Genomic DNA, 72,089 nt, shown 5'->3' with positions numbered 1-72,089 from the left:
CAGCACGCGACATAGCTTTGCAGACGATAAGTACAACCGTTTCAGAGACAAGAGCGGCCAATGTGACGATCTGGCTTTAAGTCGATTCGATAACAAATGACGAAACCGGACGGATTTCTCAGGTTTTTACTACATATGAACACTTTTCACATTCTCCCGAGCAACGCGGCTGCTAGTCCTCCTTTCATGCAGAATGTTAAGGTCCTAGCTCATGTCCAAGGCACCAAAGCCAGCTAAAAAGTCAATAATCGATACCTAACTTCTTACTGGCTATTACATCAACTTAGAAGCTTCATCTGTTTTCTACTACGGTGCTTTTAGTTTCTCCGCATACCGCAGCACGCGACACAGCTTTGCAGACCATTAGTACAACCGTTTCAGAGAGAAGAGCGGCCAATGTGACGATCTGGCTTTAAGTCGATTCGATAACAAATGACGAAAACGGACGGATTTCTCAGGTTTTTACTACATATGAACACTTTTCAAATTCTCCCGTGCAACTCGGCTGCTAGTCCTACTTTCATGCAGAATCTTAAGGTAATAGCTCATGTCCAAGGCTCCAAAGCCAGCTAAGAAGTCAATAATCGATACCTAAAACTTGAATTGTACTACTTCTTACTGGCTATTACATCAACTTAGAAGCTTCATGTGTGTTCTACTATGGTGCTTTTAGTGTCTCCGCATACCGCAGCGCGCGACATAGCTTTGTAGACGATAAGTACAACCGTTTCAGAGAGAAGAGCGGCCAATGTGACGATCTGGCTTTAAGTCGATTCGATAACAAATGACGAAAACGGACGGATTTCTCAGGTTTTTATTACATATGAACACTTTTAACATTCTCCCGTGCAACTCGGTTGCTAGTCCTCCTTTCATGCAGAATGTTAAGGTCCTAGCTCATGTCCAAGTCACCAAAGCCAGCTAAATAGTCAATAATCGATACCTAAAACTTGAATTGGACTACTTCTTACTGGCTATTACATCAACTTAGAAGCTTCATCTGTGTTCTACTATGGTGCTTTTAGTGTCTCCGCATACCGCAGCACGCGACATAGCTTTGCAGACGATAAGTACAACCGTTTCAGAGACAAGAGCGGCCAATGTGACGATCTGGCTTTAAGTCGATTCGATAACAAATGACGAAACCGGACGGATTTCTCAGGTTTTTACTACATATGAACACTTTTCACATTCTCCCGAGCAACGCGGCTGCTAGTCCTCCTTTCATGCAGAATGTTAAGGTCCTAGCTCATGTCCAAGGCACCAAAGCCAGCTAAAAAGTCAATAATCGATACCTAACTTCTTACTGGCTATTACATCAACTTAGAAGCTTCATCTGTTTTCTACTACGGTGCTTTTAGTTTCTCCGCATACCGCAGCACGCGACACAGCTTTGCAGACCATTAGTACAACCGTTTCAGAGAGGAGAGCGGCCAATGTGACGATCTGGCTTTAAGTCGATTCGATAACAAATGACGAAAACGGACGGATTTCTCAGGTTTTTACTACATATGAACACTTTTCAAATTCTCCCGTGCAACTCGGCTGCTAGTCCTACTTTCATGCAGAATCTTAAGGTAATAGCTCATGTCCAAGGCTCCAAAGCCAGCTAAGAAGTCAATAATCGATACCTAAAACTTGAATTGTACTACTTCTTACTGGCTATTACATCAACTTAGAAGCTTCATCTGTGTTCTACTATGGTGCTTTTAGTGTCTCCGCATACCGCAGCGCGCGACATAGCTTTGTAGACGATAAGTACAACCGTTTCAGAGAGAAGAGCGGCCAATGTGACGATCTGGCTTTAAGTCGATTCGATAACAAATGACGAAAACGGACGGATTTCTCAGGTTTTTATTACATATGAACACTTTTCACATTCTTCCGTGCAACTCGGTTGCTAGTCCTCCTTTCATGCAGAATGTTAAGGTCCTAGCTCATGTCCAAGTCACCAAAGCCAGCTAAATAGTCAATAATCGATACCTAAAACTTGAATTGGACGACTTCTTACTGGCTATTACATCAACTTAGATGCTTCATCTGTGTTCTACTATGGTGCTTTTAGTGTCTCAGCATACAGCAGCACGCGACATAGCTGTGCAGACGATAAGTACAACCGTTTCAGAGAGAAGAGCGGCCAATGTGACGATCTGGCTTTAAGTGGATGCGATAACAAATGACGAAAACGGACGGATTTCTCAGGTTTTTACTACATATGAACACTTTTCACATTCTCCCGTGCAACTCGGCTGCTAGTCCTCCTTTCATGCAGAATCTTAAGGTCCTTGCTCATGTCCAAGGCACCAAAGCCAGCTAAAAGTCAATAATCGATACCTAAAACTTGAATTCAACTTCTTCTTACTGGCTATTACATCAACTTAGAAGCTTCATCTCTGTTCTACTATGGTGCTATTAGTGTGTCCACATACCGCAGCACGCGACATAGCTTTGCAGAAGATAAGTACAACCGTTTCAGAGAGAAGAGCGGCCAATGTGACGATCTGGCTTTAAGTCGATTCGATAACAAATGACGAAAATGGACGGATTTCTCAGGTTTTTACTACATATGAACACTTTTCACAGTCTCCCGTGCAACTCGGCTGCTGGTCCTACTTTCATGCAGAATCTTAAGGTAATAGCTCATGTCCAAGGCACCAAAGCCAGCTAAGAAGTCAATAATCGATACCTAGAACTTGAATTGTGCTACTTCTTACTGGCTATTACATCAACTTAGAAGCTTCATCTGTGTTCTACTATGGTGCTTTTAGTGCCTCCGCGTAGCGCAGCACGCGACATAGCTTTGCAGACCATAAGTACAACCGTTTCAGAGAGAAGAGCGGCCAATGTGACGATCTGGCTTTAACTCGATTCGATAACAAATGACGAAAACGGACGGATTTCTCAGGTTTTTACTACATATGAACACTTTTCACATTCTCCCGTGCAAGTCGGCTCCTAGTCCTCCTTTCATGCAGAATCTTAAGGTCCTAGCTCATGTCCAAGGCACCAAAGCCAGCTAAAAAGTCAATAACCGATACCTAAAACTTGAATTGTACTACTTCTTACTGGCTATTACATCAACTTAGAACCTTGATCTGTGTTCTACTATGGTGCTTTTAGTGTCTCAGCATACCGCAGCACGCGACATAGCTTTGCAGACGATAAGTACAACGGTTTCAGAGAGAAGAGCGGCCAATGTGACGATCTGGCTTTATGTCGATTCGATAACAAATGACGAAAACGGACGGATTTCTCAGGTTTTTACTACATATGAACACTTTTCACATTCTCCCGTGCAAATCGGCTGCTAGTCCTCCTTTCATGCAGAATCTAGAGGTCCTAGCTCATGTCCAAGGCACCAAAGCCAGCTAAAAAGTCAATAATCGATACCTAAAACTTGAATTGTTCTACTTCTTACTGGCTATTGCATCAACTTAGAAGCTTCATCTGTGTTCTACTATGGTGATTTTAGTGTCACGGCATACCGCAGCACGCGACATAGCTTTGCATACGATAAGTACAACCGTTTCAGAGAGAGGAGCGGCCAATGTGACGATCTGGCTTTAATTCGATTCGATAACAAATGACGGAAACGGACGGATTTCTCAGGTTTTTACTACATATGAACACTTTTCACATTCTCCCGTGCAACTGGGCAGCTAGTCCTCCTTTTATGCAGAATCTTAAAGTCCTAGCTCATGTCCAAGGCACCAAAGCCAGCTAAAAAGTCAATAATCGATACCTAAATCTTGAATTGGATTACTTCTTACTGGCTATTACATCAAAGTAGAAGCTTCATCTGTGTTCTACAATGGTGCTTTTACTGTTTCCGCCTACGGCAACACGCGACATAGCTTTGCAGACGATAAGTACAACCGTTTCAGAGAGAAGAGCGGCCAATGTGACGATCTGGCTTTAAGTCGATTCGATAACAAATCTACATCTACATCTACATCTACATGACTACTCTGCAATTCACATTTAAGTGCTTGGCAGAGGGTTCATCGAACCACAATCATACTATCTCTCTACTATTCCACTCCCGAACAGCAAGCGGGAAAAACGAACACCTAAACCTTTCTGTTCGAGCTCTGATTTCTCTTATTTTATTTTGATGATCATTCCTACCTATGTAGGTTGGGCTCAACAAAATATTTTCGCATTCGGAAGAGAAAGTTGGTGACTGAAATTTCGTAAAAAGGTCTCGCCGCGACGAAAAACGTCTATGCTGTAATGACTTCCATCCCAACTCGTGTATCATATCTGCCACACTCTCTCCCCTATAACGCGATAATACAAAACGAGCTGCCCTTCTTTGCACCCTCTCGATGTCCTCCGTCAATCCCACCTGGTAAGGATCCCACACCGCGCAGCAATATTCTAACAGAGGACGAACGAGTGTAGTGTAAGCTGTCTCTTTAGTGGACTTGTTGCATCTTCTAAGTGTCCTGCCAATGAAACGCAACCTTTGGCTCGCCTTCCCGACAATATTATCTATGTGGTCCTTCCAACTGATGTTGTTTGTAATTTTAACACCCAGGTACTTAGTTGAATTGACAGCCTTGAGAATTGTACTATTTATCGAGTAATCGAATTCCAACGGATTTCTTTTGGAACTCATGTGGATCATCTCACACTTTTCGTTATTTAGCGTCAACTGCCACCTGACACACCATACAGCAATCTTTTCTAAATCGCTTTGCAGCTGATATTGGTCTTCGGATGACCTTACTAGACGGTAAATTACAGCATCATCTGCGAACAACCTAAGAGAACTGCTCAGATTGTCACCCAGGTCATTTATATAGATCAGGAACAGTAGAGGTCCCAGGACGCTTCCCTGGGGAACACCTGATATCACTTCAGTTTTACTCGATGATTTGCCGTCTATTACTACGAACTGCGACCTTCCTGACAGGAAATCACGAATCCAGTCGCACAACTGAGACGATACCCCATAGCTCCGCAGCTTGATTAGAAGTCGCTTGTGAGGAACGGTGTCAAAAGCTTTCCGGAAATCTAGAAATACGGAATCAACTTGAGATCCCCTGTCGATAGCGGCCATTACTTCGTGCGAATAAAGAGCTAGCTGCGTTGCACAAGAGCGATGTTTTCTGAAGCCATGCTGATTACGTGTCAATAGATCGTTCCCTTCGAGGTGATTCATAATGTTTGAATACAGTATATGCTCCAAAACCCTACTGCAAACCGACGTCAATGATATAGGTCTGTAGTTAAATGGATTACTCCTACTACCCTTCTTGAACACTGGTGCGACCTGCGCAATTTTCCAATCTGTAGGTACAGATCTATCGGTGAGCGAGCGGTTGTATATGAGTGCTAAGTAGGGAGCTATAGTATCAGCGTAATCTGAAAGGAACCTAATCGGTATACAATCTGGACCTGAAGACTTGCCCGTATCAAGCGATTTGAGTTGCTTCGCAACCCCTAAGGTATCTACTTCTAAGAAACTCATGCTAGCAGATGTTCGTGTTTCAAATTCTGGAATATTCCATTCGTCTTCCCTGGTGAAGGAATTTCGGAAAACTGCGTTCAATAACTCCGCTTTAGCGGCGCAGTCGTCGATAACAGTACCATCGGCACTGCGCAGCGAAGGTATTGACTGCGTCTTGCCGCTTGTGTACTTTACATACGACCAGAATTTCTTCGGATTTTCTACCAAATTTCGAGACAATGTTTCGTTGTGGAACCTATTAAAGGCATCTCGCATCGAAGTACGTGCCAAATTTCGCGCGTCTGTAAATGACGAAAACGGACGGATTTCTCAGGTTTTTACTACATATGAACACTTTTCACATTCTCCCGTGCAACTCGGCTGCTAGTCCACCTTTCATGCAGAATCTTAAGGTCCTAGCTCATGTCCAAGGCACCAAAGCCAGCTAAAAAGTCAATAACCGATACTTAAACTTGAATTGTACTACTTCTTACTGGCTATTACATCATCTTAGGAGCTTCATCTGTGTTCTACTATGGTGCTTTTAGTGTCTCCGAATACCGCAGTACGAGACATAGCTTTGCAGACGATAAGTACAACCGTTTCAGAGAGAAGAGCGGCCAATGTGACGATGTGGCTTTAAGTCGATTCGATAACAAATGACGAAAACGGACGGATGTCTCAGGTTCTTACTACGTGTGAACACTTTTGACATTCTCCTGAGCAACTGGGCTGCTAGTCCTCCTTTTATGCAGAATCTTAAAGTCCTAGCTCATTTTCAAGGCACCAAAGCCAGCTAAAAAGTCAATAATCGATACCTAAAACTTGAATTGGACTACTTCTTACTGGCTATTACATCAACTTAGAAGCTTCATCTGTGTTCTACTACGATGCTTTTAGTTTCTCCGCATACCGCAGCACGCGACATAGTTTTGCAGACGATAAGCACAACCGTTTCAGAGAGAAGTGCGGCCAATGTGACGATCTGGCTTTAAGTCGATTCGATAACAAATGACGAGAAAGGACGGATTTCTCAGGTTTTTACTACATATGAACACTTTTCACATTCTCCCGTGCAACTCGGCTGCTAGTCCTCCTTTCAGTCAGAATCTCAAGGTCCTAGCTCATGTCAAAGGCACCAAAGACAGCTAAAAGTTCCATATTCATTACCTAAAACTTGAATTGTGCTACTTCTTACTGGCTATTACATCAACTTAGAAGCTTGATCTGTGTTCTACTATGGTGCTTTTAGTGTCTTAGCATACCGCAGCACGCGACATAGCTTTGCAGACGATAAGTACAACCGTTTCAGAGAGAAGAGCGGCCAATATGACGATCTGGCTTTAAGTCGATTCGATAACAAAGGACGAAAACCGACGGAGTTCTCATGATTTTACTACATATGAACACTTTTCACATTCTCCCGTGCAACTCGGCTGCTAGTCCTCCTTTCATGCAGAATCGTAAGGTCCTAGCTCATGTCCAAGGCACCAAAGCCAGCTAAAAAGTCAATAATCGATTCCTAAAACTTGAATTGTACTACTTCTTACTGGCTATTACATCAACTTAGATGCTTCATCTGTGTTCTACTATGGTGATTTTAGTGTCTCCACATGCCGCTGCACGCGACATAGCTTTGCAGACGGTATGTACAACCGTTTCAGAGAGAAGAGCGGCTTATGTGACCATCTGGCTTTAAGTCGATTCGATAACAAATGACGAAAACGGACGGATTTCTCAGGTTTTTACTACATATGAACACTTTTCACATTCTCCCGTGCAACTCGGCTGCTAGTCCTCCTTTCATGCAGAATGTCAAGGTCTTATCTCATGTCCAAGGCACCAAAGCCAGTTAAAAAGTCAATAATCGATACGTAAATCTTGAATTGGACTACATCTTACCGGCTATTACGTCAACATAGAAGCTTCGTCTGTGTTCTACTATGGTGCTTTTAGTGTCTCCGAATACCGCAGCATGCGACATAGCTTTGCAGACGATGAGTGCTACCTTTTCAGAGAGAAGTGCGGCCAATGTGACGATCTGGTTTTAAGTCGATTCGATAACAAAAGACGAAAATGAACGGATTTCTCAGGTTTTTACTCTATATGAACACTTTTCACATTCTCACGTGCAACTCGGCTGCTAGTCCTCCTTTTATGCAGAATCTTAAAGCCCTAGCTCATGTCCAAGGCACGAAAGCCAGCTAAAAAGTCAATAATCGATACCTAAATCTTGAATTGGACTACTTATTACTGGCTATTACATCAACTTAGAAGCTTCATCTGTGTTCTACTATGGTGCTTTTCCTGTTTACGCCTACGGCAACACGCGACATAGCTTTGCAGACGATAAGCACAAACGTTTCAGAGAGAAGAGCGGCCAATTTGACGATCTGGCTTTAAGTCGATTCGATAACGAATGACGAAAAAGGACGGATTTCTCAGGTTATTACTACATATGAACACTTTTCACATTCTCCCGTGCAACTCGGCTGCTAGTCCTCCTTTCATGCAGAATCTTAAGGTCCTAGCTCATGTCCAAGGCACCAAAGCCAGCTAAAAGGTCCATATTCAATACCTATAACTTGAATTGTACTACTTCTTACTGGCTATTACATCAACTTAGAAGCTTGATCTGTGTTCTACTATGGTGCTTTTAGTGTCTCCTCACACCGCAGCACGCGACATAGCTTTGCAGACGATAAGTACAACCGTTTCAGAGAGAAGAGCGGCCAATGTGACGATCTGGCTTTATGTCGATTCGATAACAAATGACGAAAACGGACGGATTTCTCAGGTTTTTACTACATATGAACACTTTTCACTTTCTCCCGTCAACTCGGCTGCTAGTCCTCCTTTCATGCAGAATCTTAAGGTCCTAGCTCATGTCCAAGGCACCAAAGCCAGCTTAAAAGTCAATAATCGATTCCTAAAACTTGAATTGTACTACTTCTAACTGGCTATTACATCAACTTAGATGCTTCATCTGTGTTCTACTATGGTGATTTTAGTGTCTCCACATACCGCTGCACGCGACATAGCTTTGCAGACGATATGTACAACCGTTTCAGAGAGAAGAGCGGCCAATGTGACGATCTGGCTTTAAGTCGATTCGATAACTAATGACGAAAACGGACGGATTTCTCAGGTTTTTACTACATATGAACACTTTTCACATTCTCACGTGCAACTCGGCTGCTCGTCCTCCTTTCATGCAGAATCTTAAGGTCCTAGCTCATGTCCAAGGTACCGAAGCCAGCTATAAAGTCAATAATCGATACCTAAAACTTGAATTGTTCTACTTCTTACTGGCTTTTGCATCAACTTAGAAGCTTCATCTGTGTTCTACTATGGTGATTTTAGTGTCTCCGCATACCGCAGCACGTGACATTGCTTTGCAGGCGATAAGTACAACCGTTTCAGAGAGAAGAGCAGCCAATGTGACGATCTGGCTTTAAGTCAATTCGATAACAAATGACGAAAACGGAAGTATTTCTCAGGTTTTTATTACATTTGATCACTTTTCACATTCTCCCGTGCAACTCGGCTGCCAGTCCTCCTTTCTTGCAGAATATTAAGGTCCAAGCTCATGTCCAAGGCACCAAAGCCAGCTAAAAATTCAATATTCAGTACCTAAAACTTGAATTGTACTACTTCTTACTGGCTATTACATCAACTTAGAAGCTTCATCTGTGTTTTACTATGGTGCTTTTCCTGTTTCCGCCTACGGCAACACGCGACATGTCTTTGCAGACGATAAGCACAACTGTTTCAGAGAGAAGAGCGTCCAATGTGACGATCTGGCTTTAAGTCGATTCGATAACAAATGACGAAAAAGGACGGATTTCTCAGGTTATTACTACATATGAACACTTTTCACATTCTCCCGTGCAACTCGGCTGCTAGTCCTTATTTCATGCAGAATCTTAAGGTCCTAGCTCATGTCCAAGGCACCAAAGTCAGCTAAAAGGTCCATATTCAATACCTAAAACTTGAATTGTACTACTTCTTACTGGCTATTACATCAACTTAGAAGCTTGATCTGTGTTCTACTATGGTGCTTTTAGTGTCTCAGCATGCCGCAGCACGTGACATAGCTTTGCAGACGATAAGTACAACCGTTTCAGAGAGAAGAGCGGCCAATGTGACGATCTGGCTTTAAGTCGATTCGATAACAAATGACGAAAACGGACGGATTTCTCAGGTTTTTACTACATATGAACACTTTTCACATTCTCCCGTGCAACTCGGCTGCTAGTCCTTATTTCATGCAGAATCTTAAGGTCCTAGCTCATGTCCAAGGCACCAAAGTCAGCTAAAAGGTCCATATTCAATACCTAAAACTTGAATTGTACTACTTCTTACTGGCTTTTGCATCAACTTAGAAGCTTCATCTGTGTTATACTGTGGTGATTTTAGTGTCACCGCATACCGCAGCACGTGACATTGCTTTGCAGGCGATAAGTACAACCGTTTCAGAGAGAAGAGCAGCCAATGTGACGATCTGGCTTTAAGTCAATTCGATAACAAATGACGAAAACGGAAGTATTTCTCAGGTTTTTATTACATTTGATCACTTTTCACATTCTCCCGTGCAACTCGGCTGCAAGTCCTCCTTTCTTGCAGAATATTAAGGTCCAAGCTCATGTCCAAGGCACCAAAGCCAGCTAAAAATTCAATATTCAGTACCTAAAACTTGAATTGTACTACTTCTTACTGGCTATTACATCAACTTAGAAGCTTCATCTGTGTTTTACTATGGTGCTTTTCCTGTTTCCGCCTACGGCAACACGCGACATGTCTTTGCAGACGATAAGCACAACTGTTTCAGAGAGAAGAGCGGCCAATGTGACGATCTGGCTTTAAGTCGATTCGATAACAAATGACGAAAAAGGACGGATTTCTCAGGTTATTACTACATATGAACACTTTTCACATTCTCCCGTGCAACTCGGCTGCTAGTCCTTATTTCATGCAGAATCTTAAGGTCCTAGCTCATGTCCAAGGCACCAAAGTCAGCTAAAAGGTCCATATTCAATACCTAAAACTTGAATTGTACTACTTCTTACTGGCTATTACATCAACTTAGAAGCTTGATCTGTGTTCTACTATGGTGCTTTTAGTGTCTCAGCATGCCGCAGCACGTGACATAGCTTTGCAGACGATAAGTACAACCGTTTCAGAGAGAAGAGCGGCCAATGTGACGATCTGGCTTTAAGTCGATTCGATAACAAATGACGAAAACGGACGGATTTCTCAGGTTTTTACTACATATGAACACTTTTCACATTCTCCCGTGCAACTCGGCTGCTAGTCCTCCTTTCATGCAGAATGTCAAGGTCCTAACTCATGTCCAAGGCACCAAAGCCAGCTAAAAAGTCAATAATCGATTCCTAAAACTTGGACTACTTCTTACTGGGTATTACATCAACTTAGAAGCTTCATCTGTGTTCTATTATGGTGCTTTTCCTGTTTCCGCCTACGGCAACACGCGACATAGCTTTGCAGACGATAAGTACAACGGTTTCAGAGAGAAGAGCGTCCAATGTGACGATCTGGCTTTAAGTCGATTCGATAACAAATGACGAAAACGGACGGATTTCTCAGGTTATTACTACATATAACCACTTTTCACATTCTCCCGTGCAACTCGGCTGCTAGTCCTCCTTTCATGCAGAATCTTAAGGTCCTAGCTCATCCCCAAGGCACCAAAGCCAGCTAAAAAGTCAATAATCAATACCTAAAACTTGAATTGTACTACTTCTTACTGGCTCTTACATCATCTTAGGAGCTTCATCTGTGTTCTACTATGGTGCTTTTAGTGTCTCCGAATACCGCAGTACGCGACATAGCTTTGCAGACGATTAGTACAACCGTTTCAGAGAGAAGAGCGGCCAATGTGACGATCTGGATTTAAGTCGATTCGATAACAAATGACGAAAACGGACGGATTTCTCAGGTTTTTACTACATATGAACACTTTCCAAATTCCCCCATTCAACTCGGCTGCTAGTCCTCCTTTCATGCAGAATCTTAAGGTCCTAGCTCATGTCCAAGGTACCGAAGCCAGCTAAAAAGGCAATAATCGATACCTAAAACTTGAATTGTTCTACTTCTTACTGGCTATTGCATCAACTTAGAAGCTTCATCTGTGTTCTACTATGGTGCTTTTAGTGTCTCCGAATACCGCAGTACGCGACATAGCTTTGCAGACGATAAGTACAACCGTTTCAGAGAGAAGAGCGGCCAATGTGACGATCTGGCTTTAAGTCGATTCGATAACAAATAACGAAAACGGACGGATTTCTCAGGTTTTTACTACATATGAACACTTTTCACATTCTCCCGTGCAACTCGGCTGCTAGTCCTCCTTTCATGCAGAATCTTAAGGTCCTAGCTCATGTCCAAGGCACCAAAGCCAGCTAAAAAGTCAATAATCGATACGTAAAACTTGAATTGTACTACTTCTTACTGGCTATTACATCAACTTAGAAGCTTCATCTGTGTTCTACTACGGTGCTTTTAGTTTCTCCGCATACCGCAGCACGCGACATAGTTTTGCAGACGATAAGTACAGCCGTTTCAGAGAGAAGAGCGGCCAATGTGACGATCTGGCTTTAAGTCGATTCGATAACAAATGAGGAAAACGGACGGATTTCTCAGGTTTTTACTACATATGAACACTTTTCACATTCTCCCGTGCAACTCGGCTGCTAGTCCTCCTTTCATGCAGAATCTTAAGGACCTAGCTCATGTCCAATGCACCAAAGCCAGCTAAAAAGTCAATAACCGATACCTAAAACTTTAATTGTACTACTTCTTACTGGCTATTACATCATCTTAGGAGCTTCATCTGTGTTCTACTATGGTGCTTTTAGTGTCTCCGAATACCGCAGTACGCGACATAGCTTTGCAGACGATAAGTACAACCGTTTCAGAGAGAAGAGCGGCCAATGTGACGATTTGGCATTAAGTCGATTCGATAACAAATGACGAAAACGAACGGATTTCTCAGGTTTATAGTACATATGACCACTTTTCACATTCTCCCGTGCAACTCGGCTGCTATTCCTCCTTTCATGCAGAATCTTAAGGTCCTAGCTCATGTCCAAATCACCAAAGCCAGCTAAAAAGTCAATAATCAATACCTAAAACTTGAATTGTACTACTTCTTACTGGCTATTACATCAACTTAGAAGCTTCATCTGTGTTCTACTACGGTGCTTTTAGTTTCTCCACATACCGCAGCAAGCGACATAGTTTTGCAGACGATAAGTACCACCATTTCAGAGAGAAGAGCTGCCAATGTGACGATCTGGCTTTAAGTCGATTCGATAACAAATGACGAAAAAGAACGGATTTCTCAGGTTATTACTACATATGAACACTTATCACATTCTCCCGTGCAACTCGGCTGCTAGTCCTCCTATTATGCAGAATCTTAAAGTCCTAGCTCATGTCCAAGACACCAAAGCCAGCTAAAAAGTCAATAATCGATACCTAAAACTTGAATTGGACTACTTCTTACAGGGTATTACATCAACTTAGAAGCTTCATCTGTGTTCTATTATGGTGCTTTTCCTGTTTCCGCCTAAAGCAACTCGCGACATAGCTTTGCAGACGATAAGTACAACCGTTTCAGAGAGAAGAGCGGCCAATGTGACGATCTGGCTTTAAGTCGATTCGATAACAAATGAGGAAAACGGACGGATTTCTCAGGTTTTTACTACATATGAACACTTTTCACATTCTCCCGTGCAACTCGGCTGCTAGTCCTCCTTTCATGCAGAATCTTAAGGTCCTAGCTCATGTCCAAGGCACCTAAGCCAGCTAAAAAGTCAATAACCGATACCTAAAACTTGAATTGTACTTCTTCTTACTGGCTATTACATCATCTTAGAAGCTTCATCTGTGTTCTACTATGGTGCTTTTAGTGTCTCCGAATACCGCAGTACGCGACATAGTTTTGCAGACGATAAGTACAACCGTTTCAGAGAGAAGAGCGGCCAATGTGACGATCTGGCTTTAAGTCGATTCGATAACAAATGACGAAAACGGACGGATTTCTCAGGTTTTTACTACATATGAACACTTTTCACATTCTCCCGTGCAACTCGGCTGCTAGTCCTCCTTTCATGCAGAATGTCAAGGTCCTAACTCATGTCCAAGGCACCAAAGCCAGCTAAAAAGTCAATAATCGATTCCTAAAACTTGGACTACTTCTTACTGGGTATTACATCAACTTAGAAGCTTCATCTGTGTTCTATTATGGTGCTTTTCCTGTTTCCGCCTACGGCAACACGCGACATAGCTTTGCAGACGATAAGTACAACCGTTTCAGAGAGAAGAGCGGCCAATGTGACGATCTGGATTTAAGTCGATTCGATAACGAATGACGAAAACGGACGGATTTCTCAGGTTTTTACTACATATGAACACTTTTCAAATTCTCCCGTTCAACTCGGCTGCTAGTCCTCCTTTCATGCAGAATCTTAAGGTCCTAGCTCATGTCCAATGTACCGAAGCCAGCTAAAAAGTCAATAATCGATACCTAAAACTTGAATTGTTCTACTTCTTACTGGCTATTGCATCAACTTAGAAGCTTCATCTGTGTTCTACTATGGTGCTTTTAGTGTCTCCGCAAACCGCAGCACGCGACATAGCTTTGCAGATGATAAGTACAACCGTTTCAGAGAGAAGAGCGGCCAATGTGACGATCTGGCTTTAAGTCGATTCGATAACAAATGAGGAAAACGGACGGATTTCTCAGGTTTTTACTACATATGAACACTTTTCACATTCTCCCGTGCAACTCGGCTGCTAGTCCTCCTTTCATGCAGAATCTTAAGGTCCTAGCTCATGTCCAAGGCACCTAAGCCAGCTAAAAAGTCAATAACCGATACCTAAAACTTGAATTGTACTTCTTCTTACTGGCTATTACATCATCTTAGAAGCTTCATCTGTGTTCTACTATGGTGCTTTTAGTGTCTCCGAATACCGCAGTACGCGACATAGTTTTGCAGACGATAAGTACAACCGTTTCAGAGAGAAGAGCGGCCAATGTGACGATCTGGCTTTAAGTCGATTCGATAACAAATGACGAAAACGGACGGATTTCTCAGGTTTTTACTACATATGAACACTTTTCACATTCTCCCGTGCAACTCGGCTGCTAGTCCTCCTTTCATGCAGAATGTCAAGGTCCTAACTCATGTCCAAGGCACCAAAGCCAGCTAAAAAGTCAATAATCGATTCCTAAAACTTGGACTACTTCTTACTGGGTATTACATCAACTTAGAAGCTTCATCTGTGTTCTATTATGGTGCTTTTCCTGTTTCCGCCTACGGCAACACGCGACATAGCTTTGCAGACGATAAGTACAACGGTTTTAGAGAGAAGAGCGGCCAATGTGACGATCTGGCTTTAAGTCGATTCGATAACAAATGACGAAAACGGACGGATTTCTCAGGTTATTACTACATATGACCACTTTTCACATTCTCCCGTGCAACTCGGCTGCTAGTCCTCCTTTCATGCAGAATCTTAAGGTCCTAGCTCATGTCCAAGGCACCAAAGCCAGCTAAAAAGTCAATAATCAATACCTAAAACTTGAATTGTACTACTTCTTACTGGCTCTTACATCATCTTAGGAGCTTCATCTGTGTTCTACTATGGTGCTTTTAGTGTCTCCGAATACCGCAGTACGCGACATAGCTTTGCAGACGATAAGTACAACCGTTTCAGAGAGAAGATCGGCCAATGTGACGATCTGGCTTTTAAGTCGATTCGATAACAAATGACGAAAACGGACGGATTTCTCAGTTGTTACTACATATGAACACTTTTCACATTCTCCCGTGCAACTCGGCTGCTAGTCCTCCTTTCATGCAGAATCTTAAGGTCCTAGCTCATGTCCAAGGCACCAAAGCCAGCTAAAAAGTCAATAACCGATACCTAAAACTTGAATTGTACTACTTCTTACTGGCTATTACATCATTTTAGAAGCTTCATCTGTGTTCTACTACGGTGCTTTTAGTTTCTCCGCATACCGCAGCACGCGACATAGTTTTGCAGACGATAAGTACAACCGTTTCAGAGAGAAGAGCGGCCAATGTGACGATCTGGCTTTAAGTCGATTCGATAACAAATGACGAAAAAGGACGGATTTCTCAGGTTATTACTACATATGAACACTTTTCACATTCTCCCGTGCAACTCGGCTGCTAGTCCTCCTATTATGCAGAATCTTAAAGTCCTCGCTCATGTCCAAGCACCAAAGCCAGCTAAAAAGTCAATAATCGATACCTAAAACTTGAATTGGACTTCTTCTTACTGGGTATTACATCAACTTAGAAGCTTCATCTGTGTTCTATTATGGTGCTTTTCCTGTTTCCGCCTACGGCAACACGCGACATAGCTTTGCAGACGATAAGTACAACCGTTTCAGAGAGAAGAGCGACCAATGTGACGATCTGGCTTTAAGTCGATTCGATAACAAATGACGAAAACGGACGGATTTCTCAGGTTTTTACTACATATAAACACTTTGCACATTCTCCCGTGCAACTGGGCTGCTAGTCCTCCTTTTATGCAGAATCTTAAAGTCCTAGCTCATGTCCAAGGCACGAAAGCCAGCTTAAAAGTCAAAAATCGATACCTAAATCTTGAATTGGACTACTTCTTACTGGCTATTACATCAACTTAGAAGCTTCATCTGTGTTCTACTATGGTGCTTTTCCTGTTTCCGCCTACGGCAACACGCGACATAGCTTTGCAGACGATAAGCACTACCGTTTCAGAGAGAAGAGCGGCCAATGTGACGATCTGGCTTTAAGTCGATTCGCTAACAAATGACGAAAAAGGACGGATTTCTAAGTTTATTACTACATATGAACACTTTTCACATTCTTCCGTGCAACTCGGCTGCTAGTCCTCCTTTCATGCAGAATCTTAAGGTCCTAGCTCATGTCCAAGGCACCAAAGCCAGCTAAAAGGTCCATATTCAATACCTAAAACTTGAATTGTACTACTTCTTACTGGATATTACACCAACTTAGAAGCTTCATCTGTGTTCTACTGTGGTGATTTTAGTGTCTCCGCATACCGCAGCACGTGACATAGCTTTGCAGACGATAAGTACAACCGTTTCAGAGAGAAGAGCGGCCAATGTGACGATCTGGATTTAAGTCGATTCGATAACAAATGACGAAAACGGACGGATTTCTCAGGTTTTTACTACATATGAACACTTTCCAAATTCCCCCATTCAACTCGGCTGCTAGTCCTCCTTTCATGCAGAATCTTAAGGTCCTAGCTCATGTCCAAGGTACCGAAGCCAGCTAAAAAGGCAATAATCGATACCTAAAACTTGAATTGTTCTACTTCTTACTGGCTATTGCATCAACTTAGAAGCTTCATCTGTGTTCTACTATGGTGCTTTTAGTGTCTCCGCAAACCGCAGCACGCGACATTGCTTTGCAGACGATAAGTACAACCGTTTCAGAGAGAAGAGCGGCCAATGTGACGATCTGGCTTTAAGTCGATTCGATAACAAATAACGAAAACGGACGAATTTCTCAGGTTTTTACTACATATGAACACTTTTCACATTCTCCCGTGCAACTCGGCTGCTAGTCCTCCTTTCATGCAGAATCTTAAGGTCCTAGCTCATGTCCAAGGCACCAAAGCCAGCTAAAAAGTCAATAATCGATACGTAAAACTTGAATTGTACTACTTCTTACTGGCTATTACATCAACTTAGAAGCTTCATCTGTGTTCTACTACGGTGCTTTTAGTTTCTCCGCATACCGCAGCACGCGACATAGTTTTGCAGGCGATAAGTACAGCCGTTTCAGAGAGAAGAGCGGCGAATGTGACGATCTGGCTTTAAGTCGATTCGATAACAAATGAGGAAAACGGACGGATTTCTCAGGTTTTTACTACATATGAACACTTTTCACATTCTCCCGTGCAACTCGGCTGCTAGTCCTCCTTTCATGCAGAATCTTAAGGACCTAGCTCATGTCCAATGCACCAAAGCCAGCTAAAAAGTCAATAACCGATACCTAAAACTTTAATTGTACTACTTCTTACTGGCTATTACATCATCTTAGGAGCTTCATCTGTGTTCTACTATGGTGCTTTTAGTGTCTCCGAATACCGCAGTACGCGACATAGCTTTGCAGACGATAAGTACAACCGTTTCAGAGAGAAGAGCGGCCAATGTGACGATCTGGCTTTAAGTCGATTCGATAACAAATGACGAAAACGAACGGATTTCTCAGGTTTATACTACATATGACCACTTTTCACATTCTCCCGTGCAACTCGGCTGCTATTCCTCCTTTCATGCAGAATCTTAAGGTCCTAGCTCATGTCCAAATCACCAAAGCCAGCTAAAAAGTCAATAATCAATACCTAAAACTTGAATTGTACTACTTCTTACTGGCTATTACATCAACTTAGAAGCTTCATCTGTGTTCTACTACGGTGCTTTTAGTTTCTCCACATACCGCAGCAAGCGACATAGTTTTGCAGACGATAAGTACCACCATTTCAGAGAGAAGAGCTGCCAATGTGACGATCTGGCTTTAAGTCGATTCGATACCAAATGACGAAAAAGAACGGATTTCTCAGGTTATTACTACATATGAACACTTATCACATTCTCCCGTGCAACTCGGCTGCTAGTCCTCCTATTATGCAGAATCTTAAAGTCCTAGCTCATGTCCAAGGCACCAAAGCCAGCTAAAAAGTCAATAATCGATACCTAAAACTTGAATTGGACTACTTCTTACAGGGTAATACATCAACTTAGAAGCTTCATCTGTGTTCTATTATGGTGCTTTTCCTGTTTCCGCCTAAAGCAACTCGCGACATAGCTTTGCAGACGATAAGTACAACCGTTTCAGAGAGAAGAGCGGCCAATGTGACGATCTGGCTTTAAGTCGATTCGATAACAAATGACGAAAACGGACGGATTTCTCAGGTTTTTACTACATATGAACACTTTTCACATTCTCCCGTGCAACTCGGCTGCTAGTCCTCCTTTCATGCAGAATCTTAAGGTCCTAGCTCATGTCCAAGGCACCTAAGCCAGCTAAAAAGTCAATAACCGATACCTAAAACTTGAATTGTACTTCTTCTTACTGGCTATTACATCATCTTAGAAGCTTCATCTGTGTTCTACTATGGTGCTTTTAGTGTCTCCGAATACCGCAGTACGCGACATAGTTTTGCAGACGATAAGTACAACCGTTTCAGAGAGAAGAGCGGCCAATGTGACGATCTTGCTTTAAGTCGATTCGATAACAAATGACGAAAACGGACGGATTTCTCAGGTTTTTACTACATATGAACACTTTTCAAATTCCCCCATTCAACTCGGCTGCTAGTCCTCCTTTCATGCAGAATCTTAAGGTCCTAGCTCATGTCCAAGGTACCGAAGCCAGCTAAAAAGGCAATAATCGATACCTAATACTTGAATTGTTCTACTTCTTACTGGCTATTGCATCAACTTAGAAGCTTCATCTGTGTTCTACTATGGTGCTTTTAGTGTCGCCGCAAACCGCAGCACGCGACATTGCTTTGCAGACGATAAGTACAACCGTTTCAGAGAGAAGAGCGGCCAATGTGACGATCTGGCTTTAAGTCGATTCGATAACAAATGACGAAAACGGACGGATTTCTCAGGTTTTTACTACATATGAACACTTTTCACATTCTCCCGTGCAACTCGGCTGCTAGTCCTCCTTTCATGCAGAATCTTAAGGTCCTAGCTCATGTCCAAGGCACCAAAGCCAGCTAAAAAGTCAATAATCGATACGTAAAACTTGAATTGTACTACTTCTTACTGGCTATTACATCAACTTAGAAGCTTCATCTGTGTTCTACTACGGTGCTTTTAGTTTCTCCGCATACCGCAGCACGCGACATAGTTTTGCAGATGATAAGTACAGCCGTTTCAGAGAGAAGAGCGGCGAATGTGACGATCTGGCTTTAAGTCGATTCGATAACAAATGAGGAAAACGGACGGATTTCTCAGGTTTTTACTACATATGAACACTTTTCACATTCTCCCGTGCAACTCGGCTGCTAGTCCTCCTTTCATGCAGAATCTTAAGGACCTAGCTCATGTCCAATGCACCAAAGCCAGCTAAAAAGTCAATAACCGATACCTAAAACTTTAATTGTACTACTTCTTACTGGCTATTACATCATCTTAGGAGCTTCATCTGTGTTCTACTATGGTGCTTTTAGTGTCTCCGAATACCGCAGTACGCGACATAGCTTTGCAGACGATAAGTACAACCGTTTCAGAGAGAAGAGCGGCCAATGTGACGATCTGGCTTTAAGTCGATTCGATAACAAATGAGGAAAACGGACGGATTTCTCAGGTTTTTACTACATATGAACACTTTTCACATTCTCCCGTGCAACTCGGCTGCTAGTCCTCCTTTCATGCAGAATCTTAAGGTCCTAGCTCATGTCCAAGGCACCTAAGCCAACTAAAAAGTCAATAACCGATACCTAAAACTTGAATTGTACTTCTTCTTACTGGCTATTACATCATCTTAGAAGCTTCATCTGTGTTCTACTATGGTGCTTTTAGTGTCTCCGAATACCGCAGTACGCGACATAGTTTTGCAGACGATAAGTACAACCGTTTCAGAGAGAAGAGCGGCCAATGTGACGATCTGGCTTTAAGTCGATTCGATAACAAATGACGAAAACGGACGGATTTCTCAGGTTTTTACTACATATGAACACTTTTCACATTCTCCCGTGCAACTCGGCTGCTAGTCCACCTTTCATGCAGAATATTAAGGTCCTAGCTCATGTCCAATGCACCGAAGCCAGCTAAAAAGTCAATAATCGATACCTAAAACATGAATTGTACTACTTCTTACTGGATATTACATCAACTTAGAATCTTCATCTGTGTTCTACTGTGGTGATTTTAGTGTCTCCGCATACCGCAGCACGTGACATAGCTTTGAAGACGATAAGTACAACCGTTTCAGAGAGAAGAGCGGCCAATGTGACGATCTGGCTTTAAGTCGATTCGATAACAAATGACGAAAAGGGACGGATTTCTCAGGTTTTTACTACATATGAACACTTTTCACATTCTCCCCTGCAACTCGGCTGCTAGTCCTCCTTTCATGCAGCATATTAAGGTACTAGCTCATGTCCAAGGCACCAAAGCCAGCTAAAAAGTCAATAATCGATACCTAAAACTTGAATTGTACTACTTCTTACTCGATATTACATCAACTTAGAAGCTTCATCTGTGTTCTACTGTGGTGATTTTAGTGTCTCCGCATACCGCAGCACGAGACATAGCTTTGCAGACGATAAGTACAACCGTTTCAGAGAGAAGAGCGGCCAATGTGACGATCTGGCTTTAAGTCATTCGATAACAGATGACGAAAAGGGACGGATTTCTTAGGTTTTTACTACGTATGAACACTTTTCACATTGTCCCGTGCAACTCGGCTGCTAGTCCTCCTTTTGATGCAGAATCTTAAGATCCTAGCTCATGTTCAAGGCACCAAAGCCAGCTAAAAAGTCAATAATCGATACCTAAAACTTGAATTGTACTACTTCTTACTGGCTATTACATCAACTTAGAAGCTTCATCTGTGTTCCACTATGGTGCTTTTAGTGTCTCCGCATACCGCAGCACGCGACATAGCTTTGAAGACGATAAGTACAACCGTTTCAGAGAGAAGAGCGGCCAATGTGACGATCTGGCTTTAAGTCGATTCGATAACAAATGACGAAAACGGACGGATTTCTCAGGTTGTTACTACATATGAACACTTTTCACATTCTCCCGTGCAACTCGGCTTCTAGTCCTCTTTCATGCAGAATTTTAAGGTCCTAGCTCATGTCCAAGGCACCAAAGCCAGCTAAAAAGTCAATAATCGATACCTAAAACTTGAACTGTACTACTTCTTACTGGCTATTACATCAACTTAGAAGCTTCATCTGTGTTCTACCGTGGTGGTTTTAGTGTCTCCGCCTACCGCAGCATACGACATAGCTTAGCAGACGATAAGTACAACCGTTTCAGAGAGAAGAGCGGCCAATGTGACGATCTGGCTTTAAGTCGATTCGATAACAAATGACGAAAACGGACGGATTTCTCAGGTTTTTACTACATATGAACACTTTTCACATTCTCCCATGCAACTTGGCTGCTAGTCCTCCTTTCATGCAGAATCTTAAGGTCCTAGCTCATGTCCAAGGCACCAAAGCCAGCGAAAAAGTCAATAATCGATACCTAAAACTTGAATTGTACTACTTCTTACTGGCTATTACATCAACTTAGAAGCTTCATCTATGTTCTACTATGGTGCTTTTAGTGTCTCCGCATACCGCATCACGCGACATAGCTTTGCAGACGATAAGTACAACCGTTTCAGAGAGAAGAGCGGCCAATGTGACGATCCGGCTTTAAGTCGATTCGATAACAAATGACGAAAACGGACGGATTTCTCAGGTTTTTACTACATATGAACACTTTTCACATTCTTCCGTGCAACTCGGGTGCTATTCCTCCTTTCATGCAGAATCTTAAGGTAATAGCTCATGTCCAAGGCACCAAAGCCAGCTAAAAAGTCAATAATCGATACCTAAAACTTGAATTGTACTACTTCTTACTGGCTATTACATCATCATAGAAGCTTCATCTGTGTTCTACTATGGTGCTTTTAGTGTCTCCGCATACCGCAGCACGCGATATAGCTTTGCAGACGATAAGTACAAACGTTTCAGAGAGAAGAGCGGCCAATGTGATGATCTGGCTTTAAGTCGATTCGATAACAAATGACGAAAACGGACGGATTTCTCAGGTTTTTACTACATACGATCACTTTTCACATTCTCCCGTGCAACTCGGCTGCTAGTCCTCCCTTCATGCAGAATCTTAAGGTCCTAGCTCATATCCAAGGCATCAAAGCCAGCTTAAAAGTCAATAATCGATACATTTAACTTGAATTGTACTACTTCTTACTGGCTATTGCATCAACTTAGAAGTTTCATCTGTGTTCTACTATGGTGCTTGTAGTGTCTCCGCATACCGCAGCACGCGACATTGCTTTGCAGACGATAAGTACAACCGTTTCAGAGAGAAGAGCGGCCAATGTGACGATCTGGCTTTAAGTCGATTCGATAACAAATGACGAAAACGGACGGATTTCTCAGGTTTTTACTACATATGAACACTTTTCACATTCTCCCGTGCACCTCGGCTGCTACTCCTCCTTTCATCCAGAATCTTAAGGTCCAAGCTCATCTCCAAGGCACCAAAGGAAGCAACAAAGTCAATAATCGATACCTAAAACTTGAACTGTCCTACTTCTTACTGGCTATTACATCATCTTAGAAGCTTCATATGTGTTCTACTATGGTGCTTTTAGTGTCTCCGCATACCGCAGCACGCGACATAGCTTTGCAGACGATAAGTACAACCGTTTCAGAGAGAAGAGCGGCCAATGTGACGATCTGGCTTTAAGTCGATTCGATAACAAATGACGAAAACGGACGGATTTCTCAGGTTGGTTTTTACTACATATGAACACTTTTCACATTCTCCCGTGCAACGCGGCTGCTAGTCCTCCTTTCATGCAGAATCTTAAGGTCCTAGTTCATGTCCAAGGCACCAAAGCCAGCTAAAAAGTCAATAAACGATAACTAAAACTTGAATTGTACTACTTCTTACTGGCTATTACATCAACTTAGAAGCTTCATCTGTGTTCTACTATGGTGCTTTTAGTTTCTCCGCATACCGCAGCACGCGACACAGCTTTGCAGACGATAATTACAACCGTTTCAGAGAGAAGAGCGGCCAATGTGACAATCAGGCTTTAAGTCGATTCGATAACAAATGACGAAAACGGACGGATTTCTCAGGTTTTTACTACATATGAACACTTTTCACATTCTCCCGTGCAACTCGGCTGCTACTCCTCCTTTCATCCAGAATCTTAAGGTCCTACCTCATCTCCAAGGCACCAAAGCCAGCTAAAAAGTCAATAATCGATACTTAAAACTTGAATTGTACTACTTCTTACTGGCTATTACATCAACTTAGAAGCTTCATCTGTGTTCTACTATGGTGCTTTTAGTGTCTCCGCATACCGCAGCACGGGACATAGCTTTGAAGACGATAAGTACAACCGTTTCAGAGAGAAGAGCGGCCAATGTGACGATCTGGCTTTAAGTCGATTCGATAACAGATGACGAAAACGGACGGATTTCTCAGGTTTTTACTACATATGAACACTTTTCACATTCTCCCCTGCAACTCGGCTGCTAGTCCTCCTTTCATGCAGAATCTTAAGGTCCTAGCTCATGTCCAAGGCACCAAAGCCAGCTAAAAAGTCAATAATCGATACCTAAAACTTGAATTGTACTACTTCTTACTGGCTATTACATCATCTTAGAAGCTTCATCTGTTTTCTACTATGGTGCTTTTAGTGTCTCCGCATACCGCAGCACGCGACAAAGCTTTCCAGACGAGAAGTACAACCGATTCAGAGAGAAGAGCAGCCGATGTGACGATCTGGCTTTAAGTCGATTTGATAACAAATGACGAAAACGGACGGATTTCTCAGGTTTTTACTACATATGAACACATTTCACATTCTCCCGTACAACGCGGCTGCTAGTCCTCCTTTCATGCAGAATCTTAAGGTCCTAGCTCATGTCCAAGGCACCAAAGCCAGCTAAAAAATCAATAATCGATACTTAAAACTTGAATTGTACTACTTCTTACTGGCTATTACATCAACCTAGAAGCTTCATCTGTGTTCTACTATGGTGCTTTTAGTGTCTCCGCATACCGCAGCACGCGACATAGCTTTGAAGACGTTAAGTACAACCGTTTCAGAGAGAAGAGCGGCCAATGTGACGATCTGGCTTTAAGTCGATTTGATAACAAATGACGAAAACGGACGGATTTCTCAGGTTTTTACTACATATGAACACATTTCACATTCTCCCGTACAACGCGGCTGCTAGTCCTCCTTTCATGCAGAATCTTAAGGTCCTAGCTCATGTCCAAGGCACCAAAGCCAGCTAAAAAGTCAATAATCGATACTTAAAACTTGAATTGTACTACTTCTTACTGGCTATTACATCAACCTAGAAGCTTCATCTGTGTTCTACTATGGTGCTTTTAGTGTCTCCGCATACCGCAGCACGCGACATAGCTTTGAAGACGATAAGTACAACCGTTTCAGAGAGAAGAGCGGCCAAGTGACGATCTGGCTTTAAGGCGATTCGATAACAAATGACGAAAACGGACGGATTTCTCAGGTTGTTACTACATATGAACACTTTTCATATTGTCCCGTGCAACTCGGCAGCTAGTCCTCTTTTCATGGAGAATCTTAAAGTCCTAGCTCATGTCCAAGGCACCAAATCCATCTAAGAAGTCGATACGATACCTTAAACTTGAATTGTACTACTTCTTACAGGCTATTACATCATGATAGAAGCTTCATATGTGTTCTACTATGGTGCTTTTAGTGTCTCCGCATACCGCAGCACGCGATATAGCTTTGCAGACGGTAAGTACAACCGTTTCAGAGAGAAGAGCGGCCAATGTGACGATCTGGCTTTAAGTCGATTCGATAACAAATGACGAAAACGGACGGATTTCTCAGGTTTTTACTACATATGAACACTTCTCACATTCTCCCGTGTAACTCGGCTGCTAGTCCTCCTTTCATGTAGAATCTTAAGGTCCTAGCTCATATCCAAGGCATCAAAGCCAGCTTAAAAGTCAATAATCGATACATTTAACTTCAATTGTACTACTTCTTACTGGCTATTACATCAACTTAGAAGTTTCATCTGTGTTCTACTATGGTGCTTTTAGTGTCTCCGCATACCGCAGCACGCGACATTGCTTTGCAGACGATAAGTACAACCGTTTCAGAGAGAAGAGCGGCCAATGTGACGATCTGGCTTTAAGTCGATTCGATAAAGAATGACGAAAACGGACGGATTTCTCAGGTTTTTACTACATATGAACACTTTTTACATTCTCCCGTGCAACTCGGCTGCTACTCCTCCTTTCATCCAGAATCTTAAGGTCCAAGCTCATCTCCAAGGCACCAAAGCCAGCTACAAAGTCAATAATCGATACCTAAAACTTGAACTGTCCTACTTCTTACTGGCTATTACATCATCTTAGAAGCTTCATATGTGTTCTACTATGGTGCTTTTAGTGTCTCCGCATACCGCAGCACGCGACATAGCTTTGCAGACGATAAGTACAACCGTTTCAGAGAGAAGAGCGGCCAATGTGACGATCTGGCTTTAAGTCGATTCGATAACAAATGACGAAAAAGAACGGATTTCTCAGGTTATTACTACATATGAACACTTATCACATTCTCCCATGCAACTCGGCTGCTAGTCCTCCTATTATGCAGAATCTTAAAGTCCTAGCTCATGTCCAAGGCACCAAAGCCAGCTAAAAAGTCAATAATCGGTACCTAAAACTTGAATTGGACTACTTCTTACAGGGTAATACATCAACTTAGAAGCTTCATCTGTGTTCTATTATGGTGCTTTTCCTGTTTCCGCCTAAAGCAACTCGCGACATAGCTTTGCAGACGATAAGTACAACCGTTTCAGAGAGAAGAGCGGCCAATGTGACGATCTGGCTTTAAGTCGATTCGATAACAAATGAGGAAAACGGACGGATTTCTCAGGTTTTTACTACATATGAACACTTTTCACATTCTCCCGTGCAACTCGGCTGCTAGTCCTCCTTTCATGCAGAATCTTAAGGTCCTAGCTCATGTCCAAGGCACCTAAGCCAGCTAAAAAGTCAATAACCGATACCTAAAACTTGAATTGTACTTCTTCTTACTGGCTATTACATCATCTTAGAAGCTTCATCTGTGTTCTACTATGGTGCTTTTAGTGTCTCCGAATACCGCAGTACGCGACATAGTTTTGCAGACGATAAGTACAACCGTTTCAGAGAGAAGAGCGGCCAATGTGACGATCTGGCTTTAAGTCGATTCGATAACAAATGACGAAAACGGACGGATTTCTCAGGTTTTTACTACATATGAACACTTTTCACATTCTCCCGTGCAACTCGGCTGCTAGTCCTCCTTTCATGCAGAATCTTAAGGACCTAGCTCATGTCCAATGCACCAAAGCCAGCTAAAAAGTCAATAATCGATACGTAAAACTTGAATTGTACTACTTCTTACTGGCTATTACATCAACTTAGAAGCTTCATCTGTGTTCTACTACGGTGCTTTTAGTTTCTCCGCATACCGCAGCACGCGACATAGTTTTGCAGATGATAAGTACAGCCGTTTCAGAGAGAAGAGCGGCGAATGTGACGATCTGGCTTTAAGTCGATTCGATAACAAATGAGGAAAACGGACGGATTTCTCAGGTTTTTACTACATATGAACACTTTTCACATTCTCCCGTGCAACTCGGCTGCTAGTCCTCCTTTCATGCAGAATCTTAAGGACCTAGCTCATGTCCAATGCACCAAAGCCAGCTAAAAAGTCAATAACCGATACCTAAAACTTTAATTGTACTACTTCTTACTGGCTATTACATCATCTTAGGAGCTTCATCTGTGTTCTACTATGGTGCTTTTAGTGTCTCCGAATACCGCAGTACGCGACATAGCTTTGCAGACGATAAGTACAACCGTTTCAGAGAGAAGAGCGGCCAATGTGACGATCTGGCTTTAAGTCGATTCGATAACAAATGAGGAAAACGGACGGATTTCTCAGGTTTTTACTACATATGAACACTTTTCACATTCTCCCGTGCAACTCGGCTGCTAGTCCTCCTTTCATGCAGAATCTTAAGGTCCTAGCTCATGTCCAAGGCACCTAAGCCAGCTAAAAAGTCAATAACCGATACCTAAAACTTGAATTGTACTTCTTCTTACTGGCTATTACATCATCTTAGAAGCTTCATCTGTGTTCTACTATGGTGCTTTTAGTGTCTCCGAATACCGCAGTACGCGACATAGTTTTGCAGACGATAAGTACAACCGTTTCAGAGAGAAGAGCGGCCAATGTGACGATCTGGCTTTAAGTCGATTCGATAACAAATGACGAAAACGGACGGATTTCTCAGGTTTTTACTACATATGAACACTTTTCACATTCTCCCGTGCAACTCGGCTGCTAGTCCACCTTTCATGCAGAATATTAAGGTCCTAGCTCATGTCCAATGCACCGAAGCCAGCTAAAAAGTCAATAATCGATACCTAAAACATGAATTGTACTACTTCTTACTGGATATTACATCAACTTAGAATCTTCATCTGTGTTCTACTGTGGTGATTTTAGTGTCTCCGCATACCGCAGCACGTGACATAGCTTTGAAGACGATAAGTACAACCGTTTCAGAGAGAAGAGCGGCCAATGTGACGATCTGGCTTTAAGTCGATTCGATAAGAAATGACGAAAAGGGACGGATTTCTCAGGTTTTTACTACATATGAACACTTTTCACATTCTCCCCTGCAACTCGGCTGCTAGTCCTCCTTTCATGCAGAATCTTAAGGTCCTAGCTCATGTCCAAGGCACCAAAGCCAGCTAAAAAGTCAATAATCGATACCTAAAACTTGAATTGTACTACTTCTTTCTCTCTATTACATCATCTTAGAAGCTTCATCTGTGTTCTACTATGGTGCTTTTAGTGTCTCCGCATACCGCAGCACGCGACAAAGCTTTCCAGACGATAAGTACAACCGTTTCAGAGAGAAGAGCAGCCAATGTGACGATCTGGCTTTAAGTCGATTTGATAACAAATGACGAAAACGGACGGATTTCTCAGGTTTTTACTACATATGAACACATTTCACATTCTCCCGTACAACGCGGCTGCTAGACCTCCTTTCATGCAGAATCTTATGGTCCTAGCTCATGTCCAAGGCACCAAAGCCAGCTAAAAAGTCAATAATCCATACCTAAAACTTGAATTGTACTACTTCTTACTGGCTATCACATCAACTTAGAAGCTTCATCTGTGTTCTACTATGGTGCTTTTAGTGTCTCCGCATACCGGAGCACGCGACATAGCTTTGAAGACGATAAGTACAACCGTTTCAGAGAGAAGAGCGGCCAATGTGACGATCTGGCTTTAAGTCATTCGATAACAGATGACGAAAAGGGACGGATTTCTTAGGTTTTTACTACGTATGAACACTTTTCACATTGTCCCGTGCAACTCGGCTGCTAGTCCTCCTTTTGATGCAGAATCTTAAGATCCTAGCTCATGTTCAAGGCACCAAAGCCAGCTAAAAAATCAATAATCGATACCTAAAACTTGAATTGTACTACTTCTTACTGGCTATTACATCAACTTAGAAGCTTCATCTGTGTTCCACTATGGTGCTTTTAGTGTCTCCGCATACCGCAGCACGCGACATAGCTTTGAAGACGATAAGTACAACCGTTTCAGAGAGAAGAGCGGCCAATGTGACGATCTGGCTTTAAGTCGATTCGATAACAAATGACGAAAACGGACGGATTTCTCAGGTTGTTACTACTTATGAACACTTTTCACATTCTCCCGTGCAACTCGGCTTCTAGTCCTCTTTCATGCAGAATTTTAAGGTCCTAGCTCATGTCCAAGGCAGCAAAGCCAGCTAAAAAGTCAATAATCGATACCTAAAACTTGAACTGTACTACTTCTTACTGGCTATTACATCAACTTAGAAGCTTCATCTGTGTTCTACTGTGGTGGTTTTAGTGTCTCCGCCTACCGCAGCATACGACATAGCTTAGCAGACGATAAGTACAACCGTTTCAGAGAGAAGAGCGGCCAATGTGACGATCTGGCTTTAAGTCGATTCGATAACAAATGACGAAAACGGACGGATTTCTCAGGTTTTTACTACATATGAACACTTTTCACATTCTCCCATGCAACTTGGCTGCTAGTCCTCCTTTCATGCAGAATCTTAAGGTCCTAGCTCATGTCCAAGGCACCAAAGCCAGCTAAAAAGTCAATAATCGATACCTAAAACTTGAATTGTACTACTTCTTACTGGCTATTACATCAACTTAGAAGCTTCATCTATGTTCTACTATGGTGCTTTTAGTGTCTCCGCATACCGCATCACGCGACATAGCTTTGCAGACGATAAGTACAACCGTTTCAGAGAGAAGAGCGGCCAATGTGACGATCCGGCTTTAAGTCGATTCGATAACAAATGACGAAAACGGACGGATTTCTCAGGTTTTTACTACATATGAACACTTTTCACATTCTTCCGTGCAACTCGGGTGCTATTCCTCCTTTCATGCAGAATCTTAAGGTAATAGCTCATGTCCAAGGCACCAAAGCCAGCTAAAAAGTCAATAATCGATACCTAAAACTTGAATTGTACTACTTCTTACTGGCTATTACATCATCATAGAAGCTTCATCTGTGTTCTACTATGGTGCTTTTAGTGTCTCCGCATACCGCAGCACGCGATATAGCTTTGCAGACGATAAGTACAAACGTTTCAGAGAGAAGAGCGGCCAATGTGATGATCTGGCTTTAAGTCGATTCGATAACAAATGACGAAAACGGACGGATTTCTCAGGTTTTTACTACATACGATCACTTTTCACATTCTCCCGTGCAACTCGGCTGCTAGTCCTCCCTTCATGCAGAATCTTAAGGTCCTAGCTCATATCCAAGGCATCAAAGCCAGCTTAAAAGTCAATAATCGATACATTTAACTTGAATTGTACTACTTCTTACTGGCTATTACATCAACTTAGAAGTTTCATCTGTGTTCTACTATGGTGCTTGTAGTGTCTCCGCATACCGCAGCACGCGACATTGCTTTGCAGACGATAAGTACAACCGTTTCAGAGAGAAGAGCGGCCAATGTGACGATCTGGCTTTAAGTCGATTCGATAACAAATGACGAAAACGGACGGATTTCTCAGGTTTTTACTACATATGAACACTTTTCACATTCTCCCGTGCAACTCGGCTGCTACTCCTCCTTTCATCCAGAATCTTAAGGTCCAAGCTCATCTCCAAGGCACCAAAGGAAGCTACAAAGTCAATAATCGATACCTAAAACTTGAACTGTCCTACTTCTTACTGGCTATTACATCATCTTAGAAGCTTCATATGTGTTCTACTATGGTGCTTTTAGTGTCTCCGCATACCGCAGCACGCGACATAGCTTTGCAGACGATAAGTACAACCGTTTCAGAGAGAAGAGCGGCCAATGTGACGATCTGGCTTTAAGTCGATTCGATAACAAATGACGAAAACGGACGGATTTCTCAGGTTGGTTTTTACTACATATGAACACTTTTCACATTCTCCCATGCAACGCGGCTGCTAGTCCTCCTTTCATGCAGAATCTTAAGGTCCTAGTTCATGTCCAAGGCACCAAAGCCAGCTAAAAAGTCAATAAACGATAACTAAAACTTGAATTGTACTACTTCTTACTGGCTATTACATCAACTTAGAAGCTTCATCTGTGTTCTACTATGGTGCTTTTAGTTTCTCCGCATACCGCAGCACGCGACACAGCTTTGCAGACGATAATTACAACCGTTTCAGAGAGAAGAGCGGCCAATGTGACAATCAGGCTTTAAGTCGATTCGATAACAAATGACGAAAACGGACGGATTTCTCAGGTTTTTACTACATATGAACACTTTTCACATTCTCCCGTGCAACTCGGCTGCTACTCCTCCTTTCATCCAGAATCTTAAGGTCCTACCTCATCTCCAAGGCACCAAAGCCAGCTAAAAAGTCAATAATCGATACCTAAAACTTGAACTGTCCTACTTCTTACTGGCTATTACATCATCTTAGAAGCTTCATATGTGTTCTACTATGGTGCTTTTAGTGTTTCCGCATACCGCAGCACGCGACATAGCTTTGCAGACGATAATTACAACCGTTTCAGAGAGAAGAGCGGCCAATGTGACGATCTGGCTTTAAGTCGATTCGATAACAAATGACGAAAACGAACGGATTTCTCAGGTTTTTACTACATATGAACACTTTTCACATTCTCCCGTGCAACTCGGCTGCTAGTCATCCTTTCATGCAGAATCTTAAGGTCCTAGCTCATGTCCAAGGCACCAAAGCCAGCTAAAAAGTCAATAATCGATACTTAAAACTTGAATTGTACTACTTCTTACTGGCTATTACATCAACTTAGAAGCTTCATCTGTGTTCTACTATGGTGCTTTTAGTGTCTCCGCATACCGCAGCACGGGACATAGCTTTGAAGACGATAAGTACAACCGTTTCAGAGAGAAGAGCGGCCAATGTGACGATCTGGCTTTAAGTCGATTCGATAACAGATGACGAAAACGGACGGATTTCTCAGGTTTTTACTACATATGAACACTTTTCACATTCTCCCCTGCAACTCGGCTGCTAGTCCTCCTTTCATGCAGAATCTTAAGGTCCTAGCTCATGTCCAAGGCACCAAAGCCAGCTAAAAAGTCAATAATCGATACCTAAAACTTGAATTGAACTACTTCTTACTGGCTATTACATCATCTTAGAAGCTTCATCTGTTTTCTACTATGGTGCTTTTAGTGTCTCCGCATACCGCAGCACGCGACAAAGCTTTCCAGACGATAAGTACAACCGATTCAGAGAGAAGAGCAGCCGATGTGACGATCTGGCTTTAAGTCGATTTGATAACAAATGACGAAAACGGACGGATTTCTCAGGTTTTTACTACATATGAACACATTTCACATTCTCCCGTACAACGCGGCTGCTAGTCCTCCTTTCATGCAGAATCTTAAGGTCCTAGCTCATGTCCAAGGCACCAAAGCCAGCTAAAAAATCAATAATCGATACTTAAAACTTGAATTGTACTACTTCTTACTGGCTATTACATCAACCTAGAAGCTTCATCTGTGTTCTACTATGGTGCTTTTAGTGTCTCCGCATACCGCAGCACGCGACATAGCTTTGAAGACGTTAAGTACAACCGTTTCAGAGAGAAGAGCGGCCAATGTGACGATCTGGCTTTAAGTCGATTTGATAACAAATGACGAAAACGGACGGATTTCTCAGGTTTTTACTACATATGAACACATTTCACATTCTCCCGTACAACGCGGCTGCTAGTCCTCCTTTCATGCAGAATCTTAAGGTCCTAGCTCATGTCCAAGGCACCAAAGCCAGCTAAAAAGTCAATAATCGATACTTAAAACTTGAATTGTACTACTTCTTACTGGCTATTACATCAACCTAGAAGCTTCATCTGTGTTCTACTATGGTGCTTTTAGTGTCTCCGCATACCGCAGCACGCGACATAGCTTTGAAGACGATAAGTACAACCGTTTCAGAGAGAAGAGCGGCCAAGTGACGATCTGGCTTTAAGGCGATTCGATAACAAATGACGAAAACGGACGGATTTCTCAGGTTGTTACTACATATGAACACTTTTCATATTGTCCCGTGCAACTCGGCAGCTAGTCCTCTTTTCATGGAGAATCTTAAAGTCCTAGCTCATGTCCAAGGCACCAAATCCATCTAAGAAGTCGATACGATACCTTAAACTTGAATTGTACTACTTCTTACAGGCTATTACATCATCATAGAAGCTTCATATGTGTGTTCTACTATGGTGCTTTTAGTGTCTCCGCATACCGCAGCACGCGATATAGCTTTGCAGACGGTAAGTACAACCGTTTCAGAGAGAAGAGCGGCCAATGTGACGATCTGGCTTTAAGTCGATTCGATAACAAATGACGAAAACGGACGGATTTCTCAGGTTTTTACTACATATGAACACTTCTCACATTCTCCCGTGTAACTCGGCTGCTAGTCCTCCTTTCATGTAGAATCTTAAGGTCCTAGCTCATATCCAAGGCATCAAAGCCAGCTTAAAAGTCAATAATCGATACATTTAACTTCAATTGTACTACTTCTTACTGGCTATTACATCAATTTAGAAGTTTCATCTGTGTTCTACTATGGTGCTTTTAGTGTCTCCGCATACCGCAGCACGCGACATTGCTTTGCAGACGATAAGTACAACCGTTTCAGAGAGAAGAGCGGCCAATGTGACGATCTGGCTTTAAGTCGATTCGATAAAGAATGACGAAAACGGACGGATTTCTCAGGTTTTTACTACATATGAACACTTTTTACATTCTCCCGTGCAACTCGGCTGCTACTCCTCCTTTCATCCAGAATCTTAAGGTCCAAGCTCATCTCCAAGGCACCAAAGCCAGCTACAAAGTCAATAATCGATACCTAAAACTTGAACTGTCCTACTTCTTACTGGCTATTACATCATCTTAGAAGCTTCATATGTGTTCTACTATGGTGCTTTTAGTGTCTCCGCATACCGCAGCACGCGACATAGCTTTGCAGACGATAAGTACAACCGTTTCAGAGAGAAGAGCGGCCAATGTGACGATCTGGCTTTAAGTCGATTCGATAACAAATGACGAAAACGGACGGATTTCTCAGGTTGGTTTTTACTACATATGAACACTTTTCACATTCTCCCGTGCAACGCGGCTGCTAGTCCTCCTTTCATGCAGAATCTTAAGGTCCTAGTTCATGTCCAAGGCACCAAAGCCAGCTAAAAAGTCAATAAACGATACCTAAAACTTGAATTGTACTACTTCTTACTGGCTATTACATCAACTTAGAAACTTCATCTGTGTTCTACTATGGTGCTTTTAGTTTCTCCGCATACCGCAGCACGCGACACAGCTTTGCAGACGATAATTACAACCGTTTCAGAGAGAAGAGCGGCCAATGTGACAATCAGGCTTTAAGTCGATTCGATAACAAATGACGAAAACGAACGGATTTCTCAGGTTTTTACTACATATGAACACATTTCACATTCTCCCGTACAACGCGGCTGCTAGACCTCCTTTCATGCAGAATCTTATGGTCCTAGCTCATGTCCAAGGCACCAAAGCCAGCTAAAAAGTCAATAATCCATTCCTAAAACTTGAATTGTACTACTTCTTACTGGCTATCACATCAACTTAGAAGCTTCATCTGTGTTCTACTATGGTGCTTTTAGTGTCTCCGCATACCGCAGCACGCGACATAGCTTTGAAGACGATAAGTACAACCGTTTCATAGAGAAGAGCGGCCAATGTGACGATCTGGCTTTAAGTCGATTCGATAACAAATGACGAAAAGGGACGGATTTCTTAGGTTTTTACTACGTATGAACACTTTTCACATTGTCCCGTGCAACTCGGCTGCTAGTCCTCCTTTTGATGCAGAATCTTAAGATCCTAGCTCATCTTCAAGGCACCAAAGCCAGCTAAAAAATCAATAATCGATACCTAAAACTTGAATTGTACTACTTCTTACTGGCTATTACATCAACTTAGAAGCTTCATCTGTGTTCCACTATGGTGCTTTTAGTGTCTCCGCATACCGCAGCACGCGACATAGCTTTGAAGACGATAAGTACAACCGTTTCAGAGAGAAGAGCGGCCAATGTGACGATCTGGCTTTAAGTCGATTCGATAACAAATGACGAAAACGGACGGATTTCTCAGGTTGTTACTACATATGAACACTTTTCACATTCTCCCGTGCAACTCGGCTGCTAATCCTCCTTTCATGCAGATTCTTAAGGTCCTAGCTCATGTCCAAGGCATCAAAGCCAGCTTAAAAGTCAATAATCAATACCTAAAACTTGAATTGTACTACTTCTTACTGGCTATCACATCAACTTAGAAGCTTCACTGTGTCCTACTATGGTGCTTTTAGTGTCTCCGCATACCGCAGCACGCGACATAGCTTTGAAGACGATAAGTACAACCGTTTCAGAGAGAAGAGCAGCCAATGTGACGATCTGGCTTTAAGTCGATTCGATACCAAATGACGAAAACGGACGGATTTCTCAGGTTGGTTTTTACTACATATGAACACTTTTCACATTCTCCCGTGCAACTCGGCTGCTAGTCCTTTTTTCATGCAGAATCTTAAGGTCCTAGGTCATGTCCAAGTCACCAAAGCCGGCTAAGAAATGAAAATCGACAACTAAAACTTGAATTGTACTACTTCTTACTGGCTATTACATCAAATTAGAAGCTTCATCTGTGTTCTACTGTGGTGGTTTTAGTGTCTCCGCCTAACGCAGAATACGACATAGCTTTGCAGACAATTAGTACAACCGTTTCAGAGAGAAGAGCGGCCAATGTGACGATCTGGCTTTAAGTCGATTCGATAACAAATGACGAAAACGGACGGATTTCTCAGGTTTTTACTACATATGAACACTTTTCACATTCTCCCATGCAACTCGGCTGCTAGTCCTCCTTTCATGCAGAATCTTAAGGTCCTAGCTCATGTCCAAGGCACCAAAGCCAGCTAAAAAGTCAATAATCGATACCTAAAACTTGAATTGTACTACTTCTTACTGGCTATTACATCAACTTAGAAGCTTCATCTATGTTCTACTATGGTGCTTTTAGTGTCTCCGCATACCGCATCACGCGACATAGCTTCGCAGACGATAAGTACAACCGTTTCAGAGAGAAGAGCGGCCAATGTGACGATCCGGCTTTAAGTCGATTCGATAACAAATGACGCAAACGGACGGATTTCTCAGGTTTTTACTACATATGAACACTTTTCACATTCTTCCGTTCAACTCGGCTGCTATTCCTCCTTTCATGCAGAATCTTAAGGTAATAGCTCATGTCCAAGGCACCAAAGCCAGCTAAAAAGTCAATAAACGATACCTAAAACTTGAATTGTACTACTTCTTACTGGCTATTACATCATCATAGAAGCTTCATCTGTGTTCTACTATGGTGCCTTTAGTGTCTCCGCATACCGCAGCACGCGACATAGCTTTGCAGACGATAAATACAAACGTTTCAGAGAGAAGAGCGGCCAATGTGATGATCTGGCTTTAAGTCGATTCGATAACAAATGACGAAAACGGACGGATTTCTCAGGTTTTTACTACATATGAACACTTCTCACATTCTCCCGTGCAACTCGGCTGCTAGTCCTCCTTTCATGTAGAATCTTAAGGTCCTAGCTCATATCCAAGGCATCAAAGCCAGCTTAAAAGTCAATAATCGATACATTTAACTTGAATTGTACTACTTCTTACTGGCTATTACATCAACTTAGAAGTTTCATCTGTGTTCTACTATGGTGCTTTTAGTGTCTCCGCATACCGCAGCACGCGACATTGCTTTGCAGACGATAAGTACAACCGTTTCAGAGAGAAGAGCGGCCAATGTGACGATCTGGCTTTAAGTCGATTCGATAACAAATGACGAAAACGGACGGATTTCTCAGGTTTTTACTACATATGAACACTTTTTACATTCTCCCGTGCAACTCGGTTGCTACCCCTCCTTTCATCCAGAATCTTAAGGTCCAAGCTCATCTCCAAGGCACCAAAGCCAGCTACAAAGTCAATAATCGATACCTAAAACTTGAACTGTCCTACTTCTTACTGGCTATTACATCATCTTAGAAGCTTCATATGTGTTCTACTATGGTGCTTTTAGTGTCTCCGCATACCGCAGCACGCGACATAGCTTTGCAGACGATAAGTACAACCGTTTCAGAGAGAAGAGCGGCCAATGTGACGATCTGGCATTAAGTCGATTCGATAACAAATGACGAAAACGGACGGATTTCTCAGGTTGGTTTTTACTACATATGAACACTTTTCACATTCTCCCGTGCAACGCGGCTGCTAGTCCTCCTTTCATGCAGAATCTTAAGGTCCTAGTTCATGTCCAAGGCACCAAAGCCAGCTAAAAAGTCAATAAACGATACCTAAAACTTGAATTGTACTACTTCTTACTGGCTATTACATCAACTTAGAGGCTTCATCTGTGTTCTACTATGGTGTTTTTAGTTTCTCCGCATACCGCAGCACGCGACACAGCTTTGCAGACGATAATTACAACCGTTTCAGAGAGAAGAGCGGCCAATGTGACAATCAGGCTTTAAGTCGATTCGATAACAAATGACGAAAACGGACGGATTTCTCAGGTTTTTACTACATATGAACACTTTTCACATTCTCCCCTGCAACTCGGCTGCAACTCCTCCTTTCATCCAGAATATTAAGGTCCTACCTCATCTCCAAGGCACCAAAGCCAGCTAAAAAGTCAATAATCGATACCTAAAACTTGAACTGTCCTACTTCTTACTGGCTATTACATCATCTTAGAAGCTTCATATGTGTTCTACTATGGTGCATTTAGTGTTTCCGCATACCGCAGCACGCGACATAGCTTTGCAGACGATAAGTACAACCGTTTCAGAGAGAAGAGCGGCCAATGTGACGATCTGGCTTTAAGTCGATTCGATAACAAATGACGAAAACGGACGGATTTCTCAGGTTTTTACTACATATGAACACTTTTCACATTCTCCCGTGCAACTCGGCTGCTAGTCCTCCTTTCATGCAAAATCTTAAGGTCCTAGCTCATGTCCAAGGCACCAAAGCCAGCTAAAAAGTCAATAATCGATACTTAAAACTTGAATTGTACTACTTCTTACTGGCTATTACATCAACTTAGAAGCTTCATCTGTGTTAAACTATGGTGCTTTTAGTGTCTCCGCATACCGCAGCACGCGACATAGCTTTGCAGACGATAAGTACAACCGTTTCAGAGAGAAGAGCGGCCAATGTGACGATCTGGCTTTAAGTCGATTCGATAACAAATGACGAAAACGGACGGATTTCTCAGGTTGTTACTACATATGAACACTTTTCATATTGTCCCGTGCAACTCGGCAGCTAGTCCTCTTTTCATGGAGAATCTTAAAGTCCTAGCTCATGTCCAAGGCACCAAATCCATCTAAGAAGTCGATACGATACCTTAAACTTAAATTGTACTACTTCTTACTGGCTATTACATCATCATAGAAGCTTCATATGTGTTCTACTATGGTGCTTTTAGTGTCTCCGCATACCGCAGCACGCGACATAGCTTTGCAGACGGTAAGTACAACCGTTTCAGAGAGAAGAGCGGCCAATGTGATGATCTGGCTTTAAGTCGATTCGATAACAAATGACGAAAACGGACGGATTTCTCAGGTTTTTACTACATATGAACACTTCTCACATTCTCCCGTGCAACTCGGCTGCTAGTCCTCCTTTCATGTAGAATCTTAAGGTCCTAGCTCATATCCAAGGCATCAAAGCCAGCTTAAAAGTCAATAATCGATACATTTAACTTGAATTGTACTACTTGTTACTGGCTATTACATCAACTTAGAAGTTTCATCTGTGTTCTACTATGGTGCCTTTAGTGTCTCCGCATACCGCAGCACGCGACATTGCTTTGCAGACGATAAGTACAACCGTTTCAGAGAGAAGAGCGGCCAATGTGACGATCTGGCTTTAAGTCGATTCGATAACAAATGACGAAAACGGACGGATTTCTCAGGTTTTTACTACATATGAACACTTTTCACATTCTCCCGTGCAACTCGGCTGCTACTCCTCCTTTCATCCAGAATCTTAAGGTCCAAGCTCATCTCCAAGGCACCAAAGCCAGCTAAAAAGTCAATAATCGATACCTAAAACTTGAATTGTACTACTTCTTACTGGCTATTACATCAACTTAGAAGCTTCATCTGTGTTCTACTATGGTGCTTTTAGTTTCTCCGCATACCGCAGCGCGCGACACAGCTTTGCAGACGATAATTACAACCGTTTCAGAGAGAAGAGCGGCCAATGTGATGATCTGGCTTTAAGTCGATTCGATAACAAATGACGAAAACGGACGGATTTCTCAGGTTTTTACTACATATGAACACTTTTCACATTCTCCCGTGCAACTCGGCTGCTACTCCTCCTTTCATCCAGAATCTTAAGGTCCTAACTCATCTCCAAGGCACCAAAGCCAGCTAAAAAGTCAATAATCGATACCTAAAACTTGAACTGTCCTACTTCTTACTGGCTATTACATCATATTAGAAGCTTCATATGTGTTCTACTATGGTGCTTTTAGTGTTTTCGCATAACGCAGCACGCGACATAGCTTTGAAGACGATAAGAACAACCGTTTCAGAGAGAAGAGCGGCCAATGTGACGATCTGGCTTTAAGTCGATTCGATAACAAATGACGAAAACGAACGGATTTCTCAGGTTTTTACTACATATGAACACTTTACACATTGTCCCGTGCAACTCGGCTGCTAGTCCTCCTGCATGTAAAATCTTAAGTTCCTAGCTCATGTCCAAGGCACCAAACAAGGGTAAAAAGTCAATAACCGATTCCTAAAACTTGAATTGAACTATTTCTTACTGGCTATTACATCATCTTAGAAGCTACATCTGTGTTCTACTATGGTGCTTTTAGTGTCTCCGAATACCGCAGTACGCGACATAGTTTTGCAGACGATAAATACAACCGTTTCAGAGAGCAGAGCGGCCAATGTGACGATTTGGCTTTAAGTCGATTCTATAAAAATGACGAAAACGGACGGATTTCTCAGGTTTTTACTCTATTTGAACACTTTTCACATTCTCCCGTGCAACTCGGCTGCTTGTCCTCCTTTCATGCAGAATCTTAAGGTCCTAGCTCATGTCCAAGGCACCAAAGCCAGCTAAAAAGTCAATAATCGATACCTAAAGCTTGAATTGTACTACTTCTTACTGGCTATTACATCAACTTAGAAGCTTCATCTGTGTTCTACTATGGTGCTTTTAGTGTCTCCGCATATCGCAGCACGCGACATAGCATTGCAGACGATAAATACAACCGTTTCCGAGAGAAGAGCGGCCAATGTGACAATCTGGCTTTAAGTCGATTCGATAACAAATGACGAAAACGGACGGATTTCTCAGGTTTTTACTAGATATGAACACTTTTCAAATTCTCCCGGGCAACTCGGCTGCTAGTCCTCCTTTCATGCAGAATCTTAAGGTCCTAGCTCATGTCCAAGGCATCAAAGCCAGCTAAAAAGTCAATAATCGATACCTAAAACTTGAATTGTACTACTTCTTACTGGCTATTACATCAACTTAGAAGCTTCATCTGTGTTCCACTAGGGTGATTTTAGTGTCCCCGCATGCCGCAGCACGCGACATGGCTTTGCAGACGATAAGTACAACCGTTTCAGAGAGAAGAGCGGCCAATGTGACGATCTGGCTTTAAGTCGATTCAATAACAAATGACGAAAACGGACGGATTTCTCAGGTTTTTACTACATATAAACACTTTTCACATTCTCCTGTGTAACTCGGCTGCTTGTCCTCCTTTCATGCAGAATCTTAAGGTCCTAGCTCATGTCCAAGGCACCAAAGCCAGCTAAAACGTCAATAATCGATACCTAAAGCTTGAATTGTACTACTTCTTACTGGCTATTACATCAACTTAGAAGCTTCATCTGTGTTCTACTATGGTGTTTTTAGTGTCCCCGAATACCGCAGTACGCGACATAGCTTTGCAGACGATAAGTACAACCGTTTCAGAGATAAGAGCGGCCAATGTGACGATCTGGCTTTAAGTCGATTCGATAACAAATGACGAAAACGGACGGATTTCTCAGGTTGGTTTTTACTACATATGAACACTTTTCACCTTCTCCCGTGCAACGCGGCTGCTAGTCCTCCTTTCATGCAGAATCTTAAGGTCCTAGTTCATGTCCAAGGCACCAAAGCCAGCTAAAAAGTCAATAAACGATACCTAAAACTTGAATTGTACTACATCTTACTGGCTATTACATCAACTTAGAAGCTTCATCTGTGTTCTACTATGGTGCTTTTAGTTTCTCCGCATACCGCAGCACGCGACACAGCTTTGCAGACGATAATTACAACCGTTTCAGAGAGAAGAGCGGCCAATGTGACAATCAGGCTTTAAGTCGATTCGATAACAAATGACGAAAACGGACGGATTTCTCAGGTTTTTACTACATATGAACACTTTTCACATTCTCCCGTGCAACTCGGCTACTACTCCTCCTTTCATCCAGAATCTTAAGGTCCTACCTCATCTCCAAGGCACCAAAGCCAGCTAAGAAGTCAATAATCGATACCTAAAACTTGAACTGTCCTACTTCTTACTGGCTATTACATCATCTTAGAAGCCTCATATGTATTCTACTATGGTGCTTTTAGTGTCTCCGCATATCGCAGCACGCGACATAGCATTGCAGACGATAAATACAACCGTTTCAGAGAGAAGAGCGGCCAATGTGACGATCTGGCTTTAAGTCGATTCGATAACAAATGACGAAAACGGACGGATTTCTCAGGTTTTTACTACATATGAACACTTTTCAAATTCTCCCGGGCAACTCGGCTGCTAGTCCTCCTTTCATGCAGAATCTTAAGGTCCTAGCTCATGTCCAAGGCTCCAAGGCCAGCTAAAAAGTCAATAATCAGTAGCTAAAACTTGAATTGTATTACATCTTACTGGCTATTACATCAACTTAGAAGCTTCATCTGTGTTCTACTATGGTGCTTTTAGTGTCTCCGCATACCGCAGCATGCGACATAGCTTTGCAGACGATAAGTACAACCGTTTCGGAGGGAAGAGCAGCCAATGTGACGATCTGGCTTTAAGTCGATTCGATAACAAATTACGAAAACGGACGGATTTCTCAGGTTTTTACTACATATGAACACTTTTCACATTCTCCCGTGCAACTCGGCTGCTACTCCTCCTTTCATCCAGAATCTTAAGGTCCTAACTCATCTCCAAGGCACCAAAGCCAGCTAAAAAGTCAATAATCGATACCTAAAACTTGAACTGTCCTACTTCTTACTGGCTATTACATCATCTTAGAAGCTTCATATGTGTTCTACTATGGTGCTTTTAGTGTTTTCGCATAACGCAGCACGCGACATAGCTTTGAAGACGATAAGAACAACCGTTTCAGAGAGAAGAGCGGCCAATGTGACGATCTGGCTTTAAGTCGATTCGATAACAAATGACGAAAACGAACGGATTTCTCAGGTTTTTACTACATATGAACACTTTACACATTGTCCCGTGCAACTCGGCTGCTAGTCCTCCTGCATGTAAAATCTTAAGTTCCTAGCTCATGTCCAAGGCACCAAACAAGGGTAAAAAGTCAATAACCGATTCCTAAAACTTGAATTGAACTATTTCTTACTGGCTATTACATCATCTTAGAAGCTACATCTGTGTTCTACTATGGTGCTTTTAGTGTCTCCGAGTACCGCAGTACGCGACATAGTTTTGCAGACGATAAATACAACCGTTTCAGAGAGCAGAGCGGCCAATGTGACGATTTGGCTTTAAGTCGATTCGATAAAAATGACGAAAACGGACGGATTTCTCAGGTTTTTACTCTATTTGAACACTTTTCACATTCTCCCGTGCAACTCGGCTGCTTGTCCTCCTTTCATGCAGAATCTTAAGGTCCTAGCTCATGTCCAAGGCACCAAAGTCAAGCTAAAAAGTCAATAATCGATACCTAAAGCTTGAATTGTACTACTTCTTACTGGCTATTACATCAACTTAGAAGCTTCATCTGTGTTCTACTATGGTGCTTTTAGTGTCTCCGCATATCGCAGCACGCGACATAGCATTGCAGACGATAAATACAACCGTTTCAGAGAGAAGAGCGGCCAATGTGACAATCTGGCTTTAAGTCGATTCGATAACAAATGACGAAAACGGACGGATTTCTCAGGTTTTTACTACATATGAACACTTTTCAAATTCTCCCGGGCAACTCGGCTGCTAGTCCTTTTTTCATGCAGAATCTTAAGGTCCTAGCTCATGTCCAAGGCATCAAAGCCAGCTAAAAAGTCAATAATCGATACCTAAAACTTGAATTGTACTACTTCTTACTGGCTATTACATCAACTTAGAAGCTTCATCTGTGTTCCACTAGGGTGATTTTAGTGTCCCCGCATGCCGCAGCACGCGACATGGCTTTGCAGACGATAAGTACAACCGTTTCAGAGAGAAGAGCGGCCAATGTGACGATCTGGCTTTAAGTCGATTCGATAACAAATGACGAAAACGGACGGATTTCTCAGGTTTTTACTACATATAAACACTTTTCACATTCTCCTGTGTAACTCGGCTGCTTGTCCTCCTTTCATGCAGAATCTTAAGGTCCTAGCTCATGTCCAAGGCACCAAAGCCAGCTAAAACGTCAATAATCGATACCTAAAGCTTGAATTGTACTACTTCTTACTGGCTATTACATCATCTTAGAAGCTTCATATGTATTCTACTATGGTGCTTTTAGTGTCTCCGCATATCGCAGCACGCGACATAGCATTGCAGACGATAAATACAACCGTTTCAGAGAGAAGAGCGGCCAATGTGACAATCTGGCTTTAAGTCGATTCGATAACAAATGACGAAAACGGACGGATTTCTCAGGTTTTTACTACATATGAACACTTTTCAAATTCTCCCGGGCAACTCGGCTGCTAGTCCTCCTTTCATGCAGAATCTTAAGGTCCTAGCTCATGTCCAAGGCTCCAAGGCCAGCTAAAAAGTCAATAATCAGTAGCTAAAACTTGAATTGTATTACATCTTACTGGCTATTACATCAACTTAGAAGCTTCATCTGTGTTCTACTATGGTGCTTTTAGTGTCTCCGCATACCGCAGCATGCGACATAGCTTTGCAGACGATAAGTACAACCGTTTCGTAGGGAAGAGCAGCCAATGTGACGATCTGGCTTTAAGTCGATTCGATAACAAATGACGAAAACGGACGGATTTCTCAGGTTTTTACTACATATAAACACTTTTCACATTCTCCTGTGTAACTCGGCGGCTAGTCCACTTTTCATGCAGAATCTTAAGGTCCTAGCTCATGTCCAAGGCACCAAAGCCAGCTAAAAAGTCAATAATCAGTAACTAAAACTTGAATTGTACTGCTTCTTACTGGCTATTACATCAACTTTGAAGTGTTATCTGTGTTCTACTACGGTGCTTTTAGTGTCTCTGCATAGCGCAGCACGCGACATAGCTCTGCACACGATAAGTACATCCGTTTCAGAGAGAAGAGTGGCCAATGTGACGATCTGGCTTTAAGTCGATTCGATAACAAATGACGAAAACGGACGGATTTCTCAGGTTTTTACTACATATGAACACTTTTCACATTCTCCCGTGCAACTCGGCTGCTAGTCCTCCTTTCATGCCGAATCTTAAGGTCCTAGCTCATGTCCAAGGCACCAAAGCCAGCTAAAAAGTCAATAATCGATACCTAAAACTTGAAGTGTACTACTTCTTACTGGCTATTACATCAACTTAGAAGCTTCATCTGTGTTCTACTATGGTGCTTTTAGTGTCTCCGCATACCGCATCACGCGACAAAGCTTTGCAGACGATAAGTACAACCGTTCCAGAGAGAAGAGCAGCCAATGTGACGATCTGGCTTTAAGTCGATTCGATAACAAATGAGGAAAACGGACGGATTTCTCAGGTTTTTACTACATATGAACACTTTTCACATTCTCCCGTGCAACTCGGCTGCTAGTCCTCCTTCCATGCAGAATCTTAAGGTAACACCTCATGTCCAAGGCACCAAAGCCAGCTAAAAAGTCAATAATCGATACCTAAAACTTGAATTGTACTACTTCTTACTGGCTATTACATCTTCATAGAAGCTTCATCTGTGTTCTACTATGGTGCTTTTAGTGTCTCCGCATACCGCAGCACGTGACATAGCTTTGCAGACGATAAGTACAACCGTTTCAGAGAGAAGAGCGGCCAATGTGACGATCTGGCGAGTCGATAACAATTGTCGAAAACGGACGGATTTCTCAGGTTTTTAATACATATGAACACTTTTCAAATTCTCCCGTGCAACTCGGCTGCTAGTCCTCCTTTCATGCAGAATCTTAAGGTCCTAGCCCATGTCCAAGGCATCAAAGCCAGCTAAAAAGTCAATAATCGATACCTAAAACTTGAATTGTACTAGTTCTTACTGGCTATTACATCAACTTAGAAGCTTCATCTGTGTTCCAATATGGTGCTTTTAGTGTCTCCGTATACCGCAGCACGCGACATAGCTTTGCAGACGATAAGTACAACCGTTTCAGAGAGGAGAGCGGCCAATGTGACGATCTGGCTTTAAGTCGATTCGATAACAAATGACGAAAACGGACGGATTTCTCAGGTTTTTACTACATATGAACACTTTTCACATTCTCCTGTGCAACTCGGCTGCTAGTCCTCCTTTCATGCAGAATCTTAAGGTAATAGCTCATGTCCATGGCACCAAAACCAGCTAAAAGTCAATAATCAGAAGCTAAAACTTGAATTGTACTACATCTTACTGGCTATTACATCAACTTAGAAGCTTCATCTGTGTTCTAGTATGGTGATTTTAGTGTCCCCGCATACCGCAGCACGCGACATAGCTTTGCAGACGATAAGTACAACCGTTTCAGAGAGAAGAGCGGCCAGTGTGACGATTTGGCTTTAAGTCGATTCGATAACAAATGACCAAAACGGACGGATTTCTCAGGATTATACTACATATGAACACTTTTCACATTCTCCTGTGCAACTCGGCTGCTAGTCCTCCTTTCAGGCAGAATCTTAAGGTCCTGGCCCGTGTCCAAGGCTCCAAAGCCAGCTAAAAAGTCAATAATCAGTAGCTAAAACTTGAATTGAACTACATCTTACTGGCTATTACATCAACTTAGAAGCTTCATCGGTGTTTTACTATTTTGGTTTTACTGTCTCCGTATACCGCAGCATGCGACATAGCTTTACAGACGATAAGTACAACCGTTTCAGAGAGAAGAGTGGCCAGTGTGACGATCTGGCTTTAAGTCGATACGATAACAAATGACAAAAACGGACGGATTTCTCAGGTTTTTACTACATATGAACACTTTTCACATTCTCCCGTGCAACTCGGCTGTTAGTCCTCCTTTCATGCAGAATCTTCAGGTCCTAGCTCATGTCCAAGGCACCAAAGCCAGCTAAAAAGTCAATAATCGATATCTAAAACGTGAATTGTACTACTTCTTACTGGGTATTACATCAACTTACAAGCTTCATCTGTGTTCTACTATGGTGCTTTTAGTTTCTCCGCATACCGCAGCACGCGACGTAGCTCTGCAGACGATAAGTACATCCGTTTCAGAGAGGAGAGCGGCCAATGTGACAATCAGGCTTAAGTCGATACGATAACAAATGACGTAAACGGACGGATTTCTCAGGTTTTTACTACATATGATCACTTTTCAAATTCTCCCGTGCAACTCGGATGCTAGTCCTCCTTTCATGCAGAATCTTAAGGTCCTAGCTGATGTCCAAGGCGTCAAAGCCAGCTAAAAAGTCAATAATCGATACCTAAAACTTGAATTGTACTACTTCTTACTGGCTATTACATCAACTTAGAAGCTTCATCTGTGTTCCACTATGGTGCTTTTAGTGTCTCCGCATACCGCAGCACGCGACACAGCTTTGCAGACGATAAGTACAACCGTTTCAGAGAGGAGAGCGGCCAATGTGACGATCTGGCTTTAAGTCGATTCGATAACAATTGACGAAAACGGACGGATTTCTCAGGTTTTTACTACATATGAACACTTTACACATTCTCCCGTGCAGCTCGTCTGCTAGTCCTCCTGAATGTAAAATCTTAAGTTCCTAGCTCATGTCCAAGGCACCAAACAATTGTAAAAAGTCAATAACCGACTCCTAAAACTTGAATGGTACTATTTCTTACTGGCTATTACATCATCTTAGAAGCTACATCTGTGTTCTACTATGGTGCTTTTAGTGTCTCCGAATACCGCAGTACGCAACATAGCTTTGCAGACGATAAGTACAACCGTTTCAGAGAGCAGAGCGGCCAATGTGACGATTTGGCTTGAAGTCGATTCGATGAAAATGACGAAAACGGACGGATTTCTCAGGTTTTTACTACATATGAACACTTTTCAAATTCTCCCGTGCAACTCGGCTGCTAGTCCTACTGTCATGCAGAATCTTAAGGTAATAGCTCATGTCCAAGGCACCAAAGCCAGCTAAGAAGTCAATAATCGATACCTAAAACTTGAATTGTACTACTTCTTACTGGCTATTACATCAACTTAGAAGCTTCATCTGTGTTCTACTATGTTGCTTTTAGTGTCTCCGCATACCGCAGCACGCGACATAGCTTTGTAGACGATAAGTACAACCGTTTCAGAGAGAAGAGCGGCCAATGTGACGATCTGGCTTTAAGTCGATTCGATAACAAATGACGAAAACGGACCGATTTCTCAGGTTTTTACTACATATGAACACTTTTCAAATTCTTCCGTGCAACTCGGCTGCTAGTCCTCCTTTCATGCAGAATCTTAAGGTCCTAGCCCATGTCCAAGGCATCAAAGCCAGCTAAAAAGTCAATAATCGATACCTAAAACTTGAATTGTACTAGTTCTTACTGGCTATTACATCAACTTAGAAGCTTCATCTGTGTTCCAATATGGTGCTTTTAGTGTCTCCGCATACCGCAGCACGCGACATAGCTTTGTAAACGATAAGTACAACCGTTTCAGAGAGGAGAGCGGCCAATGTGACGATCTGGCTTTAAGTCGATTCGATAACAAATGACGAAAACGGACGGATTTCTCAGGTTTTTACTACATATGAACACTTTTCACATTCTCCCGTGCAACTCGGCTGCTAGTCCTCCTTTCATGCAGAATCTTAAGGTAATAGCTCATGTCCAAGCACCAAAGCCAGCTAAGAAGTCAATAATCAGAAGGTAAAACTTGAATTGTACTACATCTTACTGGCTATTACATCAACTTAGAAGCTTCATCGGTGTTCTACTATAGTGCTTTTAGTGTCTCCGCATACCGCAGCATGCGACATAGCTTTGCAGACGATAAGTACAACCGTTTCGGAGGGAAGAGCGGCCAATGTGACGATCTGGCTTTAAGTCGATTCGACAACAAATGACGAAAACGGACGGATTTCTCAGGTTTTTACTACATATGAACACTTTTCACAATCTCCCGTGCAACTCGGCTGCTAGACCTCCTTTCATGCAGAACCTTAAGGTAATAGCTCATTTCCAAGGCACCAAAGCCAACTAAGAAGTCAAAAATCGATACCTAAAACTTGAATTGTACTCCTTCTTACTGGCTATTACATCAACTTAGAAGCTTCATCTGTGTTCTAGTATGGTGATTTTAGTGTCCCCGCATACCGCAGCACGCGACATAGCTTTACAGACGATAAGGACAACCGTTTCAGAGAGAAGAGCGGCCAATGTGACGATTTGGCTTTAAGTCGATTCGATAACAAATGACCAAAACGGACGGTTTTCTCAGGTTTTTACTACATATGAACACTTTTCACATTCTCCTGTGCAACTCGGCTGCTAGTCCTCCTTTCATGCAGAATCTTAAGGTCCTAGCCCATGTCCAAGGCTCCAAAGCCAGCTAAAAAGTCAATAATCTGTAGCTACAACTTGAATTGTACTACAACTTACTGGCTATTACATCAACTTAGAAGCTTCATCGGTGTTTTACTATGGTGCTTTTAGTGTCTCCGCATACCGCAGCATGCGACATAGCTTTGCAGACGATAAGTACAACCGTTTCAGAGAGAAGAGTGGCCAGTGTGACGATCTGGCTTTAAGTCGATACGATAACAAATGACAAAAACGGACGGATTTCTCACGTTTTTACTACATATAAACACTTTTCACATTCTCCCGTGCAACTCGGCTGTTAGTCCTCTTTTCATGCAGAATCTTAAGGTCCTAGCTCATGTCCAAGGCACCAAAGCCAGCTAAAAAGTCAATAATCGATACCTAAAACTTGAATTGTACTACTTCTTACTGGCTATTACATCAACTTAGAAGCTTCATCTGTGTTCTACTATGGTGCTTTTAGTTTCTCCGCATACCGCAGCACGCGACACAGCTTTGCAGACGATAAGTACAACCGTTTCAGGGAGAAGAGCGGCCAATGTGACAATCAGGCTTTAAGTCGACTCGATAACAAATGACGTAAACGGACGGATTTCTCAGGTTTTTACTACATATGAACACTTTTCAAATTCTCCCGTGCAACTCGGATGCTAGTCCTCATTTCATGCAGAATCTTAAGGTCCTAGCTGATGTCCAAGGCGTCAAAGCCAGCTAAAAAGTCAATAATCGATACCTAAAACTTGAATTGTACTACTTCTTACTGGCTATTACATCAACTTAGAAGCTTCATCTGTGTTCCACTATGGTGCTTTTAGTGTCTCCGCATACCGCAGCACGAGACATAGCTTTGCAGACGATAAGTACAACCGTTTCAGAGAGCAGAGCGGCCAATGTGACGATTTGGCTTTAAGTCGATTCGATAAAAATGACGAAAACGGACGGATTTCTCAGGTTTTTACTACATATGAACACTTTTCAAATTCTCCCGTGCAACTCGGCTGCTAGTCCTACTTTCATGCAGAATCTTAAGGTAATAGCTCATGTCCAAGGCACCAAAGCCAGCTAAGAAGTCAATAATCGATACCTAAAACTTGAATTGTACTACTTCTTACTGGCTATTACATCAACTTAGAAGCTTCATCTGTGTTCTACTATGGTGCTTTTAGTGTCTCCGCATACCGCAGCACGCGACATAGCTTTGTAGACGATAAGTACAACCGTTTCAGAGAGAAGAGCGGCCAATGTGACGATCTGGCTTTAAGTCGATTCGATAACAAATGACGAAAACGGACCGATTTCTCAGGTTTTTACTACATATGAACACTTTTCAAATTCTCCCGTGCAACTCGGCTGCTAGTCCTCCTTTCATGCAGAATCTTAAGGTCCTAGCCCATGTCCAAGGCATCAAAGCCAGCTAAAAAGTCAATAATCGATACCTAAAACTTGGAATGTACTAGTTCTTACTGGCTATTACATCAACTTAGAAGCTTCATCTGTGTTCCAATATGGTGCTTTTAGTGTCTCCGCATACCGCAGCACGCGACATAGCTTTGCAGACGATAAGTACAACCGTTTCAGAGAGGAGAGCGGCCAATGTGACGATCTGGCTTTAAGTCGATTCGATAACAAATGACGAAAACGGACGGATTTCTCAGGTTTTTACTACATATGAACACTTTTCACATTCTCCCGTGCAACTCGGCTGCTAGTCCTCCTTTCATGCAGAATCTTAAGGTAATAGCTCATGTCCAAGCACCAAAGCCAGCTAAGAAGTCAATAATCAGAAGCTAAAACTTGAATTGTACTACATCTTACTGGCTATTACATCAACTTAGAAGCTTCATCGGTGTTCTACTATAGTGCTTTTAGTGTCTCCGCATACCGCAGCATGCGACATAGCTTTGCAGACGATAAGTACAACCGTTTCGGAGGGAAGAGCGGCCAATGTGACGATCTGGCTTTAAGTCGATTCGACAACAAATGACGAAAACGGACGGATTTCTCAGGTTTTTACTACATATGAACACTTTTCACAATCTCCCGTGCAACTCGGCTGCTAGACCTCCTTTCATGCAGAACCTTAAGATAATAGCTCATTTCCAAGGCACCAAAGCCAACTAAGAAGTCAAAAATCGATACCTAAAACTTGAATTGTACTCCTTCTTACTGGCTATTACATCAACTTAGAAGCTTCATCTGTGTTCTAGTATGGTGATTTTAGTGTCCCCGCATACCGCAGCACGCGACATAGCTTTACAGACGATAAGGACAACCGTTTCAGAGAGAAGAGCGGCCAATGTGACGAATTGGCTTTAAGTCGATTCGATAACAAATGACCAAAACGGACGGTTTTCTCAGGTTTTTACTACATATGAACACTTTTCACATTCTCCTGTGCAACTCGGCTGCTAGTCCTCCTTTCATGCAGAATCTTAAGGTCCTAGCCCATGTCCAAGGCTCCAAAGCCAGCTAAAAAGTCAATAATCTGTAGCTACAACTTGAATTGTACTACAACTTACTGGCTATTACATCAACTTAGAAGCTTCATCGGTGTTTTACTATGGTGCTTTTAGTGTCTAAGCAATCCGCAGCATGCGACATAGCTTTGCAGACGATAAGTACAACCGTTTCAGAGAGAAGAGTGGCCAGTGTGACGATCTGGCTTTAAGTCGATACGATAACAAATGACAAAAACGGACGGATTTCTCACGTTTTTACTACATATAAACACTTTTCACATTCTCCCGTGCAACTCGGCTGTTAGTCCTCTTTTCATGCAGAATCTTAAGGTCCTAGCTCATGTCCAAGGCACCAAAGCCAGCTAAAAAGTCAATAATCGATACCTAAAACTTGAATTGTACTACTTCTTACTGGCTATTACATCAACTTAGAAGCTTCATCTGTGTTCTACTATGGTGCTTTTAGTTTCTCCGCATACCGCAGCACGCGACACAGCTTTGCAGACGATAAGTACAACCGTTTCAGGGAGAAGAGCGGCCAATGTGACAATCAGGCTTTAAGTCGACTCGATAACAAATGACGTAAACGGACGGATTTCTCAGGTTTTTACTACATATGAACACTTTTCAAATTCTCCCGTGCAACTCGGATGCTAGTCCTCATTTCATGCAGAATCTTAAGGTCCTAGCTGATGTCCAAGGCGTCAAAGCCAGCTAAAAAGTCAATAATCGATACCTAAAACTTGAATTGTACTACTTCTTACTGGCTATTACATCAACTTAGAAGCTTCATCTGTGTTCCACTATGGTGCTTGTAGTGTCTCCGCATACCGCAGCACGAGACATAGCTTTGCAGACGATAAGTACAACCGTTTCAGAGAGGAGAGCGGCCAATGTGACGATCTGGCTTTAAGTCGATTCGATAACAATTGACGAAAACGGACGGATTTCTCAGGTATTTACTACATATGAACACTTTTCACATTCTCCCGTGCAACTCGGCTGCTAGTCCTCCTTTCATGCAGAATCATAAGGTAACAGCTCATGTCCAAGGCACCAAAGCCAGCTAAAAAGTCAATAATCGATACCTAAAACTTGAATTGTACTACTTCTTACTGGCTATTACATCAACTTAGAAGCTTCATCTGTGTTCCACTATGGTGCTTTTAGTGTCTCCGCATACCGCAGCACGCGACACAGCTTTGCAGACGATAAGTACAACCGTTTCAGAGAGGAGAGCGGCCAATGTGACGATCTGGCTTTAAGTCGATTCGATAACAATTGACGAAAACGGACGGATTTCTCAGGTTTTTACTACATATGAACACTTTACACATTCTCCCGTGCAACTCGTCAGCTAGTCCTCCTGCATGTAAAATCTTAAGTTCCTAGCTCATGTCCAAGGCACCAAACAAGGGTAAAAAGTCAATAACCGACTCCTAAAACTTGAATGGTACTATTTCTTACTGGCTATTACATCATCTTAGAAGCTACATCTGTGTTCTACTATGGTGCTTTTAGTGTCTCCGAATACCGCAGTACGCAACATAGCTTTGCAGACGATAAGTACAACCGTTTCAGAGAGCAGAGCGGCCAATGTGACGATTTGGCTTTAATTCGATTCGATAAAAATGACGAAAACGGACGGATTTCTCAGGTTTTTACTACATATGAACACTTTTCAAATTCTCCCGTGCAACTCGGCTGCTAGTCCTACTTTCATGCAGAATCTTAAGGTAATAGCTCATGTCCAAGGCACCAAAGCCAGCTAAGAAGTCAATAATCGATACCTAAAACTTGAATTGTACTACTTCTTACTGGCTATTACATCAACTTAGAAGCTTCATCTGTGTTCTACTATGGTGCTTTTAGTGTCTCCGCATACCGCAGCACGCGACACAGCTTTGCAGACGATAAGTACAACCGTTTCAGAGAGAAGAGCGGCCAATGTGACAATCAGGCTTAAGTCGATACGATAACAAATGACGTAAACGGACGGATTTCTCAGGTTTTTACTACATATGATCACTTTTCAAATTCTCCCGTGCAACTCGGATGCTAGTCCTCCTTTCATGCAGAATCTTAAGGTCCTAGCTGATGTCCAAGGCGTCAAAGCCAGCTAAAAAGTCAATAATCGATACCTAAAACTTGAATTGTACTACTTCTTACTGGCTATTACATCAACTTAGAAGCTTCATCTGTGTTCCACTATGGTGCTTTTAGTGACTCCGCATACCGCAGCACGCGACACAGCTTTGCAGACGATAAGTACAACCGTTTCAGAGAGGAGAGCGGCCAATGTGACGATCTGGCTTTAAGTCGATTCGATAACAATTGACGAAAACGGACGGATTTCTCAGGTTTTTACTACATATGAACACTTTACACATTCTCCCGTGCAACTCGTCTGCTAGTCCTCCTGCATGTAAAATCTTAAGTTCCTAGCTCATGTCCAAGGCACCAAACAATTGTAAAAAGTCAATAACCGACTCCTAAAACTTGAATGGTACTATTTCTTACAGGCTATTACATCATCTTAGAAGCTACATCTGTGTTCTACTATGGTGCTTTTAGTGTCTCCGAATACCGCAGTACGCAACATAGCTTTGCAGACGATAAGTACAACCGTTTCAGAGAGCAGAGCGGCCAATGTGACGATTTGGCTTGAAGTCGATTCGATAAAAATGACGAAAACGGACGGATTTCTCAGGTTTTTACTACATATGAACACTTTTCAAATTCTCCCGTGCAACTCGGCTGCTAGTCCTACTTTCATGCAGAATCTTAAGGTAATAGCTCATGTCCAAGGCACCAAAGCCAGCTAAGAAGTCAATAATCGATACCTAAAACTTGAATTGTACTACTTCTTACTGGCTATTACATCAACTTAGAAGCTTCATCTGTGTTCTACTATGGTGCTTTTAGTGTCTCCGCATACCGCAGCACGCGACATAGCTTTGTAGACGATAAGTACAACCGTTTCAGAGAGAAGAGCGGCCAATGTGACGATCTGGCTTTAAGTCGATTCGATAACAAATGACGAAAACGGACCGATTTCTCAGGTTTTTACTACATATGAACACTTTTCAAATTCTCCCGTGCAACTCGGCTGCTAGTCCTCCTTTCATGCAGAATCTTAAGGTCCTAGCCCATGTCCAAGGCATCAAAGCCAGCTAAAAAGTCAATAATCGATACCTAAAACTTGAATTGTACTAGTTCTTACTGGCTATTACATCAACTTAGAAGCTTCATCTGTGTTCCAATATGGTGCTTTTAGTGTCTCCGCATACCGCAGCACGCGACATAGCTTTGCAGACGATAAGTACAACCGTTTCAGAGAGGAGAGCGGCCAATGTGACGATCTGGCTTTAAGTCGATTCGATAACAAATGACGAAAACGGACGGATTTCTCAGGTTTTTACTACATATGAACACTTTTCACATTCTCCCGTGCAACTCGGCTGCTAGTCCTCCTTTCATGCAGAATCTTAAGGTAATAGCTCATGTCCAAGCACCAAAGCCAGCTAAGAAGTCAATAATCAGAAGCTAAAACTTGAATTGTACTACATCTTACTGGCTATTACATCAACTTAGAAGCTTCATCGGTGTTCTACTATAGTGCTTTTAGTGTCTCCGCATACCGCAGCATGCGACATAGCTTTGCAGACGATAAGTACAACCGTTTCGGAGGGAAGAGCGGCCAATGTGACGATCTGGCTTTAAGTCGATTCGACAACAAATGACGAAAACGGACGGATTTCTCAGGTTTTTACTACATATGAACACTTTTCACAATCTCCCGTGCAACTCGGCTGCTAGACCTCCTTTCATGCAGAACCTTACGGTAATAGCTCATTTCCAAGGCACCAAAGCCAACTAAGAAGTCAAAAATCGATACCTAAAACTTGAATTGTACTCCTTCTTACTGGCTATTACATCAACTTAGAAGCTTCATCTGTGTTCTAGTATGGTGATTTTAGTGTCCCCGCATACCGCAGCACGCGACATAGCTTTACAGACGATAAGGACAACCGTTTCAGAGAGAAGAGCGGCCAATGTGACGATTTGGCTTTAAGTCGATTCGATAACAAATGACCAAAACGGACGGTTTTCTCAGGTTTTTACTACATATGAACACTTTTCACATTCTCCTGTGCAACTCGGCTGCTAGTCCTCCTTTCATGCAGAATCTTAAGGTCCTAGCCCATGTCCAAGGCTCCAAAGCCAGCTAAAAAGTCAATAATCTGTAGCTACAACTTGAATTGTACTACAACTTACTGGCTATTACATCAACTTAGAAGCTTCATCGGTGTTTTACTATGGTGCTTTTAGTGTCTCCGCATACCGCAGCATGCGACATAGCTTTGCAGACGATAAGTACAACCGTTTCAGAGAGAAGAGTGGCCAGTGTGACGATCTGGCTTTAAGTCGATACGATAACAAATGACAAAAACGGACGGATTTCTCACGTTTTTACTACATGTAAACACTTTTCACATTCTCCCGTGCAACTCGGCTGTTAGTCCTCTTTTCATGCAGAATCTTAAGGTCCTAGCTCATGTCCAAGGCACCAAAGCCAGCTAAAAAGTCAATAATCGATACCTAAAACTTGAATTGTACTACTTCTTACTGGCTATTACATCAACTTAGAAGCTTCATCTGTGTTCTACTATGGTGCTTTTAGTTTCTCCGCATACCGCAGCACGCGACACAGCTTTGCAGACGATAAGTACAACCGTTTCAGGGAGAAGAGCGGCCAATGTGACAATCAGGCTTTAAGTCGACTCGATAACAAATGACGTAAACGGACGGATTTCTCAGGTTTTTACTACATATGAACACTTTTCAAATTCTCCCGTGCAACTCGGATGCTAGTCCTCATTTCATGCAGAATCTTAAGGTCCTAGCTGATGTCCAAGGCGTCAAAGCCAGCTAAAAAGTCAATAATCGATACCTAAAACTTGAATTGTACTACTTCTTACTGGCTATTACATCAACTTAGAAGGTTCATCTGTGTTCCACTATGGTGCTTTTAGTGTCTCCGCATACCGCAGCACGAGACATAGCTTTGCAGACGATAAGTACAACCGTTTCAGAGAGGAGAGCGGCCAATGTGACGATCTGGCTTTAAGTCGATTCGATAACAATTGACGAAAACGGACGGATTTCTCAGGTATTTACTACATATGAACACTTTTCACATTCTCCCGTGCAACTCGGCTGCTAGTCCTCCTTTCATGCAGAATCATAAGGTAACAGCTCATGTCCAAGGCACCAAAGCCAGCTAAAAAGTCAATAATCGATACCTAAAACTTGAATTGTACTACTTCTTACTGGCTATTACATCAACTTAGAAGCTTCATCTGTGTTCCACTATGGTGCTTTTAGTGTCTCCGCATACCGCAGCACGCGACACAGCTTTGCAGACGATAAGTACAACCGTTTCAGAGAGGAGAGCGGCCAATGTGACGATCTGGCTTTAAGTCGATTCGATAACAATTGACGAAAACGGACGGATTCTCAGGTTTTTACTACATATGAACACTTTTCACATTCTCCCGTGCAACTCGGCTGCTAGTCCTCCTTTCATGCAGAATCTTAAGGTCCTAGCTGATGTCCAAGGCGTCAAAGCCAGCTAAAAAGTCAATAATCGATACCTAAAACTTGAATTGTACTACTTCTTACTGGCTATTACATCAACTTAGAAGGTTCATCTGTGTTCCACTATGGTGCTTTTAGTGTCTCCGCATACCGCAGCACGAGACATAGCTTTGCAGACGATAAGTACAACCGTTTCAGAGAGGAGAGCGGCCAATGTGACGATCTGGCTTTAAGTCGATTCGATAACAATTGACGAAAACGGACGGATTTCTCAGGTATTTACTACATATGAACACTTTTCACATTCTCCGTGCAACTCGGCTGCTAGTCCTCCTTTCATGCAGAATCATAAGGTAACAGCTCATGTCCAAGGCACCAAAGCCAGCTAAAAAGTCAATAATCGATACCTAAAACTTGAATTGTACTACTTCTTACTGGCTATTACATCAACTTAGAAGCTTCATCTGTGTTCCACTATGGTGCTTTTAGTGTCTCCGCATACCGCAGCACGCGACACAGCTTTGCAGACGATAAGTACAACCGTTTCAGAGAGGAGAGCGGCCAATGTGACGATCTGGCTTTAAGTCGATTCGATAACAATTGACGAAACGGACGGATTTCTCAGGTTTTTACTACATATGAACACTTTTCACATTCTCCCGTGCAACTCGGCTGCTAGTCCTCCTTTCATGCAGAATCTTAAGGTAATAGCTCATGTCCAAGCACCAAAGCCAGCTAAGAAGTCAATAATCAGAAGCTAAAACTTGAATTGTACTACATCTTACTGGCTATTACATCAACTTAGAAGCTTCATCGGTGTTCTACTATAGTGCTTTTAGTGTCTCCGCATACCGCAGCATGCGACATAGCTTTGCAGACGATAAGTACAACCGTTTCGGAGGGAAGAGCGGCCAATGTGACGATCTGGCTTTAAGTCGATTCGATAACAAATGACGAAAACGGACAACACGCGATCTAGTGTACTACATATGAACACTTTTCACATTCTCCCGTGCAACTCGGCTGCTAGACCTCCTTTCATGCTGAATCTTAAGGTAATAGCTCATTTCCAAGGCACCAAAGCCAACTAAGAAGTCAAAAATCGATACCTAAAACTTGAATTGTACTCCTTCTTACTGGCTATTACATCAACTTAGAAGCTTCATCTGTGTTCTAGTATGGTGATTTTAGTGTCCCCGCATACCGCAGCACGCGACATAGCTTTACAGACGATAAGGACAACCGTTTCAGAGAGAAGAGCGGCCAATGTAACGATTTGGCTTTAAGTCGATTCGATAACAAATGACCAAAACGGACGGTTTTCTCAGGTTTTTACTACATATGAACACTTTTCACATTCTCCTGTGCAACTCGGCTGCTAGTCCTCCTTTCATGCAGAATCTTAAGGTCCTAGCCCATGTCCAAGGCTCCAAAGCCAGCTAAAAAGTCAATAATCAGTAGCTACAACTTGAATTGTACTACATCTTACTGGCTATTACATCAACTTAGAAGCTTCATCGGTGTTTTACTATGGTGCTTTTAGTGTCTCCGCATACCGCAGTATGCGACATAGCTTTGCAGACGATAAGTACAACCGTTTCAGAGAGAAGAGTGGCCAGTGTGACGATCTGGCTTTAAGTCGATACGATAACAAATGACAAAAACGGACGGATTTCTCACGTTTTTACTACATATAAACACTTTTCACATTCTCCCGTGCAACTCGGCTGTTAGTCCTCTTTTCATGCAGAATCTTAAGGTCCTAGCTCATGTCCAAGGCACCAAAGCCAGCTAAAAAGTCAATAATCGATACCTAAAACTTGAATTGTACTACTTCTTACTGGCTATTACATCAACTTAGAAGCTTCATCTGTGTTCCACTATGGTGATTTTAGTGTCCCCGCATGCTGCAGCACGCGACATAGGTTTGCAGACGATAAGTACAACCGTTTCAGAGAGAAGAGCGGCCAATGTGACGATCTGGCTTTAAGTCGATTCGATAACAAATGACGAAAACGAACGGATTTCTCAGGTTTTTACTACATATGAACACTTTACACATTCTCCCGTGCAACTCGTCTGCTAGTCCTCCTGCATTTAAAATCTTAAGTTCCAAGCTCATGTCCAAGGCACCAAACAAGGGTAAAAAGTCAATAACCGATTCCTAAAACTTGAATGGTACTATTTCTTACTGGCTATTACATCATCTCAGAAGCTACATCTGTGTTCTACTATGGTGCTTTTAGTGTCTCCGAATACCGCAGTACGCGAAATAGCTTTGCAAACGATAAGTACAACCGTTTCAGAGAGCAGAGCGGCCAATGTGACGATTTGGCTTTAAGTCGATTCGATAAAAATGACGAAAACGGACGGATTTCTCAGGTTTTTACTACATATGAACACTTTTCACATTCTCCTGGGCAACTCGGCTGCTAGTCCTCCTTCATGCAGAATCTTAAGGTCCTAGCTCATGTCCAAGGCACCAAAGCCAGCTAAAAAGTCAATAATCAGTAACTAAAACTTGAATTGTACTACTTCTTACTGGCTATTACATCAACTTGGAAGTGTCATCTGTGTTCTACTATGGTGCTTTTAGTGTCTCTGCATACCGCAGCACGCGACATAGCTCTGCAGACGATAAGTACAACCGTTTCCGAGAGAAGAGCGGCCAATGTGACGATCTGGCTTTAAGTCGATTCGATAACAAATGACGAAAACGGACGGATTTCTCAGGTTTTTACTACATATGAACACTTTTCACATTCTCCCATGCAACTCGGCTGCTAGTCCTCCTTTAATGCAGAATCTTAAGGTCCTAGCTCATCTCCAAGGCACCAAAGCCAGCTAAAAAGTAAATAATCGGTACCTAAAACTTGAATTGTACTACTTCTTACTGGCTTTTACATCATCTTAGAAGCTTCATATGTGTTCTACTATGGTGCTTTTAGTGTCTCCGCATACCGCAGCTCGCGACATAGCTTAGCAGACGATAAGTACAACCGTTTCAGAGAGAAGAGCGGCCAATGTGACGATCTGGCTTTAAGTCGATTCGATAACAAATGACGAAAACGGACGGATTTCTCAGGTTTTTACTACATATGAACACTTTTCACATTCTCCTGGGCAACTTGGCTGATAGTCCTCCTTTCATGCAGAATCTTAAGGTCCTAGCTCATGTCCAAGGCACCAAAGCCAGCTAAAAATTCAATAATCAATACCTAAAACTTGAATTGTACTACTTCTTACTGGCTATTACTTCAACTTAGAAGCTTCATCTGTGTTCTACTATGGAGATATTAGTGTCTCCGCATACCGCAGCACGCGACATAGCATTGCAGACGATAAGTACAACCGTTTCAGAGAGAAGAGCGGCCAATGTGACGATCGGGCTTTAAGTCGATTCGATAACAAATGACGAAAACGGACGGATTTCTCAGGTTTTTACTACATATGAACACTTTTCACATTCTCCCGTGCAACTCGGCTGCTAGTCCTCCTTTCATGCAGAATCTTAAGGAGCTAGCTCATGTCCAAGTCACCAAACATGGGTAAAAAGTCAATAACCGATTCCTAAAACTTGAATTGTACTATTTCTTACTGCCTATTACATCATCTTAGAAGCTTCATCTGTGTTCTACTATGGTGCTTTTAGTGTCTCCGAATACCGCAGTACGCGACATAGCTTTGCAGACGATAAGTACAACCGTTTCAGAGAGAAGAGCGGCCAATGTGACGATTTGGCTTTAAGTCGATTCGATAACAAGTGACGAAAACGAACGGATTTCTCAGGTTTTTACTCTATATGAACACTTTTCACATTCTCCCGTGCAATTAGGCTGCTAGTCCTCCTTTCATGCAGAATCTTAAGGTCCTAGCTCATGTCCAAGGCACCAAAGCCAGCTAAAAAGTCAATAATCAGTACCTAAAACTTGAATTTTACTACTTCTTACTGGCTATTACACCAACTTGGAAGTATCATCTGTGTTCTACTATGGTGCTTTTAGTGTCTCTGCATACCGCAGCACGCGACATAGCTCTGCAGACGGTAAGTACAACCGTTTCAGAGAGAAGAGCGGCCAATGTGACGATCTGGCTTTAAGTCGATTCGATAACAAATGACGAAAACGAACGGATTTCTCAGGTTTTTACTACATATGAACACTTTTCACATTGTCCCGTGCAACTCGGCTGCTAGTCCTCCTTTCATGCAGAATCTTAAGGTGCTAGTTCATGTCCAAGTCACCAAACAAGGGTAAAAAGACAATAACCGATTCCTAAAACTTTAATTGTACTATTTCTTACTGCCTATTACATCATCTTAGAAGCTTCATCTGTGTTCTACTATGGTGCTTTTAGTGTTTCCGAATACTGCAGTAAGCGACATAGCTTTGCAGACGATAAGTACAACCGTTTCAGAGAGAAGAGCGGCCAATGTGACGATTTGGCTTTAAGTCGATTCGATAACAAATGACGAAAACGAACGGATTTCTCAGGTTTTTACTCTATATGAATACTTTTCACATTCTACCGTGCAATTAGGCTGCTAGTCCTCCTTTCATGCAGAATCTTAAGGTCCTAGCTCATGTCCAAGGCACCAAAGCCAGCTAAAAAGTCAATAATCAGTACCTGAAAGTTGAATTTTACTATTTCTTACTGGCTATTACATTAACTTGGAAGTATCATCTGTGTTCTACTATGGTGCTTTTAGTGTCTCTGCATACCGCAGCACGCGACATAGCTCTGCAGACGGTAAGTACAACCGTTTCAGAGAGAAGAGCGGCCAATGTGACCATCTGGCTTTAAGTCGATTCGATAACAAATGACGAAAACGAACGGATTTTTCAGGTTTTTACTACATATGAACACTTTTCACATTCTCCCGTGCAACTCGGCTGCTAGTCCTCCTTTCATGCAGAATCTTAAGGTCCTAGCTCATGTCCAAGGCACCAAAGCCAGCTAAAAAGTCAGTAATCAGTACCTAAAACGTGAATTTTACTACTTCTTACTGGGTATTACATCAAATTGGAAGTATCATCTGTGTTCTACTATGGTGCTTTTAGTGTCTCTGCATACCGCAGCACGCGACATAGCTCTGCAGACGGTAAGTACAATCGTTTCAGAGAGAAGAGCGGCCAATGTGACCATCTGGCTTTAAGTCGATTCGATAACAAATGACGAAAACGAGCGTATTTCTCAGGTTTTTACTCTATATTAACACTTTTCACATTCTCCCGTGCAATTAGGCAGCTAGTCCTCCTTTCATGCAGAATCTTAAGGTCCTAGCTCATGTTCAAGGCACCAAAGCCAGCTAAAAAGTCAATAATCGATATCTAAAACTTGAATTGTACTAGTTCTTACTGGCTATTACAGCAACTTAGAACCTTCATCTGTGTTCTACTATGATGATTTTCGTGACTCCGCATACCGCAGCACGCGACATAGTTTTGCAGACGATAAGTACAACCGTTTCAGAGAGAAGAGCGGCCAATGTGACGATTTGGCTTTAAGTCGATTCGATAACAAGTGACGAAAACGAACGGATTTCTCAGGTTTTTACTCTATATGAACACTTTTCACATTCTCCCGTGCAATTAGGCTGCTAGTCCTCCTTTCATGCAGAATCTTAAGGTCCTAGCTCATGTCCAAGGCACCAAAGCCAGCTAAAAAGTCAATAATCAGTACCTAAAACTTGAATTTTACTACTTCTTACTGGCTATTACACCAACTTGGAAGTATCATCTGTGTTCTACTATGGTGCTTTTAGTGTCTCTGCATACCGCAGCACGCGACATAGCTCTGCAGACGGTAAGTACAACCGTTTCAGAGAGAAGAGCGGCCAATGTGACCATCTGGCTTTAAGTCGATTCGATAACAAATGACGAAAACGAACGGATTTCTCAGGTTTTTACTACATATGAACACTTTTCACATTGTCCCGTGCAACTCGGCTGCTAGTCCTCCTTTCATGCAGAATCTTAAGGTGCTAGTTCATGTCCAAGTCACCAAACAAGGGTAAAAAGACAATAACCGATTCCTAAAACTTTAATTGTACTATTTCTTACTGCCTATTACATCATCTTAGAAGCTTCATCTGTGTTCTACTATGGTGCTTTTAGTGTTTCCGAATACCGCAGTAAGCGACATAGCTTTGCAGACGATAAGTACAACCGTTTCAGAGAGAAGAGCGGCCAATGTGACGATTTGGCTTTAAGTCGATTCGATAACAAATGACGAAAACGAACGGATTTCTCAGGTTTTTACTCTATATGAATACTTTTCACATTCTACCGTGCAATTAGGCTGCTAGTCCTCCTTTCATGCAGAATCTTAAGGTCCTAGCTCATGTCCAAGGCACCAAAGCCAGCTAAAAAGTCAATAATCAGTACCTGAAAGTTGAATTTTACTATTTCTTACTGGCTATTACATTAACTTGGAAGTATCATCTGTGTTCTACTATGGTGCTTTTAGTGTCTCTGCATACCGCAGCACGCGACATAGCTCTGCAGACGGTAAGTACAACCGTTTCAGAGAGAAGAGCGGCCAATGTGACCATCTGGCTTTAAGTCGATTCGATAACAAATGACGAAAACGAACGGATTTTTCAGGTTTTTACTACATATGAACACTTTTCACATTCTCCCGTGCAACTCGGCTGCTAGTCCTCCTTTCATGCAGAATCTTAAGGTCCTAGCTCATGTCCAAGGCACCAAAGCCAGCTAAAAAGTCAGTAATCAGTACCTAAAACGTGAATTTTACTACTTCTTACTGGGTATTACATCAAATTGGAAGTATCATCTGTGTTCTACTATGGTGCTTTTAGTGTCTCTGCATACCGCAGCACGCGACATAGCTCTGCAGACGGTAAGTACAATCGTTTCAGAGAGAAGAGCGGCCAATGTGACCATCTGGCTTTAAGTCGATTCGATAACAAATGACGAAAACGAACGGATTTCTCAGGTTTTTACTCTATATTAACACTTTTCACATTCTCCCGTGCAATTAGGCAGCTAGTCCTCCTTTCATGCAGAATCTTAAGGTCCTAGCTCATGTTCAAGGCACCAAAGCCAGCTAAAAAGTCAATAATCGATATCTAAAACTTGAATTGTACTAGTTCTTACTGGCTATTACATCAACTTAGAAGCGTCATCTGTGTTCTACTATGATGATTTTCGTGACTCCGCATACCGCAGCACGCGACATAGTTTTGCAGACGATAAGTACAACCGTTTCAGAGAGAAGAGCGGCCAATGTGACGATATGGCTTTAAGTAGATTCGATAACAAATGACGAAAACGGACGGATTTCTCAGGTTTTTACTACATTTGAACACTTTTACATTCTCCCGTGCAACTCGGCTGCTAGTCCTCCTTTCATGCAGAATCTTAAGGTCCTAGCTCATGTCCAGGGCACCAAAGCCAGCTAAAAAGTCAATAACCGGTACCTAAAACTTGAATTGTACTACTTAATACTGGCTATTACATCAACTTAGAAGCTTCATCTGTGTTCTACTATGGTGCTTTTAGTGTCTCCGCATAGCGCAGCACGCGACATAGCTTTGCAGACGATAAGTACAACCGTCTCAGAGAGAAGAGCGGCCAATGTGACGATCTGGCTTTAAGTCGATTCGATAACAAATGACGAAAACGGACGGATTTCTCAGGTTTTTACTACATATGAACACTTTTCACATTCTCCCGTGCAACTCGGCTGCTAGTCCTCCTTTCATGCAGAATCTTAAGGTCCTAGCACATGTCCAAGGCACCAAAGCCAGCTAAAAAGTCAATAATCAGTACATAAAAATTGAATTTTACTACTTCTTACTTGCTATTACATCAACTTGGAAGTATCATCTGTGTTCTACTATGGTGCTTTTAGTGTCTCTGCATACCGCAGCACGCGACATAGCTCTGCAGACGGTAAGTACAACCGTTTCAGAGAGAAGAGCGGCCAATGTGACCATCTGGCTTTAAGTCGATTCGATAACAAATGACGAAAACGAAGGGATTTCTCAGGTTTTTACTACATATGAACACTTTACACATTCTCCCGTGCAACTCGGCTGCTAGTCCTCCTTTCATGCTGAATCTTAAGGTGCTAGCTCATGTCCAAGTCACCAAACAAGGGTAAAAAGTCAATAACCGATTCCTAAAACTTGAATTGTACTATTTCTTACTGCCTATTACATCATCTTAGAAGCTTCATCTGTGTTCTACTATGGTGCTTTTAGTGTCTCCGAATACCGCAGTACGCGACATAGCTTTGCAGACGATAAGTACAACCGTTTCAGAGAGAAGAGCGGCCAATGTGACGATTTGGCTTTAAGTCGATTCGATAACAAATGACGAAAACGAACGGATTTCTCAGGTTTTTACTCTATATGAACACTTTTCACATTCTCCCGTGCAATTAGGCAGCTAGTCCTCCTTTCATGCAGAAGCTTAAGGTCCTAGCTCATGTCCAAGGCACCAAAGCCAGCTAAAAAGTCAATAATCGATATCTAAAACTTGAATTGTACTAGTTCTTACTGGCTATTACATCAACTTAGAAGCTTCATCTGTGTTCTACTATGATGATTTTCGTGTCTCCGCATACCGCAGCACGCGACATAGTTTTGCAGACGATAAGTACAACCGTTTCAGAGAGAAGAGCGGCCAATGTGACGATCTGGCTTTAAGTCGATTCGATAACAAATGACGAAAACGGACGGATTTCTCAGGTTTTTACTACATTTGAACACTTTTACATTCTCCCGTGCAACTCGGCTGCTAGTCCTCCTTTCATGCAGAATCTTAAGGTCCTAGCTCATGTCCAGGGCACCAAAGCCAGCTAAAAAGTCAATAACCGGTACCTAAAACTTGAATTGCACTACTTAATACAGGCTATTACATCAACTTAGAAGCTTCATCTGTGTTCTACTATGGTGCTTTTAGTGTCTCCGCATAGCGCTGCACGCGACATAGCTTTGCAGACGATAAGTACAACCGTCTCAGAGAGAAGAGCGGCCAATGTGACAATCTGGCTTTAAGTCGATTCGATAACAAATGACGAAAACGGACGGATTTCTCAGGTTTTTACTACATATGAACACTTTTCACATTCTCCCGTGCAACTCGGCTGCTAGTCCTCCTTTCATGCAGAATCTTAAAGTCCTAGCTCATGTTCAAGGCACCAAAGCCAGCTAAAAAGTCAATAATCGATATCTAAAACTTGAATTGTACTAGTTCTTACTGGCTATTACATCAACTTAGAAGCTTCATCTGTGTTCTACTATGATGATTTTCGTGACTCCGCATACCGCAGCACGCGACATAGTTTTGCAGACGATAAGTACAACCGTTTCAGAGAGAAGAGCGGCCAATGTGACGATTTGGCTTTAAGTAGATTCGATAACAAATGACGAAAACGGACGGATTTCTCAGGTTTTTACTACATTTGAACACTTTTACATTCTCCCGTGCAACTCGGCTGCTAGTCCTCCTTTCATGCAGAATCTTAAGGTCCTAGCTCATGTCCAGGGCACCAAAGCCAGCTAAAAAGTCAATAACCGGTACCTAAAACTTGAATTGTACTACTTAATACTGGCTATTACATCAACTTAGAAGCTTCATCTGTGTTCTACTATGGTGCTTTTAGTGTCTCCGCATAGCGCAGCACGCGACATAGCTTTGCAGACGATAAGTACAACCGTCTCAGAGAGAAGAGCGGCCAATGTGACGATCTGGCTTTAAGTCGATTCGATAACAAATGACGAAAACGGACGGATTTCTCAGGTTTTTACTACATATGAACACTTTTCACATTCTCCCGTGCAACTCGGCTGCTAGTCCTCCTTTCATGCAGAATCTTAAGGTCCTAGCACATGTCCAAGGCACCAAAGCCAGCTAAAAAGTCAATAATCAGTACATAAAAATTGAATTTTACTACTTCTTACTTGCTATTACATCAACTTGGAAGTATCATCTGTGTTCTACTATGGTGCTTTTAGTGTCTCTGCATACCGCAGCACGCGACATAGCTCTGCAGACGGTAAGTACAACCGTTTCAGAGAGAAGAGCGGCCAATGTGACCATCTGGCTTTAAGTCGATTCGATAACAAATGACGAAAACGAAGGGATTTCTCAGGTTTTTACTACATATGAACACTTTACACATTCTCCCGTGCAACTCGGCTGCTAGTCCTCCTTTCATGCTGAATCTTAAGGTGCTAGCTCATGTCCAAGTCACCAAACAAGGGTAAAAAGTCAATAACCGATTCCTAAAACTTGAATTGTACTATTTCTTACTGCCTATTACATCATCTTAGAAGCTTCATCTGTGTTCTACTATGGTGCTTTTAGTGTCTCCGAATACCGCAGTACGCGACATAGCTTTGCAGACGATAAGTACAACCGTTTCAGAGAGAAGAGCGGCCAATGTGACGATTTGGCTTTAAGTCGATTCGATAACAAATGACGAAAACGAACGGATTTCTCAGGTTTTTACTCTATATGAACACTTTTCACATTCTCCCGTGCAATTAGGCAGCTAGTCCTCCTTTCATGCAGAAGCTTAAGGTCCTAGCTCATGTCCAAGGCACCAAAGCCAGCTAAAAAGTCAATAATCGATATCTAAAACTTGAATTGTACTAGTTCTTACTGGCTATTACATCAACTTAGAAGCTTCATCTGTGTTCTACTATGATGATTTTCGTGTCTCCGCATACCGCAGCACGCGACATAGTTTTGCAGACGATAAGTACAACCGTTTCAGAGAGAAGAGCGGCCAATGTGACGATCTGGCTTTAAGTCGATTCGATAACAAATGACGAAAACGGACGGATTTCTCAGGTTTTTACTACATTTGAACACTTTTACATTCTCCCGTGCAACTCGGCTGCTAGTCCTCCTTTCATGCAGAATCTTAAGGTCCTAGCTCATGTCCAGGGCACCAAAGCCAGCTAAAAAGTCAATAACCGGTACCTAAAACTTGAATTGCACTACTTAATACAGGCTATTACATCAACTTAGAAGCTTCATCTGTGTTCTACTATGGTGCTTTTAGTGTCTCCGCATAGCGCTGCACGCGACATAGCTTTGCAGACGATAAGTACAACCGTCTCAGAGAGAAGAGCGGCCAATGTGACAATCTGGCTTTAAGTCGATTCGATAACAAATGACGAAAACGGACGGATTTCTCAGGTTTTTACTACATATGAACACTTTTCACATTCTCCCGTGCAACTCGGCTGCTAGTCCTCCTTTCATGCAGAATCTTAAAGTCCTAGCTCATGTCCAAGGCACCAAAGCCTGCTAAAAAGTCAATAATCAGTACATAATAATTGAATTTTACTACTTCTTACTGGCTATTACATCAACTTGGAAGTATCATCTGTGTTCTACAATGGTGCTTTTAGTGTCTCTGCATACCGCAGTACGCGACATAGCTTTGCAGACGATAAGTACAACCGTTTCAGAGAGAAGAGCGGCCAATGTGACGATTTGGCTTTAAGTCGATTCGATAACAAATGACGAAAACGAACGGATTTCTCAGGTTTTTACTCTATATGAACACTTTTCACATTCTCCCGTGCAATTAGGCTGCTAGTCCTCTTTCATGCAGAATCTTAAGGTCCTAGCTCATGTCCAAGGCACCAAAGCCAGCTAAAAAGTCAATAATCAGTACCTAAAAGTTGAATTTTACTACTTCTTACTGGCTATTACACCATCTTGGAAGTATCATCTGTGTTCTACTATGGTGCTTTTAGTGTCTCTGCATACCGCAGCACGCGACATAGCTCTGCAGACGGTAAGTACAACCGTTTCAGAGAGAAGAGCGGCCAATGTGACCATCTGGCTTTAAGTCGATTCGATAACAAATGACGAAAACGAACGGATTTCTCAGGTTTTTACTACATATGAACACTTTACACATTCTCCCGTGCAACTCGGCTGCTAGTCCTCCTTTCATGCAGAATCTTAAGGTGCTAGCTCATGTCCAAGTCACCAAACAAGGGTAAAAAGACAATAACCGATTCCTAAAACTTGAATTGTACTATTTCTTACTGCCTATTACATCATCTTAGAAGCTTCATCTGTGTTCTACTATGGTGCTTCTAGTGTCTCCGAATACCGCAGTACGCGACATAGCTTTGCAGACGATAAGTACAACCGTTTCAGAGAGAAGAGCGGCCAATGTGACGACTTTTCTTTAAGTCGATTCGATAACAAATGACGAAAACGAACGGATTTCTCAGGTTTTTACTCTATATGAACACTTTTCACATTCTCCCGTGCAATTAGGCTGCTAGTCCTCTTTCATGCAGAATCTTAAGGTCCTAGCTCATGTCCAAGGCACCAAAGCCAGCTAAAAAGTCAATAATCAGTACCTAAAAGTTGAATTTTACTATTTCTTACTGGCTATTACATTAACTTGGAAGTATCATCTGTGTTCTACTATGGTGCTTTTATTGTCTCTGCATACCGCAGCACGCGACATAGCTCTGCAGACGGTAAGTACAACCGTTTCAGAGAGAAGAGCGGCCAATGTGACCATCTGGCTTTAAGTCGATTCGATAACAAATGACGAAAACGAACGGATGTCTCAGGTTTTTACTTTATATTAACACTTTTCACATTCTCCCGTGCAATTAGGCAGCTAGTCCTCCTTTCATGCAGAATCTTAAGGTCCTAGCTCATGTCCAAGGCACCAAAGCCAGCTAAAAAGTCAATAATCGATACCTAAAACTTGAATTGTACTCGTTCTTACTGGCTATTACATCAACTTAGAAGCTTCATCTGTGTTCTACTATGATGATTTTCGTGTCTCCGCATACCGCAGCACGCGACATAGTTTTGCAGACGATAAGTACAACCGTTTCAGAGAGAAGAGCGGCCAATGTGACGATCTGGCTTTAAGTCGATTCGATAACAAATGACGAAAACGGACGGATATCTCAGGTTTTTACTACATATGAACACTTTTCACATTCTCCCGTGCAACTCGGCTGCTAGTCCTCCTTTCATGCAGAATCTTAAGGTCATAGCTCATATCCAAGGCACCAAAGCCAGCTAAAAAGTCAATAACTATACCTAAAACTTGAATTGTACTATTTCTTACTGGCTATTACATCAACTTAGAAGCTTCATCTGTGTTCTACTATGGTGCGTTTAGTGTCTCCGCATACCGCAGCACGCGACATAGCTTTGCAGACGATAAGTACAACGGTTTCAGAGAGAAGAGCGGCCAATGTGACGATCTGGCTTTAAGTCGATTCGATAACAAATCACGAAAACGGACGGATTTCTCAGGTTTTTACTACATATGAACACTTTTCACATTCTCCCGTGCAACTCGGCTGCTACTCCTCCTTTCATGAAGAATCTTAAGGTCCTAGCTCATGTCCAAGGCACCAAAGCCAGCAAAAAAGTCAATAATCAATACCTAAAACTTGAATTGTACATCTTATAACATTCTATTACATCATCTTAGAAGCTTCATCTGTGTTCTACTATGGTGCTTTTAGTGCCTCCGCACACCGCAGCACGCGACATAGCTTTGCAGACGATAAGTACAACCGTTTCAGAGGGAAGAGCGGCCAATGTGACGATCTGGCTTTAAGTCGATTCGATAACAAATGACGAAAACTGACGGATTTCTCAGGTTTTTACTACATATGAACACTTTTCATTTTGTCCCGTACAACTCGGCTGCTACTCCTCCTTTCATGTAGAATCTCAAGGTCCTAGCTCATGTCCAAGGCACCAAAGCCAGCTAAATAGTCAATAATCGATACCTAAAACTTGAATTGTACTACTTCTTACTGGCTATTACATCAACTTAGAAGCTCCATCTGTGTCCTACTATGGTGATTTTAGTGTCTCCACATAGCGCAGCATGCGACATAGCTTTGCAGAGGATAAGTACAACCGTTTCAGAGAGAAGAGCGGTCAATGTGACCATCTGGCTTTAAGTCAATTCGATAACAAATGACGAAAACTGACGGATGTCTCAGGTTTTTATTACATATGAACACTTTTCACATTCTCCCGTGCAACTCGGCTGCTAGTCCTCCTTTTATGCAGAATCTTAAGGTCCTAGCTCATGTCCAAGGCACCAAAGCCAGCTAAAAAGTCAATAAGTATACCTAAAACGTGAATTCTACTGTTTCTTACTGGCTATTATACCATCTTAGAAGCTTCATCTGTGCTCTACTATGGTGCGTTTAGTGTCTCCGAATACAACAGTACGCGACATAGCTTTGCAGACGATAAGTACAACCGTTCCAGAGAGAGAAGAGCGGCCAATGTGACGATCTGGCTTTAAGTCGATTCGATAACAAATGACGAAAACGGACGGATTTCTCAGGTTTTTACTACATATGAACACTTTTCACATTCTCCCGTGCAACTCGGCTGCTACTCCTCCTTTCATGAAGAATCTTAAGGTCCTAGCTCATGTCCAAGGCACCAAAGCCAGCTAAAAAGTCAATAATCAATACCTAAAACTTGAATTGTACAACATCTTACTGGCTATTACATCATCTTAGAAGTTTCATATGTGTTCTACTATGGTGCTTTTAGTGCCTCCGCATACCGCAGCACGCGACATAGCTTTGCAGACGATAAGTACAACCGTTTCAGAGAGAAGAGCGGCCAATGTGGCGATCTGGCTTTAAGTCGATTCGATAACAAATGACGAAAACGGACGGATTTCTCAGGTTGGTTTTTACTACATATGAACAGTTTTCACATTCTCCTGTGCAACTGGGCTGCTAGTCCTCCTTTCATACAGAATCTTAAGGTCCTAGCTCATGTTCAAGGCACCAAAGCCAGCTAAAAATTCAATAACCGATAACTAAAACTTGAATTGTACTACTTCTTACTGGCTATTATATCATCTTAGAAGCTTCATCTGTGTTCTACTATGGTGTTTTTAGTGTCTCCGAATACCGCAGTACGCGACATAGCTTTGCAGACGATAAGTACAACCGTTTCAGAGATAAGAGCGGCCAGTGTGATGATCTGGCTTTAAGTCGATTCGATAACAAATGACGAAAACGGACGGATTTCTCAGGTTTTTACTACATATGAACTCTTTTCACATTGTCCCGTGCAACTCGGATGCTAGTCCTCCTTTCATGCAGAATCTCAAGGTCCTTGCTCATGTCCAAGGCATCAAAGCCAGCTAAAAAGTCAATAATCGATACCTAGAACTTGAATTGTACTACCTCTTA

The sequence above is a fragment of the Schistocerca gregaria genome, unplaced genomic scaffold, assembly GCF_023897955.1.
Source record: "Schistocerca gregaria isolate iqSchGreg1 unplaced genomic scaffold, iqSchGreg1.2 ptg000352l, whole genome shotgun sequence".
NCBI classification, from domain to species: domain Eukaryota; kingdom Metazoa; phylum Arthropoda; class Insecta; order Orthoptera; family Acrididae; genus Schistocerca; species Schistocerca gregaria.
This window is presented reverse-complemented; position numbering follows the sequence as displayed.